The sequence below is a fragment of the Oncorhynchus kisutch genome, linkage group LG19, assembly GCF_002021735.2.
Source record: "Oncorhynchus kisutch isolate 150728-3 linkage group LG19, Okis_V2, whole genome shotgun sequence".
Classification (NCBI taxonomy): domain Eukaryota; kingdom Metazoa; phylum Chordata; class Actinopteri; order Salmoniformes; family Salmonidae; genus Oncorhynchus; species Oncorhynchus kisutch.
In genome coordinates this window covers 58,635,444-58,702,362 of record NC_034192.2, presented here as the reverse complement: position 1 = coordinate 58,702,362, position 66,919 = coordinate 58,635,444, and the positions used below count along the sequence as shown (strand labels likewise).

General features: G+C 46.1%; 1 protein-coding gene across 1 annotated transcript; it reads left to right on the top strand.

Annotated features, from left to right (window-relative positions):
• The first annotated feature begins 6,790 nt into the window (after positions 1 to 6,790).
• On the top strand, positions 6,791 to 48,550 carry LOC109878337 (BTB/POZ domain-containing protein KCTD16-like). Its single transcript, XM_031797130.1, has 3 exons — positions 6,791 to 8,201; positions 47,977 to 48,195; positions 48,306 to 48,550. Exons 1-3 carry the CDS (start codon positions 7,355 to 7,357, stop codon positions 48,548 to 48,550), a joined length of 1,311 nt encoding a protein of 436 aa, XP_031652990.1. The 5' UTR covers positions 6,791 to 7,354.
• The last annotated feature ends 18,369 nt before the right edge of the window (positions 48,551 to 66,919 follow it).

Here is a 66,919-nt window from a genome sequence, read left to right as displayed (position 1 = left end):
AGGCCTACTAAAGAGTACAGACTTACTAAAGAGTACAGGCCTACTAAAGAATACAGGCCTACTAAAGAGTACAGACATACTAAAGAATACAGGCCTACTAAAGAGTACAGGCCTACTAAAGAGTACAGGCCTACTAAAGAATACAGGCCTACTAAAGAATACAGGCCTACTAAAGAATACAGGCCTACTAAAGAATACAGGCCTACTAAAGATTACAGGCCTACTAAAGAGTACAGACTTACTAAAGATTATACAGACCTACTAAAGAGAACACAGACCTACTAAAGAGTACAGACCTACTAAAGAGAACAGGCCCTACTAAAGAGTACAGACCTACTAAAGAGTACAGACCTACTAAAGAATATAGCCCTACTAAAGAGTACAGACCTACTAAAGAGTACAGACCTACTAAAGAGTACAGACCTACTAAAGAATACAGGCCTACTAAAGAGAGTACAGGCCTACTAAAGAATACAGGCCTACTAAAGAGTACAGACCTACTAAAGAGTACAGACCTACTAAAGAATATAGCCCTACTAAAGAGAGTACAGACCTACTAAAGAGTACAGACCTACTAAAGAGTACAGACCTACTAAAGAGTACAGACCTACTAAAGAGTACAGACCTACTAAAGAATATAGCCCTCCTAAAGAGTACAGACCTACTAAAGAATATAGCCCTACTAAAGAATATAGCCCTACTAAAGAGAGTACAGACCTACTAAAGAGTACAGACCTACTAAAGAGTACAGGCCCTACTAAAGAGTACAGGCCTACTAAAGAGTACAGGCCTACTAAAGAATATAGCCCTCCTAAAGAGTACAGACCTACTAAAGAATATAGCCCTACTAAAGAGTATAGCCCTACTAAAGAGTACAGACCTACTAAAGAGTACAGGCCTACTAAAGAGAATACAGAACTACTAAAGAGTATAGGCCCTACTACCAGGAGCCTGGCAGACCTACTAAAGAGTACAGGCCCTACTAAAGAGTACAGGCCCTACTAAAGAGAATACAGAACTACTAAAGAGTATAGGCCCTACTACCAGGAGCCTGGCAGAACAACTAGAGAGTACAGGCCCTACTAAAGAGTACAGGCCTACTAAAGAGTACAGGCCTACTAAAGAGTACATACCCACTAAAGAGTACAGGCCCTACTAAAGAGTATACAGACCTACTAAAGAGTACAGGCCCTACTAAAGAGTACAGGCCTACTAAAGAGTACAGACCCACTAAAGAGTACAGGCCCTACTAAAGAGTACAGGCCTACTAAAGAGTACAGGCCTACTAAAGAATATAGCCCTACTAAAGAATATAGCCCTACTAAAGAGTACAGACTTACTAAAGAATACAGGCCTACTAAAGAGTATACAGACCTACTAAAGAGTACAGGCCTACTAAAGAGTATACAGACCTACTAAAGAGAACAGACCTACTAAAGAATACAGACCTACTAAAGAGTACAGGCCTACTAAAGAGTATACAGACCTACTAAAGAGTATACAGACCTACTAAAGAGAACAGACCTACTAAAGAGAACAGGCCTACTAAAGAGAACAGACCTACTAAAGAGAACAGACCTACTAAAGAGAACAGACCTACTAAAGAGAACAGACCTACTAAAGAGAACAGACCTACTAAAGAGTATACAGACCTACTAAAGAGAACAGACCTACTAAAGAATACAGACCTACTAAAGAGAACAGGCCTACTAAAGAGAACAGACCTACTAAAGAGTACAGACCTACTAAAGAGTACAGACCTACTAAAGAATATAGCCCTACTAAAGAGTACAGACCTACTAAAGAATATAGCCCTACTAAAAAGAGTACAGACCTACTAAAGAGTACAGACCTACTAAAGAGTACAGACCTACTAAAGAGTACAGACCTACTAAAGAGTACAGACCTACTAAAGAATATAGCCCTACTAAAGAATATAGCCCTACTAAAGAGAGTACAGACCTACTAAAGAGTACAGACCTACTAAAGAGTACAGGCCCTACTAAAGAGTACAGGCCTACTAAAGAGTACAGGCCTACTAAAGAATATAGCCCTCCTAAAGAGTACAGACCTACTAAAGAATATAGCCCTACCAAAGAATATAGCCCTACTAAAGAGTACAGACCTACTAAAGAGTACAGGCCTACTAAAGAGAATACAGAACTACTAAAGAGTATAGGCCCTACTACCAGGAGCCTGGCAGACCTACTAAAGAGTACAGGCCCTACTAAAGAGTACAGGCCCTACTAAAGAGAATACAGAACTACTAAAGAGTATAGGCCCTACTACCAGGAGCCTGGCAGACCTACTAAAGAGTACCGGCCCTACTAAAGAGTACAGGCCTACTAAAGAGTACAGGCCTACTAAAGAGTACATACCCACTAAAGAGTACATACCCACTAAAGAGTACAGGCCCTACTAAAGAGTATACAGACCTACTAAAGAGTACAGGCCTACTAAAGAATATAGCCCTACTAAAAAGAGTACAGACCTACTAAAGAGTACAGACCTACTAAAGAGTACAGACCTACTAAAGAGTACAGACCTACTAAAGAGTACAGACCTACTAAAGAATATAGCCCTACTAAAGAATATAGCCCTACTAAAGAGAGTACAGACCTACTAAAGAGTACAGACCTACTAAAGAGTACAGGCCCTACTAAAGAGTACAGGCCTACTAAAGAGTACAGGCCTACTAAAGAATATAGCCCTCCTAAAGAGTACAGACCTACTAAAGAATATAGCCCTACCAAAGAATATAGCCCTACTAAAGAGTACAGACCTACTAAAGAGTACAGGCCTACTAAAGAGAATACAGAACTACTAAAGAGTATAGGCCCTACTACCAGGAGCCTGGCAGACCTACTAAAGAGTACAGGCCCTACTAAAGAGTACAGGCCCTACTAAAGAGAATACAGAACTACTAAAGAGTATAGGCCCTACTACCAGGAGCCTGGCAGACCTACTAAAGAGTACCGGCCCTACTAAAGAGTACAGGCCTACTAAAGAGTACAGGCCTACTAAAGAGTACATACCCACTAAAGAGTAGAGGCCCTACTAAAGAGTATACAGACCTACTAAAGAGTACAGGCCCTACTAAAGAGTACAGGCCTACTAAAGAGTACAGACCTACTAAAGAATATAGCCCTACTAAAGAATATAGCCCTACTAAAGAGAGTACAGACCTACTAAAGAGTACAGACCTACTAAAGAGTACAGGCCCTACTAAAGAGTACAGGCCTACTAAAGAGTACAGGCCTACTAAAGAATATAGCCCTCCTAAAGAGTACAGACCTACTAAAGAATATAGCCCTACTAAAGAGTATAGCCCTACTAAAGAGTACAGACCTACTAAAGAGTACAGGCCTACTAAAGAGAATACAGAACTACTAAAGAGTATAGGCCCTACTACCAGGAGCCTGGCAGACCTACTAAAGAGTACAGGCCCTACTAAAGAGTACAGGCCCTACTAAAGAGAATACAGAACTACTAAAGAGTATAGGCCCTACTACCAGGAGCCTGGCAGAACAACTAGAGAGTACAGGCCCTACTAAAGAGTACAGGCCTACTAAAGAGTACAGGCCTACTAAAGAGTACATACCCACTAAAGAGTACAGGCCCTACTAAAGAGTATACAGACCTACTAAAGAGTACAGGCCCTACTAAAGAGTACAGACCCACTAAAGAGTACAGGCCCTACTAAAGAGTACAGGCCTACTAAAGAGTACAGGCCTACTAAAGAATATAGCCCTACTAAAGAATATAGCCCTACTAAAGAGTACAGACTTACTAAAGAATACAGGCCTACTAAAGAGTATACAGACCTACTAAAGAGTACAGGCCTACTAAAGAGTATACAGACCTACTAAAGAGAACAGACCTACTAAAGAATACAGACCTACTAAAGAGTACAGGCCTACTAAAGAGTATACAGACCTACTAAAGAGTATACAGACCTACTAAAGAGAACAGACCTACTAAAGAGAACAGGCCTACTAAAGAGAACAGACCTACTAAAGAGAACAGACCTACTAAAGAGAACAGACCTACTAAAGAGAACAGACCTACTAAAGAGAACAGACCTACTAAAGAGTATACAGACCTACTAAAGAGAACAGACCTACTAAAGAATACAGACCTACTAAAGAGAACAGGCCTACTAAAGAGAACAGACCTACTAAAGAGTACAGACCTACTAAAGAGTACAGACCTACTAAAGAATATAGCCCTACTAAAGAGTACAGACCTACTAAAGAATATAGCCCTACTAAAGAGAGTACAGACCTACTAAAGAGTACAGACCTACTAAAGAGTACAGACCTACTAAAGAGTACAGACCTACTAAAGAGTACAGACCTACTAAAGAATATAGCCCTCCTAAAGAGTACAGACCTACTAAAGAATATAGCCCTACTAAAGAATATAGCCCTACTAAAGAGAGTACAGACCTACTAAAGAGTACAGACCTACTAAAGAGTACAGGCCCTACTAAAGAGTACAGGCCTACTAAAGAGTACAGGCCTACTAAAGAATATAGCCCTCCTAAAGAGTACAGACCTACTAAAGAATATAGCCCTACTAAAGAATATAGCCCTACTAAAGAGTACAGACCTACTAAAGAGTACAGGCCTACTAAAGAGAATACAGAACTACTAAAGAGTATAGGCCCTACTACCAGGAGCCTGGCAGACCTACTAAAGAGTACAGGCCCTACTAAAGAGTACAGGCCCTACTAAAGAGAATACAGAACTACTAAAGAGTATAGGCCCTACTACCAGGAGCCTGGCAGACCTACTAAAGAGTACCGGCCCTACTAAAGAGTACAGGCCTACTAAAGAGTACAGGCCTACTAAAGAGTACATACCCACTAAAGAGTACAGGCCCTACTAAAGAGTATACAGACCTACTAAAGAGTACAGGCCCTACTAAAGAGTACAGGCCTACTAAAGAGTACAGACCCACTAAAGAGTACAGGCCCTACTAAAGAGTACAGGCCTACTAAAGAGTACAGGCCTACTAAAGAATATAGCCCTACTAAAGAATATAGCCCTACTAAAGAATATAGCCCTACTAAAGAATATAGCCCTACTAAAGAGTACAGACCTACTAAAGAGTACAGGCCCTACTAAAGAGTACAGGCCTACTAAAGAGTACAGGCCCTGCTAAAGAGTACAGGCCTACTAAAGAGAGTATAGCCCTACTAAAGAGTATAGCCCTACTAAAGAGAATACAGACCTACTGAAGAGTACAGGCCTACTAAAGAGTACAGGCCCTACTAAAGAGTACAGGCCTACTAAAGAGTACAGGCCTACTAAAGAGTACAGGCCCTACTAAAGAGTACAGACTTACTAAAGAGTACAGGCCCTACTAAAGAGTACAGGCCCTGCTAAAGAGTACAGGCCCTGCTAAAGAGTACAGGCCTACTAAAGAGAGTATAGCCCTACTAAAGAGTATAGCCCTACTAAAGAGAATACAGACCTACTGAAGAGTACAGGCCCTACTAAAGAGTACAGGTCTACTAAAGAGAATACAGACCTACCGAAGAGTAAAAAAACAAGAGCATAGGCTACTATTTACAAGCATATGACTATATACGACTGAGAATATATGACTATATACGACTGAGAATATATGACTATATACGACTGAGAATATATGACTATATACGACTGAGAAAAAAATGCCATACAAGCAGTCCTCAAAAGAACAAACAAGATAATATGTTAATATGCATTGCAACATAGGAGCTATTTAAAGATAGTTACTGTGACAAGTAGGCCTTAAGTACTCACTCATGGCCACCATCATAGATTGTAAAACCAAGGCATGCGCAGCAGATGGGCTACAGTATGAGTCAAAAGAACCTTAAAAAATATAGCAGTCAAACAAGTAAATGGTTCCAATTGTTTTTCCACCATTCATTTTCCCAATAGGGGATTTTAGAAACACTTAAAATAAGGGCAGTGTTTCATGTCTTCTTATCCTGGCGTGATGTTGTGATTACCATGTAAATCTCTCTCGGACAAGGTGACTTTTATCAATATATTCACATGCATTTACCTCCCCCCACACACACACAAAAAAATGTAATACTAATTAGCTGTGCAAGTTTAAAATTGACACAATACCTGTTAGCAAAGCTAGCAGGGATTTGTAGTTTTGTATGATGTCTACTTTGATGCTAATTATCTGAGAGTAAATAGAGACTAATATATTGATAAACGTCACCTTGTCGGAGAGAGATTTACACAGTAATCACAACATCACGCCAGGAAGAAGACACGAAACACAGCCCTTAAGTGATTGGATTGGAACCATTTCTCTGTTTGACCTCTAGGTTTTATGGGTATTATGACATCTCCACTGAGGGGCTCTATGGCCACTTGCAGCTGAACGGTACCTTTCCATGGTGTTGAAGTGACGCCCACTCACAGTCCAATCACTGTACCATAGCGCATCACAACCTCCCAGCTTGAAATAGCTGGTGATAGACAATGAAGACATTATTCATCAGCATAGATACATCTTGGGAAGCAACAAAAACGGATAGTGGGGTTATTTCGTTTTTTGCTCATTTTATAATACACAGTTTTTAATTAGTCACCTGATATGTTTCAGCATATGGAAATCCCCAAATTAAATTCAAATTCAAATGTTATTATAGCCTATTAGGCTACTTTGCAGAATGTTAATATATTTTCTATGGAATGTCATTCAGAATGTAGGCTATTCTACGCTACGTCGTACGTTTTCAAACGTAATTTTCCTTTAAGATGATGATGTAAGACGTTACTCCCCATTATGTTTTTCCACGCACCGCTGGAAAAACATCATCGTAACCGTTTTCACTCCGGTGCCAGCCTGGCCGTTATTTCTGCTCTCTTCTCTGCCCAGCAGTTTGGAGACGTAGAGATGGGAGCGCGCTGCACCGGCGTCCGGATTCTATCTTCACTTTCAGAAAAGAACAGCACGCGCACGGCAATTTCAGCACAGTCTCTGTGGACAGCGAACGTGCCATTGATTCAGGCAGATAAAGTTACACTGGACTGGTAATATAAAACAAGGACTGGAGCTTGCCTTGCAGAATCAAAGAAGTTGGACATTTTTATCCAGAACGGACTGAATTGCAGAGGTGATCAATTATATTTTCGATCGATTATGGAATAATGGTGATTTCACGATGATTTCACTGTAGGATTATATTAATGGACTCAAAGCAATGGATGTGTGTAAAAATATGCCGGCACTGCATGTGGGGACCGATTTAATTCCACAGAAGACATGCACATTTCATCCCATATAGAAAACTTTTTGGGAACATCTGCGCGCCACACCTTGACCGGGATTTGGTTTTATGCATGAACTAAAAATGGCACTGAGTGAGAATTGTAAAACCCAGCAGGCTAAAGAAACAGGGTCGGTGCAAAACCCGCCATCTGATGTTATTGAACTTAACGTGGGAGGTCAGGTATACTATACTCGTCTCCATACTTTAACAAGCATCCCCAATTCCTTACTGGGACGGTTATTCTCCATCAAGAAGGGGTCCTCGTCGAACGACTTGGCGCGGGACCTCAGGGGACGTTATTTTATCGACAGAGATGGTTTTCTGTTCAGATATGTCTTGGATTATTTGAGAGATAAGCAGGTCGTCCTACCGGATCACTTCCCGGAGAAAGGGAGGTTAAAACGGGAAGCAGAATACTTTGAACTGCCCAAACTGGTCAAACTGTTGACGTCCGAGGAATCTAACATTTTTCAGGACGACCCGTTTCATAGTGATTTCGACAACGCGTCGCTAGGCAGCGACCAGCGGATATATTCCTCATACTCTCTGGACGGGAGATATGGATACTTAACCGTCGGTTTCAAAGGCACGTGCGCGGCACCGGGGGGCAAAGACAGTCAGATTAACCCCAAATCCAAAAAAGTAGTACCCAGAATCTTCATCAGCGGAAGGATCGGCCTCGCCAAAGAGGTGTTTGGAAACACCCTGAATGAGAGCCTAGACGCAGACAGGGCTGCGGACAGGTACACCTCCCGGTTCTTCCTCCGGTTCTGTCACCTGGAGCGGGCCTTTGACATGCTGTCGGAGAGCGGGTTCCACATCGTTGCCTGTAACTCGTTGCTCACCGCCTCTTCCATCAGCCATTACGCACCTGAGAAAGTATGGTCCAATTTCACGCAGTACGTCTTCTACCGTAAGTCATAGCTTATTTCCCCCACATAAAAAACGTATTTAATAGTATCGTTTAGGTTAGGCCACCTGGTTGACTCCATGTCACCATAGAACATGGAACACAATAGAACACATTCTTATTTTCAATGATGCCTAGGAACAGTGGGTTAACTGCCTGTTCAGGGGCAGAATGACAGATTTGTACCTTGTCAGCTTGGGGGTTTGAACTTGCAACCTTCCGGTTACTAGTCCAACGCTCTAACCACTAGGCTACCCTGCCGCCCCATGGCAGATGCACGTACTCCTGTGTTTTTCTCCATACCCTAGTCCTCCCATCAGCGTGAAACAGCAGGAACCGGTATTCATCAGAACAGGAAATGTTTCTCAAATTCTAAAATGTTCGTTCCTTAGCCCACTGTAAAAGCATATTCTTACATTTTGCTGAAAGAAGTGGAGCTCTGTGAGGTCGCCGGCTGCCAAACCCCATTCATGTCAGTGTACGACGAGTTGTGCATTCTTTTATGGGTCTTTGTGCACCAATGTTGTACTGGACTGTCAGTTGACTAATTGTAGACAGTCTGCTGCTCTGCACAATTCATGCCACCCTCCTAAGTCCTCTTTCATCAATTCACCATTTTCAACCACTGTTGGCTGGATGTCCTTTGGGTGGTGGAACATTCTGGAGACACACGGAAACTTTTGAGCGTGAAAAACCCAGCAGCGTTGCAGTTCTTGACACAAACCGGTTCGCCTGACACCGACTACCATACCCCCCAAAGGCTCGGAAATCTTTCTCCCTCTTAAATGGCACATATACCCAATCCATGTCTCAATTGTCTCAAGGCTTAAAAATCCTTCTTTAACCTGTCTCCTCCCCTTCATCTACACTGATTGAAGTGGATTTAACAAGTGACATCAATAAGGATCATAGCTTTCAGCTGGATGCCCCTGGTCAGTTTGTCATGGAAAGAGCAGGTGTTCTTAATGTTTTGTATACTCAGTGTACGTGCACTATGTTATACTGGGATGTAACCAATCAGAGATCAATCCCCAGCCGTCTGCATGAGGAAAGAAGACTTAGTAGCACACTGATTTAAAGCACCAGGCATCACTTCAAATCTCAGCCAAGGTACAGACCACCCAAGCCTATTCTACAAACCTCCTCTGCCCCACAAACACACACACACACACACACACACACACACACACACACACACACACACACACACACACACACACACACACACACACACACACACACACACACACACACACACACACACACACACACACACACACACACACACAATCCCTACTTGGTCTAAGCCAGACAGTTGTGCCGATTAGCTGAAGGGGGAAAGACCGTTTGGCCTCTGGCGACTGACTACCTACCTTCGTTAGTAACTCATCTGGCTCATCCCTCGCTTTCTCTCTCCTCATCAAATCAAATTAAATCAAATGTATTTATATAGCCCTTCGTACATCAGCTGATATCTCAAAGTGCTGTACAGAAACCCAACCTAAAACCCCAAACAGCAAGCAATGCAGGTGTAGAAGCACGGTGGCTAGGAAAAACTCCCTAGAAAGGCCAAAACCTAGGAAGAAACCTAGAGAGGAACCAGGCTATGTGGGGTGGCCAGTCCTCTTCTGGCTGTGCCGGGTGGAGATTATAACAGAACATGGCCAAGATGTTCAAATGTTCATAAATGACCAGCATGGTCGTATAATAATAAGGCAGAACAGTTGAAACTGGAGCAGCAGCACGGTCAGGTGGACTGGGGACAGCAAGGAGTCATCATGTCAGGTAGTCCTGGGGCATGGTCCTAGGGCTCAGGTCCTCCGAGAGAGAGAGAGAAAGAGAGAGAGAGAGAGAATTAGAGAACGCACACTTAGATTCACACAGGACACCGAATAGGACAGGAGAGGTACTCCAGATATAACAAACTGACCCTAGCCCCCGACACATAAACTACTGCAGCATAAATACTGGAGGCTGAGACAGGAGGGGTCAGGAGACACTGTGGCCCCATCCGAGGATACCCCCGGACAGGGCCAAACAGGAAGGATATAACCCCGCCCACTCAACCTCATCCCTCACTTTCTCTCTCCTCATCCCTCACTTTCTCTCTCCTCATCCCTCACTTTCTCTCTCTTCATCCCTCGCTTTCTCTCTCCTCATCCTTCGCTTCCTCTCTCCTCATCCCTCGCTTTCTCTCTCCTCATCCCTCGCTTTCTCTCTCCTCATCCCTCGCTTTCTCTCTCCTCATCCCTCGCTTTCTCTCTCCTCATCCCTCGCTGTCTCTGTGCAGAGAGAGGAGGGAGATGTTGCACCATATGGCCAATTAAAATACACCTTGTTCATCATTCCAAATGGTTCCCCTCAGATTCCTGAATGAGATTCAGTTGGCAGCTCAGGCTTGGGGGTTGGGGTGGTGGAGGGTTTTAAGGAGGTGGAGTAACAAAGGATAACACATGGTTGGCTAATGATTTCCCTATGGAGTCGTTGATATCATTTTAATATAATAGGTGGGTGGAGATTGGGCATACGGTGTGGGTGATCACTGATGTCCTCAATCCTCATTGACAGACGCTTCTCCTGGACAGAGGGAAAAGGAGAGAGAGGGAGAGAAAGAGGGAGGAAGAGAGAGAGGTAGACCGGGTCAGAAGGAGACTGGGAAGAGGGAAAGGAGACCGGCAGTGGGAGTGGGAGAGAGAGAGAGGAGGGAGAGAGAGAGGGCAGGGAGGGAGAGTACAGCGGGAGAGAAGGGAGAGAGGGAGGGCAGGGAGGGAGAGAAGGGAGAGAGGGAGGGCAGGGAGGGAGAGTACAGCGGGAGAGAAGGGAGAGAGGGAGGGCAGGGAGGGAGAGTACAGTGGGAGAGAAGGGAGAGAGGGAGGGCAGGGAGGGAGAGTACAGCGGGAGAGAAGGGAGAGAGGGAGGGCAGGGAGGGAGAGTACAGCAGGAGAGAAGGGAGAGAGAGAGGGAGTGCCAGAGGAAAAGGAGACTGAGAAGGAGATGGATGAGGCAGAATGATGAAGACTAGGTCAAAAGGAGAGGAGACAGACAGGCAGAGAGAGAAAGAGAGGGTGATGGAGAGAGTGAGAAAAAACAAAGAGTCAGACAGAGAGGCAGAGGTCAAGAGAGAGGGAGAGAGAGAGAGTGACTAAGTCAGACAGAGAAAGAGAGACAGCGATCGTGAGGGAGTGGGGAACACTAGAGAGGGAGTGAGATGTTTCAGTCTTTGATTCTTATAAGTACTCTGGTGAGCATGATTTATAGATTAATAGGACCAGTTACTACTGAAGTTAATATAACAAAATGTGTAAACAGGCAGAACACAGCACACTGATTGGAGCTGTAAACAGGCAGAACACAGCACACTGATTGGAGCTGTAAACAGGCAGAACACAGCACACTGATTGGAGCTGTAAACAGACAGAACACAGCACACTGATTGGAGCTGTAAACAGACAGAACACAGCACACTGATTGGAGCTGTAAACAGGCAGAACACAGCACACTGATTGGAGCTGTAAACAGGCAGAACACAGCACACTGATTGGAGCTGTACACAGGCAGAACACAGCACACTGATTGGAGCTGTAAACAGGCAGAACACAGCACACTGATTGGAGCTGTAAACAGACAGAACACAGCACACTGATTGGAGCTGTAAACAGACAGAACACAGCACACTGATTGGAGCTGTAAACAGGCAGAACACAGCACACTGATTGGAGCTGTAAACAGACAGAACACAGCACACTGATTGGAGCTGTAAACAGGCAGAACACAGCACACTGATTGGAGCTGTAAACAGGCAGAACACAGCACACTGATTGGAGCTGTAAACAGACAGAACACAGCACACTGATTGGAGCTGTAAACAGACAGAACACAGCACACTGATTGGAGCTGTAAACAGACAGAACACAGCACACTGATTGGAGCTGTAAACAGGCAGAACACAGCACACTGATTGGAGCTGTAAACAGGCAGAACACAGCACACTGATTGGAGCTGTAAACAGGCAGAACACAGCACACTGATTGGAGCTGTAAACAGGCAGAACACAGCACACTCATTGGAGCTGTAAACAGGCAGAACACAGCACACTGATTGGAGCTGTAAACAGGCAGAACACAGCACACTGATTGGAGCTGTAAACAGGCAGAACACAGCACACTGATTGGAGCTGTAAACAGGCAGAACACAGCACACTCATTGGAGCTGTAAACAGGCAGAACACAGCACACTGATTGGAGCTGTAAACAGGCAGAACACAGCACACTGATTGGAGCTGTAAACAGACAGAACACAGCACACTGATTGGAGCTGTAAACAGACAGAACACAGCACACTGATTGGAGCTCCCAGAGTGTTCTAACAGAACACAGCACACTGATTGGAGCTGTAAACAGGCAGAACACAGCACACTGATTGGAGCTGTAAACAGACAGAACACAGCACACTGATTGGAGCTCCCAGAGTGTTCTAACAGAACACAGCACACTGATTGGAGCTGTAAACAGGCAGAACACAGCACACTGATTGGAGCTCCCAGAGTGTTCTAACAGAACACAGCACACTGATTGGAGCTCCCAGAGTGTTCTGACAGAACACAGCACACTGATTGGAGCTCCCAGAGTGTTCTAACAGAACACAGCACACTGATTGGAGCTGTAAACAGACAGAACACAGCACACTGATTGGAGCTCCCAGAGTGTTCTAACAGAACACAGCACACTGATTGGAGCTCCCAGAGTGTTCTAACAGAACACAGCACACTGATTGGAGCTCCCAGAGTGTTCTAACAGAACACAGCACACTGATTGGAGCTGTAAACAGACAGAACACAGCACACTGATTGGATCTCCCAGAGTGTTCTAACAGAACACAGCACACTGATTGGAGCTCCCAGAGTGTTCTAACAGAACACAGCACACTGATTGGAGCTCCCATAGTGTTCTAACAGAACACAGCACACTGATTGGAGCTCCCAGAGTGTTCTGATAGAACACAGCACACTGATTGGAGCTCCCAGAGTGTTCTAACAGAACACAGCACACTGATTGGAGCTCCCATAGTGTTCTAACAGAACACAGCACACTGATTGGAGCTCCCAGAGTGTTCTGATAGAACACAGCACACTGATTGGAGCTCCCAGAGTGTTCTGATTCATGCTGTTTGTTAGTGAGACTATATTCTGAAGGTGTGTTCCACATTCACAACAGCCCTCTCTCTCTGTCTGTCTTTCTCTCTTGCTATCTCTCTCTGTCGCTTTGTCTTTGCCTCAAACTTCTCTCTCTGTTTACTTTCCTCTCCTTCTCTCCTCTCTGTTTACTTTCCTCTCCTTCTCTCCTTCTCTCCTCTCTGTTTACTTTCCTCTCCTTCTCTCCTCTCTCTGTTTACTTTCCTCTCCTTCTCTCCTCTCTGTTTACTTTCCTCTCCTTCTCTCCTCTCTGTTTACTTTCCTCTCCTTCTCTCCTCTCTGTTTACTTTCCTCTCCTTCTCTCCTCTCTGTTTACTTTCCTCTCCTTCTCTCCTCTCTGTTTACTTTCCTCTCCTTCTCTCCTCTCTCTGTTTACTTTCCTCTCCTTCTCTCCTTCTCTCCTCTCTCTGTTTACTTTCCTCTCCTTCTCTCCTCTCTCTGTTTACTTTCCTCTCCTTCTCTCCCCTCTGTTTACTTTCCTCTCCTTCTCTCCTCTCTCTGTTTACTTTCCTCTCCTTCTCTCCTCTCTGTTTACTTTCCTCTCCTTCTCTCCTCTCTGTTTACTTTCCTCTCCTTCTCTCCTTCTCTCCTCTCTCTGTTTACTTTCCTCTCCTTCTCTCCTTCTCTCCTCTCTCTGTTTACTTTCCTCTCCTTCTCTCCTCTCTGTTTACTTTCCTCTCCTTCTCTCCTCTCTGTTACTTTCCTCTCCTTCTCTCCTTCTCTCCTCTCTGTTTACTTTCCTCTCCTTCTCTCCTCTCTCTGTTTACTTTCCTCTCCTTCTCTCCTCTCTGTTTACTTTCCTCTCCTTCTCTCCTCTCTGTTTACTTTCCTCTCCTTCTCTCCTTCTCTCCTTCTCTCCTCTCTCTGTTTACTTTCCTCTCCTTCTCTCCTCTCTCTGTTTACTTTCCTCTCCTTCTCTCCTCTCTCTGTTTACTTTCCTCTCATTCTCTCCTCTCTCTGTTTACTTTCCTCTCCTTCTCTCCTCTCTCTGTTTACTTTCCTCTCCTTCTCTCCTTCTCTCCTTCTCTCCTCTCTCTGTTTACTTTCCTCTCCTTCTCTCCTCTCTCTGTTTACTTTCTTCTCCTTCTCTCCTCTCTCTGTTTACTTTCCTCTCCTTCTCTCCTCTCTCTGTTTACTTTCCTCTCCTTCTCTCCTCTCTCTGTTTACTTTCCTCTCCTTCTCTCCTTCTCTCCTCTCTGTTTACTTTCCTCTCCTTCTCTCCTCTCTCTGTTTACTTTCCTCTCCTTCTCTCCTCTCTCTGTTTACTTTCCTCTCCTTCTCTCCTCTCTGTTTACTTTCCTCTCCTTCTCTCCTCTCTCTGTTTACTTTCCTCTCCTTCTCTCCTCTCTGTTTACTTTCCTCTCCTTCTCTCCTCTCTCTGTTTACTTTCCTCTCCTTCTCTCCTCTCTCTGTTTACTTTCCTCTCCTTCTCTCCTCTCTGTTTACTTTCCTCTCCTTCTCTCCTCTCTGTTTACTTTCCTCTCCTTCTCTCCTCTCTCTGTTTACTTTCCTCTCCTTCTCTCCTCTCTGTTTACTTTCCTCTCCTTCTCTCCTTCTCTCCTCTCTGTTTACTTTCCTCTCCTTCTCTCCTCTCTCTGTTTACTTTCCTCTCCTTCTCTCCTCTCTGTTTACTTTCCTCTCCTTCTCTCCTCTCTGTTTACTTTCCTCTCCTTCTCTCCTCTCTCTGTTTACTTTCCTCTCCTTCTCTCCTCTCTCTGTTTACTTTCCTCTCCTTCTCTCCTCTCTCTGTTTACTTTCCTCTCCTTCTCTCCTCTCTCTGTTTACTTTCCTCTCCTTCTCTCCTCTCTGTTTACTTTCCTCTCCTTCTCTCCTCTCTCTGTTTACTTTCCTCTCCTTCTCTCCTCTCTCTGTTTACTTTCCTCTCCTTCTCTCCTCTCTCTGTTTACTTTCCTCTCCTTCTCTCCTCTCTGTTTACTTTCCTCTCCTTCTCTCCTCTCTCTGTTTACTTTCCTCTCCTTCTCTCCTCTCTGTTTACTTTCCTCTCCTTCTCTCCTCTCTGTTTACTTTCCTCTCCTTCTCTCCTCTCTCTGTTTACTTTCCTCTCCTTCTCTCCTCTCTCCGTTTTCTCTCCTCTCCTTCTCTCCTCTCTCTGTTTCCTCTCCTCTCCTTCTCTCCTCTCTCTGTTTCCTCTCCTCTCCTTCTCTCCTCTCTCTGTTTCCTCTCCTCTCCTTCTCTCCTCTCTCTGTCCCTCTAACCCATGTTTTTCTCCCTCTCCCTGGCTCCAGAGTAGTTGGTTTCATTCAAGAAGGAAAAGAAAGTAAGAGACAAAGACGTGCAAAGTGCATTGTGCAGTCCTGTGCTGCCGGTCCCTGTAGTTCTTTTACAGAATCCAGTGAGTCTCCGTGAGTCCTCTTAGCATCTGTGTTGGACTACAACGCCCAACAGACACCAGAGCCTACATTAGCATATGGATGGATTGACTTCATTTTCCAGCAGGCACCAGAACAGCTGTTTTACCAATTTCCTTTACTTCCTTGCCTGAGTGATTGATAATTACTCATCTGTGGTGAGTCTGACAGTCAGTCGTAAGATTCAGTCCCTTGTTAACCCTAACCCCTTGTTATGAAAAGGCATTGTTGTTCTGTCAATGATTATCATCATGTTGTCCCAAATGGCACCCTGTTCCCTTTATAGTGCACTACTTTTGACCATGGCCCATAGGGTAGTGCACTACTTTTGACCATGGCCCATAGGGTAGTGCACTACTTTTGACCATGGCCCATAGGGTAGTGCACTACTTGTGACCAGGGCTCACAGGGTAGTGCACTACTTTTGACCATGGCTGATAGGGCTCTAGTGCCATTAAGCTGCAATTTGGGATGCAGGCTCAGTTTATCTTCTGTTCAGAAGATACACTGAGACATTCGGTATGGATGAGGTCTCACACTGAGACATTCGGTATGGAAGAGGTCTCAGTCAGAGACATTCAATATGGATGAGGTCTCACACTGAGACATTCAATATGGATGAGGTCTCACACTGAGACATTCAGTATGGATGAGGTCTCACACTGAGACATTCAGTATGGATGAGGTCACACACACTGAGACATTCGGTATGGATGAGGTCACACAATGAGACATTCAATATGGATGAGGTCTCACACTGAGACATTCTGTATGGATGAGGTCTCACAGACATTCAGTATGGATGAGGTCACACACTGAGACATTCAGTATGGATGAGGTCTCACACAGACATTCGGTATGGATGAGGTCTCACACTGAGACATTCGGTATGGATGAGGTCTCACAATGAGACATTCGGTATAGATGAGGTCACACAATGAGACATTCAATATGAATGAGGTCACACAATGAGATTCAGTATGGTCGAGTGTCCTTGAATCTGATGATGGTCATTATTCAGTGGATGAGTTTTTATAACGGACCTGAATATGATGGAGTGGAGTTTGCACTGAGCAAACTATTGCTCTGAATGATTCAATATTCTATATACCACATTGGTGTGTGTGTGTGTGTGTGTGTGTGTGTGTGTGTGTGTGTGTGTGTGTGTGTGTGTGTGTGTGTGTGTGTGTGTGTGTGTGTGTGTGTGTGTGTGTAAATAGGGATAGAAAAAGCTGCCCTCAAGGCTTCACTATAAAACTGCCCCTTCATTGTAAGAGACATGATCTTATACACAGTACACTATGTGGACACCTGCTCGTCAAACATCTCATTCCAAAATCATGGGCATTAATATGGAGTTGGTCCCACCTTTGCTACTATAACAGCCTCCACTCTTCTGGGAAGGCATTAATATGGAGTTGGTCCCCCCTTTGCTGCTATAACAGCCTCCACTCTTACAGGAAGGCATTAATATGGAGTTGGTCCCCCCTTTGCTACTATAACAGCCTCCACTCTTACAGGAAGGCATTAATATGGAGTTGGTCCCACCTTTGCTACTATAACAGCCTCCACTCTTCTGGGAAGGATTTCCTGTAGATGTTGGAACATTGTGGCAGTGACTTGCTTCCATTCAGTCACAAGAGCATTAGTGAAGTTGGGCACAGATGTTGGGTGATTAGGCCTGGCTCGCCGTCAGCATTCCAATTCATCACAAATGTGTTAGATGGGGTTGAGATCAGGGCTCTGTGCAGGCCAGTCAAGTTCTTCCACATCTTGACAAACCATTCACACTACCTTTCAAAAGTTTGGGGTCACTTAGAATTGTCCTTGTTTTCCATGAAAACATACATGAAATGAGTTGCAAAATGAATAGGAACTATAGTCAAGACTTTGACAAGGTTAGAAATAATGATTTTGAATTTAAATAATAATTGTGTCCTTCAAACTTTGCTTTCATCAAATAATCCTCCTTTTACAGCCTTGCAGACCTTTGGTATTCTAGTTGTCCATTTGTTGAGGTAATCTGAAGAGATTTCACCCCATGCTCCCTGAAGCACCTCCCACAAGTTGGATTGGCTTGATGGGCACTTCTTACATACCATACGGTCAAGCTGTTCCCACACCAGCTCAATAGGGTTGAGATCCGGTGACTGTGCTGGCCACTCCATTATAGACAGAATACCAGCTGACTGCTTCTTCCCTAAATAGTTATTGCATAGTTTGGAGCTGTGTTTTGGGTCATTGTCCTGTTGTAGGAGGAAATTGGCTCCAACAAAGCGCCGTCTACAGGGTATGGCATGACGTTGCTAAATGGAGTGATATTATTCCTTCTTTAAGATCCCTTTTACCCTGTACAAATCTCCCACTTTACCACCACCAAAGCACCCCCAGACCAACACATTGCCTCCACCATGCTTGACAGATGGTTCACTCCTCCAGCATATTTTCATTTTTATTCGTCTCACGAATGTTCTTCTTTGTGATCCGAACACCTCAAACGTAGATTTGTCTGTCCATAACACTTTTTTTCCCCAATCTTCCTCTGTCCAGTGTCTGTGTTCTTTTCCCCCATCTTAATCTTTTCCTTTTATTGGCCAGTCTGAGATATGTATTTTTCTTTGCAATTCTTTGCAAGGCCAGCATCCCGGATTCACCTATTCACTGTTGACGTTGAGACTGGTGTTTTGTGGGTACTATTTAATGAAGCTGCCATTTGAGGACTTGTGAGACGTCTGTTTCTCAAACTAGACACTCTAATGTACTTGTCCTCTTGCTCTGTTGTGCACCGGGGCCTCCCACTCCTCTTTCTATTCTGGTTAGTGCCAGTTTGCACTGTTCTGTGACGGGAGTAGTACACAGCGTTGTACGATATCTTCAGTTTATTGGCAATTTCTCGCATGGAATAGCCTTTATTTCTCAGAACAAGAATAGACTGACGAGTTTCAGAATAAAGTTTGTTTCTGGCCATTTTGAGCCTGTAATCAAACCCACAAATGCTGATGCTCCAGATACTCAACTAGTCTAAAGAATGCCAGTTTTATTGCTTCTTTAAATCAGGACAACAGTTTTCAGCTGTGCTAACAATTGCAAATGGGTTTTCTAATGATCAATTAGCCTTTTAAAAGGATAATCTTGGATTAGCTAACACAACATGCCATTGGAACACAGGAGTGATGGTTGCTGATAATGGGCCTCTGTACACCTATGTAGATATTCCATTAAAAAATCAGCCTGTATGTCTGTATGGACCTCGCTTTCTGCACCGGGGCATTGTCATGGTGGAACAGGAAATGGCCTTCCCAAGCTGTTGCCACAAATTTGGAAGCACAGAATCATCTAGAATGTCATTGTATGCTGTAGCGTTAAGATTTCCCTTCACTGGAACTACGGAGCCTAGCCCAAACCATGAAAAATAGCACCCAGACCGTTATTCCTCATCCACCAAACTTTACAGTTGTCTCTATGGTAGTGTTCTCCTGGCATCCGCCAAACCCAGATTTGTCCGTCGGACTGCGAGATGGTGAAGCTTTATTCATCACTCCAGAGAACGCGTTTCCACTGCTCCAGAGTCCAATGGCGGGGAGCTTTACACCACTCCAGCCGAAGCTTGGCATTGCGCATGGTGATCTTAGGTTTGTGCGTGGCTGCTCGCCATGGAAATCCATTTCATGAAGCTCCCGACAAACTGTTCTTGTGCTGACGTTGCTTCCGGAGACAGTTTGGAAATCAGTAGTGAGTGTTGCAACCGAGGACAGACAATTTTTACACGCTACCTGCTTCAGGACTCAGCAGTCCCGTTCTGTGAGCTTGTGTGGCCTACCACTTCACGGCTGAGCCGTTGTTGCTCCTAGACGTGTCCACATCATAATAACAGCACTTCCAGTTGACTTGTTAGAAAGGTGGCATCCTATGGCGGTGCCACAGTCCCTGAGCTCTTCAGTACAGGCCATTCTACTGCCAATGTGTCTCTATGGAGATTACATAGCTATGCACTCGATTTTATACAGCTGTCAGCAACAGGTGTAGCTGAGATAGCTGAATCCACTCATTTGAAGGGGTGTCCACATGCTTTTGCCCATGTAGTGTATGAGCATATTTGTTGAAAGTAGAGATGTAGGTTGTTAATTTTAATGGGGACTTTAGGTCTTAGATTAAGCAGACAGGCGAAGGCTAGAATGTTTTCCAAAAGCAGAACAAAATATTAGCCTGCAAGTCTCGTAATGATACACTGGAAGACTTCCACATCATTATCAAGGCTTCCACGTCATTATCAAGGCTTCCACATCATTATCAAGGCTTCCACGTCATTATCAAGGCTTCCACATCATTATCAAGGCTTCCACATCATTATCAAGGCTTCCACGTCATTATCAAGGCTTCCACGTCATTATCAAGGCTTCCACGTCATTATCAAGGCTTCCACGTCATTATCAAGGCTTCCACATCATTATCAAGGCTTCCACGTCATTATCAAGGCTTCCACGTCATTATCAAGGCTTCCACATCATTATCAAGGCTTCCACGTCATTATCAAGGCTTCCACATCATTATCAAGGCTTCCACGTCATTATCAAGGCTTCCACGTCATTATCAAGGCTTCCACATCATTATCAAGGCTTCCACATCATTATCAAGGCTTCCACATCATTATCAAGACTTCCACATCACTATCAAGGGCATTTTTGGGGACCTTTTTAAAGAGAGAAATCCTTTTGAAGAGTGACACTAATATGGTCTCAGTTTAAAGTAAGAAACTACAACTTGTAAAGACTTTAAATGCACTAACAAGGAAATGGTTTCACTTCGCTATTCATATTGGGGATATTGAAAAGTGAGCCTGGGTCTACTTTACACGTGAAGGCCTACTAATTAGGTAGTGTTATTTTCAGGTAACAAAACCCCATAAAACTCGCTTGTGCGTCCAAAATGCCACCCTATTTCCTATATGGTGCACTACTTTTGACCAAAGGCCTATGGACCCTGTTCCTCCCTCCCTCCCTCCCTCCCTCCCTCCCTCCCTCCCTCCCTCCCTCCCTCCCTGCATGTCTGTAAGTGAAGAAAAGTGTGTTAAAGCAGAAATCCATCGACCCTGAATCTCATCACCACCAATTAGCAGCTGCAGAACAGCTGACATCTTGCTCCTGGCCGTTCCCTACACTCCCAGTAACCTCTACCTCCCTCTATCCCTCCATCTCTCCCTCTATCCTCCCTCAATCTCTCCATCTCTCCCTCTGCCTCCCTCCATCCTCACTCACTCCATCTCTCCCTCCATCCTCACCCCTCCACTCCCCCTCACTCTCTCCATCTCTCCCTCTGCCTCCCTCCATCATCACTCACTCCATCTCTCCCTCCATCCTCACCCCCTCCACCCCCCCCTCACTCTCTCCATCTCTCCCTCTGCCTGCCTCCCTCCCTCCCTCCATCCTCACTCACTCCATCTCTCCCTCCATCCTCACTCACTCCATCTCTCCCTCCATCCTCACTCACTCCATCTCTCCCTCCATTCTCACTCACTCCATCTCTCCCTCCATCCCCCCTCACTCTCTCCATCTCTCCCTTTGCCTCCCTCCCTCCATCCTCACTCACTCCATCTCTCCCTCCATCCTCACTCCCTCCATCCACCCTCACTCTCTCCATCTCTCCCTTTGCCTCCCTCCCTCCATCCTCACTCACTTCATCTCTCCCTCCATCCTCACTCCCTCCATCCCCGCCTCACTCTCTCCATCTCTCCCTCTGCCTGCCTCCCTCCATCCTCACTCACTCCATCCTCACTCCCTCTATCCCCGCCTCACTCTCTCCATCTCTCCCTCTGCCTGCCTCCCTCCCTCCATCCTCACCTATAATGGACTAATTATTCATTTAAAATTGTGTCCCAAATGGCACCCTATTCCCTACACCGTGCACTAGTTTTGACCAGAAGTAGTGCACTATCTAGGGAATAGGGTGCCATTTGGGTCACAGCTTGCATCATTGATCTCATCCAGGTCCCTGGTCTGAATGATGTCTTTGTTAGACAGTGATTGTAATCAGTGTGTTCTCACCTAGAGGTGGAAACCTGGCCGTGTTTCTGGGGATAAATGACCAGTGAAGGTTTAAGTTTAGGCCAGCGGCGTAGCGTAGTTCTGAAGATTTTATAACGCCCGTGGCTCAGGCTATATGCATTATTTAGTTGTTGTGTTTGTAGAATGGATGCATTTTGTATCTTGTTGGTAGTTAGCTATATACAGTGTGGGTTTGGTTCAAACAAAAGGACAACGAGACGGGGTGTGGTCACAAAAGCATACAGAAACTCAAGTCCTTCTGTTCACCTGATTTAGAATTCCTCACAATCAAATGTCGACCGCATTATCTACCAAGGGAATTCTCTTCGATTATAATCACAGCCGTATATATTCCCCCCCAAGCAGACACATCGATGGCTCTGAACGAACTTTACTTGACTCTTTGCAAACTGGAATCCATACATCCTGAGGCTGCATTCATTGTAGTTGGAGATTTTAACAAGGCTAATCTGAAAACAAGACTCCCTAAATTGTATCAGCATATCGATTGCGCAACCAGGGCTGGCAAAACCTTGGATCACTGCTATTCTAACTTCCGCGACGCATATAAGGCCCTGCCCCGCCCTCCTTTTGGAAAAGCTGACCACGACTCCATTTTGTTGATCCCTGCCTACAGACAGAAACTAAAACAAGAAGCTCCCCCGCTGAGGTCTGTTCAACGCTGGTCCGACCAATCTGATTCCACACTCCAAGACTGCTTCCACCATGTGGACTGGGATATGTTTCGTATTGCGTCAGACAACAACATTGACGAATACGCTGATTCGGTGTGCGAGTTCATTAGAACGTGCGTTGAAGATGTCATTCCCATAGCAACGATTAAAACATTCCCAAACCAGAAACCGTGGATTGATGGCAGCATTCGCGTGAAACTGAAAGCCAGAATCACTGCTTTAAATCAGGGCAAGGTGACCGGAAATATGACCGAATACAAACAGTGTAGCTATTCCCTCCGCAAGGCAATCAAACAAGCTAAGCGTCAGTATAGAGACAAAGTAGAATCTCAATTCAACGGCTCAGACACAAGAGGTATGTGGCAGGGTCTACAGTCAATCACGGATTACAAAAAGAAAACCAGCCCCGTCACGGACCAGGATGTCTTGCTAACTAAATAACTTTTTTGCCCGCTTTGAGGACAATACAGTGCCACTGACACGGCCTGCAACCAAAACATGCGGCCTCTCCTTCACTGCAGCCGAGGTGAGTAAAACATTTAAACGTGTTAACCCTCGCAAGGCTGCAGGCCCAGACGGCATCCCCAGCCGCGCCCTCAGAGCATGCGCAGACCAGCTGGCTGGTGTGTTTAAGGACATATTCAATCAATCCCTATCCCAGTCTGCTGTTCCCACATGCTTCAAGAGGGCCACCATTGTTCCTGTTCCCAAGAAAGCTAAGGTAACTGAGCTAAACGACTACCGCCCCGTAGCACTCACTTCCGTCATCATGAAGTGCTTTGAGAGACTAGTCAAGGACCATATCACCTCCACCCTACCTGACACCCTAGACCCACTCCAATTTGCTTACCGCCCAAATAGGTCCACAGACGATGCAATCTCAACCACACTGCACACTGCCCTAACCCATCTGGACAAGAGGAATACCTATGTGAGAATGCTGTTCATCGACTACAGCTCGGCATTTAACACCATAGTAGCCTCCAAGCTCATCATCAAGCTCGAGGCCCTGGGTCTCGACCCCGCCCTGTGCAACTGGGTACTGGACTTCCTGACGGGCCGCCCCCAGGTGGTGAGGGTAGGCAACAACATCTCCACCCCGCTGATCCTCAACACTGGGGCCCCACAAGGGTGCGTTCTGAGCCCTCTCCTGTACTCCCTGTTCACCCACGACTGCGTGGCCACGCACTCCTCCAACTCAATCATCAAGTTTGCGGACGACACAACAGTGGTAGGCTTGATTACCAACAACGACGAGACGGCCTACAGGGAGAAGGTGAGGGCCCTCGGAGTGTGGTGTCAGGAAAATAACCTCACACTCAACATCAACAAAACTAAGGAGATGATTGTGGACTTCAGGAAACAGCAGAGGGAACACCCCCCTATCCACATCGATGGAACAGTAGTGGAGAGGGTAGCAAGTTTTAAGTTCCTCGGCATACACATCACAGACAAACTGAATTGGTCCACCCACACAGACAGCATCGTGAAGAAGGCGCAGCAGCGCCTCTTCAACCTCAGGAGGCTGTCACCAAAAGCACTCACAAACTTCTACAGATGCACAATCGAGAGCATCCTGGCGGGGCTGTATCTGTATGGTACGGCAACTGCTCCGCCCACAACCGTAAGGCTCTCCAGAGGGTAGTGAGGTCTGCACAACGCATCACCGGGGGCAAACTACCTGCCCTCCAGGACACCTACACCACCCGATGTTACAGGAAGGCCATAAAGATCATCAAGGACAACAACCACCCGAGCCACTGCCTGTTCACCCCGCTATCATCCAGAAGGCGAGGTCAGTACAGGTGCATCAAAGCTGGGACCGAGAGACTGAAAAACAGCTTCTATCTCAAGGCCATCAGACTGTTCAACAGCCACCACTCAAATCAAATCAAATCAAATGTATTTATATAGCCCTTCGTACATCAGCTGATATCTCAAAGTGCTGTACAGAAACCCAGCCTAAAACCCCAAACAGCAAGCAATGCAGGTGTAGAAGCACGGTGGCTAGGAAAAACTCCCTAGAAAGGCCAATACCTAGGAAGAAACCTAGAGAGGAACCAGGCTATGTGGGGTGGCCAGTCCTCTTCTGGCTGTGCCGGGTGGAGATTATAACAGAACATGGTCAAGATGTTCAATGTTCATAAATGACCAGCATGGTCGAATAATAATAAGGCAGAACAGTTGAAACTAGAGCAGCAGCACAGTCAGGTGGAAGTTGAAACTGGAGCAGCAGCATGGCCAGGTAGACTGGGGACAGCAAGGAGTCATCATGTCAGGTAGTCCTGGGGCATGGTCCTAGGGCTCAGGTCAGTTGAAACTGGAACAGCAGCATGGCCAGGTGGACTGGGGACAGCAAGGAGTCATCATGTCAGGTAGTCCTGGGGCATGGTCCTAGGGCTCAGGTCCTCCGAGAGAGAGAAAGAAAGAGAGAAGGAGAGAATTAGAGAACGCACACTTAGATTCACACAGGACACCGAATAGGACAGGAGAAGTACTCCAGATATAACAAACTGACCCCAGCCCCCCGACACATAAACTACTGCAGCATAAATACTGGAGGCTGAGACCGGAGGGGTCAGGAGACACTGTGGCCCCATCCGAGGACCACCACTAACATTGAGTGGCTGCTGCCAACACACTGACTCAACTCCAGCCACCTTAATAATGGGAATTGATGGGAAATGATGTAAAATATATCACTAGCCACTTTAAACAATGCTACCTAATATAATGTTTACATACCCTACATTATTCATCTCATATGTATACGTATATACTGTACTCTATATCATCTACTGCATCTTTATGTAATACATGTATCACTAGCCACTTTAACTATGCCACTTTGTTTACATACTCATCTCATATGTATATACTGTACTCGATATCATCTACTGTATCTTGCCTATGCCGCTCTGTACCATCACTCATTCATATATCTTTATGTACATATTCTTTATCCCCTTACACTTGTGTGTATAAGACAGTAGTTTTGGAATTGTTAGATAGATTACTTGTTGGTTATTACTGCATTGTCGGAACTAGAAGCACAAGCATTTCGCTACACTCGCACTAACATCTGCTAACCATGTGTATGTGACAAATAAAATTTGATTTGATTTGAATTTTGTAATTGAGGCCCGACAGTTTCTTTCATTCTTTACAGTGACACTCTGTCTTCTCCTTCTCATCTCGGTCTCGGTCTCTGTCAAGACATATACCATGTCACAGGCCAGCTCATGGCCTGTGGCAAAAATGAGGGGACACGAACAACAGGTATCGGCCAATCAAAAAGGTTCTTTATTATAAACCAAACTATTAACTTTAAACAAAGAAAATGGAATGAGGTGTGAAAGTATCATAATGTAAGGTGTATGTAAAGTATCATAATGTAAGGTGTATGTAAAGTATCATAATGTAAGGTGTATGTAATGTATCATAATGTGAGGTGTATGTAAAGTATCATAATGTAAGGTGTATGTAATGTATCATAATGTAAGGTGTATGTAATGTATCATAATGTAAGGTGTATGTAATGTATCATAATGTAAGGTGTATGTAAAGTATCATAATGTGAGGTGTATGTAAAGTATCATAATGTGAGGTGTATGTAAAGTGCAGGGATGTGTGAATCTGTGTGTGTGAATATGTCTGAGTGAAAACTATGTAAAACTACAAAGGAACAAACAAAACAGGATCATACCTGGAGGAGCAGAGAGAGACAAGAGTTATTAGTGAAACAGTTCAAATACCCTGAGCCCAGGTGGCTCCAATCACTAACGACCCTCCTCTGCCTGCAGGAGGAACCGCCCCCTGCACTGCAGAGGAGGGGCCGTGACAACGTGATGACAAGAGCTCTTAAAACTCTCCAGACACTATCCTTCTCTCCGTCTCATCCCTCTCTCCCTGTCTCATCCCTCTCTCCCTGCCTCATCCCTCTCTCCCTGTCTCATCCTTCTCTCCCTGTCTCATCCCTCTCTCCCTGCCTCATCCCTCTCTCCCTGCCTCATCCCTCTCTCCCTGCCTCATCCCTCTCTCCCTGCCTCATCCCTCTCTCCCTGCCTTATCCCTCTCTCCCTGCCTCATCCCTCACCCTGTCTCATCTCTCTCACCCTGCCTCATCCCTCACCCTGTCTCATCCCTCTCTCCCTGTCTCAGTGTCTCATCTCTCTCCCTGTCTCATCCCTCTCCCTGTCTCATCCCTCTCTCCCTGTATGTGTCTCATCCCTCTCTCCCCTCTCCCTGTCTCATTCATCTCTCCTTGTCTCATTCCTCTCTCCTTGTCTCATCCCTCTCTCCGTCTCATCCCGATCTCTGTGTCTTATTCCTCTCTCCCTGTCTCCGTGTCTCATCCCTCTCTCCATGTCTATTCCCTCTCTCCCTCTCTCCATGTCTCATCCCTCTCTCCATGTCTATTCCCTCTCTCCCTCTCTCCATGTCTCATCCCTCTCTCCGGCTCATCCCTATCTTCGTCTCATCCCTCTCTCCCTGTCTCATCCCTCTCTCCCTGTCTCATCCCTCTCTCCCTGTCTCATCCCTCTCTCCCTGTCTCATCCCTCTCCCTAGCTCATCCCTGCCTCATCTCACTCTATCAGCGAGGAGCTATGCTTATGGAGGAATGGAGAGATGAGGGAGCTAGGACTGGGGAAGGGACATCGCCTTGCCTGTATCTTCCCGCCAGTAAGACACACAGCCAGTCATGTGTGTGCCTTCCAACTTCCGCTTGTCATTGTCAATCAGAAAGATGTAATTGTCACTTTGCCAGTGGACAGCAAGGCTGGTGATGAGTCAGACCAGCACGACTCTGCTGTATAGACTGGTGGGCTTCTAACTCTGCTGTATAGACTGGTGGGCTTCTAACTCTGCTGTATAGACTGGTGGGCTTCTAACTCTGCTATATAGACTGGTGGGCTTCTAACTCTGCTATATAGACTGGTGGGCTTCTAACTCTGCTATATAGACTGGTGGGCTTCTAACTCTGCTATATAGACTGGTGGGCTTCTAACTCTGCTATATAGACTGGTGGGCTTCTAACTCTGCTATATAGACTGGTGGGCTTCTAACTCTGCTATATAGACTGGTGGGCTTCTAACTCTGCTATATAGACTGGTGGGCTTCTAACTCTGCTATATAGACTGGTGGGCTTCTAACTCTGCTATATAGACTGGTGGGCTTCTAACTCTGCTGTATAGACTGGTGGGCTTCTAACTCTGCTGTATAGACTGGTGGGCTTCTAACTCTGCTATATAGACTGGTGGGCTTCTAACCATCTAACTCTGCTATATAGACTGGTGGCTTTCTAACCATCTAACTCTGCTATATAGACTGGTGGGCTTCTAACTCTGCTGTATAGACTGGTGGCTTTCTAACCATCTAACTCTGCTGTATAGACTGGTGGCTTTCTAACCATCTAACTCTGCTATATAGACTGGTGGCTTTCTAACCATCTAACTCTGCTGTATAGACTGGTGGCCTTCTAACCATCTAACTCTGCTATATAGACTGGTGGGATTCTAACCATCTAACTCTGCTATATAGACTGGTGGGCTTCTAACCATCTAACTCTGCTATATAGACTGGTGGCCTTCTAACTCTGCTGTATAGACTGGTGGCCTTCTAACTCTGCTGTATAGACTGGTGGCCTTCTAACTCTGCTATATAGACTGGTGGCCTTCTAACTCTGCTATATAGACTGGTGGCCTTCTAACTCTGCTATATAGACTGGTGGCCTTCTAACTCTGCTGTATAGACTGGTGGGCTTCTAACTCTGCTATATAGACTGGTGGGCTTCTAACCATCTAACTCTGCTGTATAGACTGGTGGGCTTCTAACCATCTAACTCTGCTGTATAGACTGGTGGCCTTCTAACCATCTAACTCTGCTATATAGACTGGTGGGCTTCTAACCATCTAACTCTGCTATATAGACTGGTGGGCTTCTAACCATCTAACTCTGCTATATAGACTGGTGGGCTTCTAACCATCTAACTCTGCTATATAGACTGGTGGGCTTCTAACCATCTAACTCTGCTGTATAGACTGGTGGGCTTCTAACCATCTAACTCTGCTATATAGACTGGTGGCCTTCTAACCATCTAACTCTGCTGTATAGACTGGTGGCCTTCTAACCATCTAACTCTGCTGTATAGACTGGTGGCCTTCTAACCATCTAACTCTGCTGTATAGACTGGTGGGCTTCTAACCATCTAACTCTGCTATATAGACTGGTGGGCTTCTAACCATCTAACTCTGCTATATAGACTGGTGGGCTTCTAACCATCTAACTCTGCTGTATAGACTGGTGGGCTTCTAACCATCTAACTCTGCTGTATAGACTGGTGGGCTTCTAACTCTGCTGTATAGACTGGTGGGCTTCTAACCATCTAACTCTGCTATATAGACTGGTGGGCTTCTAACCATCTAACTCTGCTGTATAGACTGGTGGGCTTCTAACCATCTAACTCTGCTATATAGACTGGTGGGCTTCTAACTCTGCTGTATAGACTGGTGGGCTTCTAACCATCTAACTCTGCTGTATAGACTGGTGGGCTTCTAACCATCTAACTCTGCTATATAGACTGGTGGGCTTCTAACTCTGCTGTATAGACTGGTGGGCTTCTAACCATCTAACTCTGCTGTATAGACTGGTGGGCTTCTAACCATCTACCTCTGCTGTATAGACTGGTGGGCTTCTAACCATCTAACTCTGCTGTATAGACTGGTGGGCTTCTAACCATCTAACTCTGCTGTATAGACTGGTGGGCTTCTAACTCTGCTATATAGACTGGTGGGCTTCTAACCATCTAACTCTGCTGTTCAGGGAAGTCCGGAACCAATACACGCAGTCAGTCAGGAAAGCTAAGGCCAGCTTCTTCAGGCAGAAGTTTGCATCCTGTAGCTCCAACTCCAAAAAGTTCTGGGACACTGTGAAGTCCATGGAGAACAAGAGCACCTCCTCCCAGCTGCCCACTGCACTGAGGCTAGGTAACACGGTCACCACTGATAAATCCATGATTATCGAAAACTTCAATAAGCATTTCTCAACGGCTGGCCATGCCTTCCGCCTGGCTACTTCAACCTCGGCCAACAGCTCCGCCCCCCCCGCAGCTCCTCGCCCAAGCCTCTCCAGGTTCTCCTTTACCCAAATCCAGATAGCAGATGTTCTGAAAGAGCTGCAAAACCTGGACCCGTACAAATCAGCTGGGCTTGACAATCTGGACCCTCTATTTCTGAAACTATCTGCCACCATTGTCGCAACCCCTATTACCAGCCTGTTCAACCTCTCTTTCATCTCGTCTGAGATCCCCAAGGATTGGAAAGCTGCCGCAGTCATCCCCCTCTTCAAAGGGGGAGACACCCTGGACCCAAACTGTTACAGACCTATATCCATCCTGCCCTGCCTATCTAAGGTCTTCGAAAGCCAAGTCAACAAACAGGTCACTGACCATCTCGAATCCCACCGTACCTTCTCCGCTGTGCAATCTGGTTTCCGAGCCGGTCATGGGTGCACCTCAGCCACACTCAAGGTACTAAACGACATCATAACCGCCATCGATAAAAGACAGTACTGTGCAGCCGTCTTCATCGACCTCGCCAAGGCTTTCGACTCTGTCAATCACCATATTCTTATCGGCAGACTCAGTAGCCTCGGTTTTTCGGATGACTGCCTTGCCTGGTTCACCAATTACTTTGCAGACAGAGTTCAGTGTGTCAAATCGGAGGGCATGCTGTCCGGTCCTCTGGCAGTCTCTATGGGGGTGCCACAGGGTTCAATTCTCGGGCCGACTCTTTTCTCTGTGTATATCAATGATGTTGCTCTTGCTGCGGGCGATTCCCTGATCCACCTCTACGCAGACGACACCATTCTATATACTTTCGGCCCGTCTTTGGACACTGTGCTATCTAACCTCCAAACAAGCTTCAATGCCATACAACACTCCTTCCGTGGCCTCCAACTGCTCTTAAACGCTAGTAAAACCAAATGCATGCTTTTCAACCGGTCGCTGCCTGCACCTGCATGCCCGACTAGCATCACCACCCTGGATGGTTCCGACCTAGAATATGTGGACGTCTATAAGTACCTAGGTGTCTGGCTAGACTGCAAACTCTCCTTCCAGACTCATATCAAACATCTCCAATCGAAAATCAAATCAAGAGTCGGCTTTCTATTCCGCAACAAAGCCTCCTTCACTCAAGCCGCCAAGCTTACCCTAGTAAAACTGACTATCCTACCGATCCTCGACTTCGGCGATGTCATCTACAAAATGGCTTCCAACACTCTACTCAGCAAACTGGATGCAGTCTATCACAGTGCCATCCGTTTTGTCACTAAAGCACCTTATACTACCCACCACTGCGACTTGTATGCTCTAGTCGGCTGGCCCTCGCTACATATTCGTCGCCAGACCCACTGGCTCCAGGTCATCTACAAGTCTATGCTAGGTAAAGCTCCGCCTTATCTCAGCTCACTGGTCACGATGGCAACACCCATCCGTAGCACGCGCTCCAGCAGGTGTATCTCACTGATCATCCCTAAAGCCAACACCTCATTTGGCCGCCTTTCGTTCCAGTACTCTGCTGCCTGTGACTGGAACGAATTGCAAAAATCGCTGAAGTTGGAGACTTTCATCTCCCTCACCAACTTCAAACATCAGCTATCTGAGCAGCTAACCGATCGCTGCAGCTGTACATAGTCTATTGGTAAATAGCCCACCCTTTTCACCTACCTCATCCCCGTACTGTTTTTATTTATTTACTTTTCTGCTCTTCTGCACACCAATATCTCTACCTGTACATGACCATCTGATCTTTTATCACTCCAGTGTTAATCTGCAAAATTGTAATTATTTGCCTACCTCCTCATGCCTTTTGCACACATTGTATATAGACCCCCCCTTCGTTTTCTACTGTGTTATTGACTTGTTAATTGTTTACTCCATGTGTAACTCTTTGTTGTATGCTCACACTGCTATGCTTTATCTTGGCCAGGTCGCAGTTGCAAATGAGAACTTGTTCTCAACTAGCCTACCTGGTTAAATAAAGGTGAAATAAAAAATAAAAAAATAAAAATAGACTGGTGGGCTTCTAACCATCTAACTCTGCTGTATAGACTGGTGGGCTTCTAACTCTGCTATATAGACTGGTGGGCTTCTAACCATCTAACTCTGCTGTATAGACTGGTGGGCTTCTAACCATCTAACTCTGCTGTATAGACTGGTGGGCTTCTAACCATCTAACTCTGCTATATAGACTGGTGGGCTTCTAACTCTGCTGTATAGACTGGTGGGCTTCTAACTCTGCTATATAGACTGGTGGGCTTCTAACTCTGCTGTATAGACTGGTGGGCTTCTAACTCTGCTATATAGACTGGTGGCTTTCTAACCATCTAACTCTGCTGTATAGACTGGTGGGCTTCTAACTCTGCTATATAGACTGGTGGGCTTCTAACTCTGCTATATAGACTGGTGGGCTTCTAACTCTGCTATATAGACTGGTGGGCTTCTAACTCTGCTATATAGACTGGTGGGCTTCTAACTCTGCTGTATAGACTGGTGGGCTTCTAACCATCTAACTCTGCTGTATAGACTGGTGGCTTTCTAACCATCTAACTCTGCTATATAGACTGGTGGGATTCTAACCATCTAACTCTGCTATATAGACTGGTGGGATTCTAACCATCTAACTCTGCTATATAGACTGGTGGGCTTCTAACCATCTAACTCTGCTATATAGACTGGTGGGCTTCTAACTCTGCTATATAGACTGGTGGGCTTCTAACCATCTAACTCTGCTATATAGACTGGTGGGCTTCTAACCATCTAACTTGTCCTTGGATTAGTTCAATGAGCTCCTTATTAAATCAAATCAACCTCTGGCGGTACCCACCCCCGATCACCGTCAGCTCTTTCTCTCATTACTACGCATCCTGATTAGTGTGTGTGTGTGTGTGTGTCTCTCTCTCTGTGTGTGTGTGTGTGATTAAGGGTTGCTCTAGAGTGGGTGGGCTGGTCATTTAGGATTCAGTTATTTTAATCTATGCACATATTATTTCAGGCATCATTAAACCCAGTGATATAGACATAATGATGTACTCTAGCCACAGGTCTGGGAGAGGGCGGGGTGACCTCCTCAAATGAACCTTGCTCTTCATGTGTTAGATTAATGCTGATCTAGGATGCATTTTGCCTTTAGATTATAATGACTGAGAATTACATGGACAGATGGGGACTGATCCTAGATCAGCCCTAATACAGAGACACTATGAATACTACCCCTACTTTTTGTGGCTAGCTGTTTGAGTATTATGGGTCTCTCTCTCTCTCTCTCTCTCTCTCTCTCTCTCTCTCTCTCTCTCTCTCTCTCTCTCTCTCTCTCTCTCTCTCTCCACCTCCCCTTCTCTTTGTCTCTCTCTCTGTCTCTCACCCCCCATCCCTCTCTCTCTGTCTGTCTCATTCTCCATCCTCTCTGTTTCTGTCTCTGTCTATACAAGGACATTAATCCCTGCTGTCTCTGCCAGGCTAGATAGCTTATCCCCATGCAAGGACACTCTGGCCTAATTTGTCATTTAATAAGCACGTAAACAAGGCTTGGCCTGAGGCAGTGGCAGGAACGTAGGAACTCACTGGAGTCAGATGGAGGAACTCACTGGAGACAGAGGGGATCAGACGGAGGAACTCACTGGAGACAGAGGGGATCAGACGGAGGAACTCACTGGAGACAGAGGGGATCAGACGGAGGAACTCACTGGAGACAGAGGGGATCAGACGGAGGAACTCACTGGAGACAGAGGGAGTCAGACAGAGGAACTCACTGGAGACAAAGGGAGTCAGACGGAGGAACTCACTGGAGACAGAGGGGGTCAGACGGAGGAACTCACTGGAGAAATTCGGCTTGTCACCAAAAGCACTCACAAACTTCTACAGATGCACAATCGAGAGCATCCTGGCGGGCTGTATCACCGCCTGGTACGGCAACTGCTCCGGCCTCAACCGTAAGGCTCTCCAGAGGGTAGTGAGGTCTGCACAACGCATCACCGGGGGCAAACTACCTACCCTACACCACCCGATGTTACAGGAAGGCCATAAAGATCATCAAGGACATCAACCACCCGAGCCACTGCCTGTTCACCCCGCTATCATCCAGAAGGCGAGGTCAGTACAGGTGCATCAAAGCTGGGACCGAGAGACTGAAACACAGCTTCTATCTCAAGGCCATCAGACTGTTAAACAGCCACCACTAACATTGAGTGGCTGCTGCCAACACACTGACACTGACACTGACTCAACTCCAGCCACTTTAATAATGGGAATTGATGGGAAATGATGTAAATATATCACTAGCCACTTTAAACAATGCTACCTTATATAATGTTATTTACCCTACATTATTCATCTCATATGCATACGTATATACTGTACTCTATATCATATCAGGTCTACCTACACCTGATGTATTCAGCATTTCACTGTAAGGTCTACCTACACCTGTTGTATTCAGCATTTCACTGTAAGGTCTACTACACCTGTTGTATTTGGCATTTCACTGTAAGGTCTACCTACACCTGTTGTATTCAGCATTTCACTGTAAGGTCTACATACACCTGTTGTATTCAGCATTTCACTGTAAGGTCTACTACACCTGTTGTATTCGGCGCACGTGACAAATAAACTTTGATTTGATTTGACATGCCCAGCTCTGTTCTTTCTCAGTACATAGCTCCTCTCCTATGAGGAGATGCTATTATTTGGCCTTGTTCCTAGCCAACCACTATATTTTATCTATACTATATTTTATCTCTCTATGATGTTGCTGTGATGCAACAATCGTCCATTTAAAACAATTCACACTAGCATCCACTCTCCTCTCCCTCCCTGTTTCTCTCCCTCCCTCCATCTTTGATTCTCTCCTCCCTCTGTCTCTCCCTGCCTGCCTGTTTCTCTACCTCCCCTCCTTCCCCCTCCCTCTCCCTGTTTCTCTCTCTCCCTCCCTCTCCCTGTTTCTCTCTCTCCCTCCCTCTCTGTTTATCTCCATCCCTCCCTCTCTCCATCCCTCCCTCTCTGTTTCTCTCCATCCCTCCCTCTGTTTCTCTCCATCCCTCCCTCTCTCTCTCCCTCCCTCTGTTTCTCTCCATCCCTCCCTCTCTGTTTCTCTCCATCCCTCCCTCTCTTTCTCCCTCCATCTCTATTTCTCTCCATCCATCCCTCCCTTTCTTTCTCCCTCCCTGTTTCTCTCCATCCCTCCCTCCCCATTTCTCTCTCTCCCTCCCTCTGTTTCTCCCTCCCTCCCTCCCTCTCTGTTTCTCTCTCTCCCTCCCTCTCTTTCTCCCTCCATCTCTATTTCTCTCAATCCATCCCTCCCTTTCTTTCTCCCTCCCTCTGTTTCTCTCCATCCCTCCCTCTCTTTCTCCCTCCATCTCTATTTCTCTCCATCCATCCCTCCCTTTCTTTCTCCCTCCCTCTGTTTCTCTCCATCCCTCCCTCCCCATTTCTCTCTCTCCCTCCCTCTGTTTCTCCCTTCCTCCCTCTGCTTCTCTCTCTCCCTCTGCTTCTCTCTCTCCCTCCCTGTTTCTCTCTCTCCCTCTGCTTCTCTCTCTCCCTCCCAGTTTCTCTTTCTCTCCCTCTCTCTATCTCTCTCTCTCTCTCTCTCTCTCTCTCCCTCTCTCTCTCTCTCTCTCTCTCTCCATGTTACAATTCAATTCAATTCAAGGGCTTTATTGGCATGGGAAACATGTGTTAACATTGCCAAAGCAAGTGAGGTAGATAATATATAAAGTGAATATATAAAGTGAAATAAATAAACAATCAAAATTAATATGTCTCTCTAATACATTGGGCAGGAGGTTAGGAAGTGCAGCTCAGTTTCCACCTCATTTTGTGGGCAGTGAGCACATAGCCTGTCTTCTCTTGAGAGCCATGTCTGCCTACGGCGGCCTTTCTCAATAGCAAGGCTATGCTCACTGAGTCTGTACATAGTCAAAGCTTTCCTTAATTTGGGGTCAGTCACAGTGGTCAGGTATTCTGCCGCTGTGTACTCTCTGTGTAGAGCCAAATAGCATTCTAGTTTGCTCTGTTTTTTTGTAAATTCTTTCCAATGTGTCAAGTAATTATCTTTTTGTTTTCTCATGATTTGGTTGGGTCTAATTGTGCTGATGTCCTGGGGCTCTGTAGGGTGTGTTTGTGTTTGTGAACAGAGCCCCAGGACCAGCTTGCTTAGGGGACTCTTCTCCAGGTTCATCTCTCTGTAGGTGATGGCTTTGTTGTGGAAGGTTTGGGAATCGCTTCCTTTTAAGTGGTTATAGAGTTTAATGGCTCTTTTCTGGATTTTGATAATTAGTGGGTATCGGCCTAATTCTGCTCTGCATGCATTATTCGGTGTTCTACGTTGTACACGGAGGATATTTTTGCAGAATTCTGCGTGCAGTCTCAATTTGGTGTTTGTCCCATTTTGTGAAGTCTTGGTTGGTGAGCGGACCACAGACCTCACAACCATAGAGGGCAATGGGCTCTATGACTGATTCAAGTATTTTTAGCCAAATCCAAATTGGTATGTTGAAATTTATGTTCCTTTTGATGGCATAGAATGCCCTTCTTGCCTTGTCTCTCAGATCGTTCACAGCTTTGTGGAAGTTACCTGTGGCGCTGATGTTTAGGCCAAGGTATGTATAGTTTTTTGTGTGCTCTAGGGCAACAGTGTCTAAATGGAATTTGTATTTGTGGTCCTGGTGACTGTACCTTTTTTGGAACACCATTATTTTGGTCTTACTGAGATTTACTGTCAGGGCCCAGGTCTGACAGAATCTGTGCATAAGGTCTAGGTGCTGCTGTAGGCCCTCCTTGGTTGGTGACAGAAGCACCAGATCATCAGCAAACAGCAGACATTTGACTTCCGATTCTAGTAGGGTGAGGCCGGGTGCTGCAGACTTTTCTAGTGCCCACTTTTCTAGTGCCAATTCGTTAATATATATGTTGAAGAGGGTGGGGCTTAAGCTGCATCCCTGTCTCACCCCACGACCCTGTGTGAAGAAATGTGTGTGTTTTTTGCCAATTTTAACCGCACACTTGTTGTTTGTGTACATGGAATTTATAATGTTGTATGTTTTACCCCCAACACAACTTTCCATCAATTTGTATAGCAGACCCTCATGCCAAATTGAGTCGAAGGCTTTTTTGAAATCAACAAAGCATGAGAAGACTTTGCCTTTGTTTTGGTTTGTTTGGTTGTCAATTAGGGTTTGCAGGGTGAATACATGGTCTGTTGTACGGTAATTTGGTAAAAAGCCAATTTGACATTTGCTCAGTACATTGTTTTCATTGTTTCTCTCTCTCTCGTCTGTTTCTCACTCCCTCCCTGTTTCTCTCTCTCCCTCTGCTTCTCTCTCTCCCTCCCGGTTTCTCTCTCTCTCCCTCTTTGTTTCTCTCTCCCTCCCTGTTTCTCTCTCTCCCTCTGCTTCTCTCTCTCCCTCCCTGTTTCTCTCTCTCTCCCTACCTCTCTGTTTGGTGGGCACAGTTCCCAATGCAGTCTGATTCTCTCTATGAGGAGACATTGATGGTCTGATTTGCCTCTACTCAGTTCCTGTCCCAAATGACACCCTATTCCCTATTACAGTGCCCTACTTATGACCAGGACTCATAGGGCCTTGATCAAAACTAGTAGACTATATAGGGAATAGGGTGCAATTTGGGACTCAGCCATGGATTAGCCATTAAAAAGCTGTTAGCCTCTCTCTCAATTCAATTCAAGGGGCTTTATTGGCATGGGAAACTCTCTCTCTCTCTATCAGACTAATGCAGTCACATCACTATGCAGAGATGAGGCTGTTATTACAGTAAAACGCTGAGAGGCTCAAATCCCTGTTGAACTAAACTCCTTGTTTCATATCAATTGCCAAATGCACTGGGCTTGCATACCAAATGACACCCTAATCTCTATATAGTGCACTACTTTTGACCAGAGCTCTATGAGCCCTGGACAGAACTAGTGCACTGTGTAGGGAATAGGGTGTTATTTGGGACGTAAACACTGTCTGCAGGTAATGGCCCAATGATTACTCGTATTGAGACATGTTATTGCTGTTGAGACTAGAGCCTTGTATGGGGAAAACAATGACATGTCGGATGTTTTTGTCCATTCAGACGGTCTATGCTTGAGTAGTCCTATTATTGTTTTAGATGGTTGTCTTCCTGTAAGGAGATCAGAGCGGAGTCAGAGGGCATGTCTTCCTGTAAGGAGATCAGAGCGGAGTCAGAGGGCATGTCTTCCTGTAAGGAGATCAGAGCGGAGTCAGAGGGCATGTCTTCCTGTAAGGAGATCAGAGCGGAGTCAGAGGGCATGTCTTCCTGTAAGGAGATCAGAGCAGAGTCAGAGGGCATGTCTTCCTGTAAGGAGATCAGAGCGGAGTCAGAGGGCATGTCTTCCTGTAAGGAGATCAGAGCGGAGTCAGAGGGCATGTCTTCCTGTAAGGAGATCAGAGCGGAGTCAGAGGGCATGTCTTCCTGTAAGGAGATCAGAGCGGAGTCAGAGGGCATGTCTTCCTGTAAGGAGATCAGAGCGGAGTCAGAGGGCATGTCTTCCTGTAAGGAGATCAGAGCGGAGTCAGAGGGCATGTCTTCCTGTAAGGAGATCAGAGCGGAGTCAGAGGGCATGTCTTCCTGTAAGGAGATCAGAGCGGAGTCAGAGGGCATGTCTTCCTGTAAGGAGATCAGAGCGGAGTCAGAGGGCATGTCTTCCTGTAAGGAGATCAGAGCGGAGTCAGAGGGCATGTCTTCCTGTAAGGAGATCAGAGCGGAGTCAGAGGGCATGTCTTCCTGTAAGGAGATCAGAGCGGAGTCAGAGGGCATGTCTTCCTGTAAGGAGATCAGAGCGGAGTCAGAGGGCATGTCTTCCTGTAAGGAGATCAGAGCAGAGTCAGAGGGCATGTCTTCCTGTAAGGAGATCAGAGTGTCTTCCCTTCCAGGTTATAGAACATTTAAAAAAAAACACAAATGGGAACGTTGAAATGGAATAATGTTTCTTTAGGGAAGATACAAGGTCCTCAAAGACATGCGTGAATATAAAACAAATCTGAAAATAAATGAATCATTCAATGCTTGTAGTCTGTAAAGGCACAAAGCCAGGGCCTGTATTCACAAAGTGTCTCAGAGTAGGAATGCTGATCTAGGATGAGGTCCCCCCGTCCATGTTTTCCTCCTAACCTTCCCAGTCGTAGTCTTCTGTTTTCCTCCTAACCTTCCCAGTCGTAGTCTTCTGTTTTCCTCCTAACCTTCCCAGATGTAGTCTTCTGTTTTCCTCCTAACCTTCCCAGTCGTAGTCTTCTGTTTTCCTCCTAACCTTCCCAGCTGTAGTCTTCTGTTTTCCTCCTAACCTTCCCAGCTGTAGTCTTCTGTTTTCCTCCTAACCTTCCCAGATGTAGTCTTCTGTTTTCCTCCTAACCTTCCCAGTCGTAGTCTTCTGTTTTCCTCCTAACCTTCCCAGTTGTAGTCTTCTGTTTTCCATCTTAACCTTCCCAGCACCTTGGCCTTCTTTCATTTGCTAGTCTGGCCTCAGGTTCCGAAGACAGTCACATTTTGCCTTGGCAAGACTTCTACTGGAAAACATCCTATTCAGAGCATATCCAGAGGCTGTGTGTGTGAGTTTGTTTGTGCGTGTAAGGGCATATCCACAGGCAGTTGAACCACTGTCAGTTTTACTGCTCGTATCAATCCTCACTGACAGCAGGTCAAAAAACCAGTCTCTCTCTCTCTCTCTCTCTCTCTCACACACACACACACACACACACACACACACACACACACACACACACACACACACACACACACACACACACACACACACACACACACACACACACACACACACACACACACACACACACACACACACACACACACACACACACACACACACACACACACACACCTCCCCCATCTCAGCAACCTCATTCTGCTGCTATTGCATGTGTAACACCCAGGATTAATGATGTCTTAGGTTTCCTCCCAAATGACAACCTATTCCCTAAACATCGTCAAAAGTAGTTCACTATGTACACTCATAGAGAAAAGGGTTCCAAAAGGGTTAGTTCACTATGTACACTCATAGAGAAAAGGGTTCCAAAAGGGTTAGTTCACTATGTACACTCATAGAGAAAAGGGTTCCAAAAGGGTTAGTTCACTATGTACACTCATAGAGAAAAGGGTTCCAAAAGGGTTAGTTCACTATGTACACTCATAGAGAAAAGGGTTCCAAAAGGGTTAGTTCACTATGTACACTCATAGAGAAAAGGGTTCCAAAAGGGTTAGTTCACTATGTACACTCATAGAGAAAAGGGTTCCAAAAGGGTTAGTTCACTATGTACACTCATAGAGAAAAGGGTTCCAAAAGGGTTAGTTCACTATGTACACTCATAGAGAAAAGGGTTCCAAAAGGGTTAGTTCACTATGTACACTCATAGAGAAAAGGGTTCCAAAAGGGTTAGTTCACTATGTACACTCATAGAGAAAAGGGTTCCAAAAGGGTTATTTGGCTGTCCCCATAGGAAAATCTTTTTTTTCTCTCCCTCTCCCTGTGTGTACTGTATGAAGTTGCTGTGAGTTGCACTGATGGTTTTAATGAGAAATGTCTAGCGGGCATGTAGGACAAATTCAGACTGACTTTGGTTTCAGAGGCGAGGACGAGAACTGGGTACGAAGGGAAGGAAGGGTGTTATGCTGTCTAGAGGAGGTATAGAGGAGGAGGTCTAGAGGAGGTCTAGAGGAGGAGGTCTAGAGGAGGTCTAGAGGAGGTCTAGAGGAGGAGCTCTAGAGGAGGTGGTCTAGAGGAGGTGGTCTAGTGGAGGAGGTCTAGAGGAGGAGGTCTATAGGAGGAGGTCTAGAGGAGGTGGTCTAGAGGAGGTCTAGAGGAGGAGATCTAGAGGAGGTGGTCTAGAGGAGGTGGTCTAAAGGAGGTCTAGAGGAGGAGGTCTAGAGGAAGTTTAGAGGAGAAGGTCTAGAGGAGAAGGTCTAGAGGAGAAGTTCTAGAGGAGAAGGTTTAGAGGAGAAGGTCTAGAGGAGGAGGTCTAGAGGATGTCTAGTGGAGGAGGTCTAGAGGAGGAGGTCTAGAGGAGGAGGTCTAGAGGAGGTGGTCTAGTGGAGGTCTAGAGGAGGAGGTCTAGAGGAGGTCTAGAGGAGGAGGTCTTGAGGAGGTGGTCTAGAGGAGGTGGTCTAGAGGATGAGGTCTATAGGAGGAGGTCTAGAGGAGGTCTAGAGGAGGATGTATAGAGGTCTAGAGGAGGAGGTCTAGAGGAGGGGGTCTAGAGGAGGGGGTCTAGTGGAGGAGTAGAAGAGGAGGTCTAGAGGAGGTCTAGAGGAGGAGGTCTAGTGGAGGAGTAGAGGAGAAGGTCTAAAGGAGGTGGTCTAGAGGAGAAGGTCTAGAGGAGGAGGTCTAGTGGAGGAGTTATAGAGGTCTAAAAGAGGTCTAGAGTAGGAGTTCTAAAGGAGAATGTCTCGAGGAGGAGGTCTAGAGGAGGAGGTCTGGAGAAGAGGTCTAGAGGAGGAGGTCTAGTGGAGGTCTAGAGGACGAGGTCAAGTGGAGGTCTAGAGGAGGAGGTCTAGAGGAGGGGGTCTAGTGGAGGAGTAGAGGAGGAGGTCTAAAGGAGGTGGTCTAGTGGACATCTAGAGGAGGAAGTATAGAGGAGGAGGTCTAGAGATGATCTAGAGGAGGAGTTCTAGAAGAGGAGTTCTAGAGGAGGAGGTCTAGTGGAGGTCTTGAGGAAGAGGTCTAGTGGAGGAGATCTAGTGGAGGTCTAGAGGAGGTCTAGAGGTCTAGAGGAGGAGGTCTAGAGGGGGTATAGAGGAGGAGGTCTATAGGAGGAGGTCTAGTGGTGGTCTAGTGGAGGTCTAGAGGAGGAGGTCTAGTGGAGGTCTAGAGGAGGGGGTCTAGTGGAGGTCTAGAGGAGGATGTCTAGAGGAGGAGGTCTAGAGGAGGTCTAGTGGAGATCTAGAGGAGGAGGTCTAGAGGAAGAGGTCTAGTGGAGGTCTAGAGGAGGAGGTCTAGTGGAGGTCTTGAGGAGGAGGTCTAGTGGAGGTCTAGTGGAGGAGGTCTAGAGGAGGAGGTCTAGTGGAGATCTAAGGGAGGTATAGAGGTCTAGAGGAGGAGATCTAGAGGAGGAGGTCTAGAGGAGGAGGTCTAGTAGAGAAGTTCTAGTGGAGGTCTAGAGGAGGAGGTCTAGTGGAGGTCTAGAGGAGGAGGTCTAGTGGAGGAGGTCTAGAGGACGAGGTCTAGAGAAGATCTAGAGGAGCAGGTCTAGAGGAGGAGTTCTAGAAGAGGAGTTCTAGAGGAGGAGGTCTAGTGGAGGTCTTGAGGAGGTCTAGAGGAGGAGGTCTAGTGGAGGTCTAGAGGAGGAGGTCTAGTGGTGGTCTAGTGGAGGTCTAGAGGAGGAGGTCTAGTGGAGGTCTAGAGGAGGAGATCTAGTGGAGGTCTAGAGGAGGATGTCTAGTGGAGGAGGTCTAGTGGAGGAGGTCTAGTGGAGGAGGTCTAGAGGAGGAGGTCTAGTGGAGGTCTAGAGGAGGAGGTCTAGTGGAGGTCTAGAGGAGCTCTAGAGGAGGAGGTCTAGTGGAGGTCTAGAGGATGTCTAGTGGAGGTCTAGAGGAGGAGGTCTAGTGGTGGTCTAGTGGAGGATGTCTAGAGTAGGTCTTGAGGAGGAGGTCTAGTGGAGGAGGTTTAGTGGAAGCCTAGAGGACGATGTCTAGAGAAGGAGGTCTAGTGGAGGCCTAGGGGAGGAGGTCTAGAGGAGGAGGACTAGTGGAGGCTTAATGGAGGAGGTCTAGTGGAGGTCTAGAGTAGGAGGTCTAGTGGTGAACTAGTGGAGGAGGTCTAGATGAGGAGGTCTAGTGGAGGTCTAGAGGATATCTAGTGGAGGTCTAGAGGAGCGGGTCTAGTGGAGGCCTAGAGGAGGAGGTCTAGTAGAGGTCAAGTGGAGGAGGTCTAGAGGAGGTCTAGAGGAGGAGGTCTAGTGGAGGAGGTATAGTGGACGTCTAGAGGAGGAGGTCTAGAGAAGATCTAGAGGAAGAGGTCTAGAGGAGGAGTTCTAGAAGAAGAGTTCTAGAGAAGGAGGTCTAGTGGAGGTCTTGAGGAGGTCTAGTGGAGGTCTAGTGGAGGAGGTCTAGAGGAGGAGGTCTAGTGGAGGTCTAGAGGAGGTCTAGAGGTCTAGAGGAGGAGGTCTAGAGGAGGAGGTCTAGTGGTGGTCTAGTGGAGGTCTAGAGGAGGAGGTCTAGAGGAGGAGGTCTAGTAGAGGAGGTCTAGTGGAGGTCTAGAGGAGGTCTAGAGGAGGAGGTCTTGTGGAGGAGGTCTAGTGGAGGAGGTCTAGTGGAGGTCTAGAGGAGGTCTAGAGGAGGAGGTCTAGTGGAGGTCTAGAGGAGGTCTAGAGGAGGAGGTCTAGTGGAGGTCTAGAGGATGTCTAGTGGAGGTCTAGAGGAGGAGGTCTAGTGGAGAAGGTCTAGAAGAGGAGGTCTAGAAGAGGATGTCTAGAGGAGGAGGTCTAGTGGAGGCCTAGAGGAGGAGGTCTAGTAGAGGTCTAGAGGACGCGGTTTAGTGGAGGTCTAGAGGAGGAGGTCTAGTGAAGGTCTAGAGGAGGAGGTCTAGAGGAGGTCTAGAGGAGGAGGTCTAGAGTAGGTCTAGAGGAGGTCTAGTGGAGCTCCTCCTCCATGAGGAGGAGGTCTAGTGGAGGTCTAGAGGAGGTCTAGAGGAAGAGGTCTAGTGGAGGTCTAGAGGAGGAGGTCTAGTGGTGGTCTAGTGGAGGATGTCTAGAGTAGGTCTTGAGGAGGAGGTCTAGTGGAGGAGGTTTAGTGGAGGCCTAGAGGACGATGTCTAGAGGAGGAGGTCTAGTGGAGGCCTAGGGGAGGAGGTCTAGAGGAGGAGGTCTAGTGGAGGCCTAATGGAGGAGGTCTAGTGGAGGTCTAGAGTAGGAGGTCTAGTGGTGAACTAGTGGAGGAGGTCTAGATGAGGAGGTCTAGTGGAGGTCTAGAGGATATCTAGTGGAGGTCTAGAGGAGGAGGTCTAGTGGAGGCCTAGAGGAGGAGGTCTAGTAGAGGTCTAGTGGAGGAGGTCTAGAGGAGGTCTAGAGGAGGAGGTCTAGTGGAGGAGGTATAGTGGACATCTAAAGGAGGAGGTCTAGAGAAGATCTAGAGGAAGAGGTCTAGAGGAGGAGTTCTAGAAGAAGAGTTCTAGCGGAGGAGGTCTAGTGGAGGTCTTGAGGAGGAGGTCTAGTGGAGGTCTAGTGGAGGAGGTCTAGACGAGGAGGTCTAGTGGAGGTCTAGAGGTCTAGAGGAGGAGGTCTAGAGGAGGAGGTCTAGTGGTGGTCTAGTGGAGGTCTAGAGGAGGAGGTCTAGAGGAGGAGGTCTAGTAGAGGAGGTCTAGTGGAGGAGGTCTTGTGGAGGAGTTCTAGTGGAGGTCTAGAGGAGGAGGTCTAGTGGAGGTCTAGAGGAGGTCTAGAGGAGGAGGTCTAGTGGAGGTCTAGAGGAAGAGGTCTAGTGGAGGTCTAGAGGATGTCTAGTGGAGGTCTAGAGTAGGAGGTCTAGTGGAGAAGGTCTAGAAGACGAGGTCTAGAAGAGGATGTCTAGAGGAGGAGGTCTAGTGGAGGCCTAGAGGAGGAGGTCTAGTAGAGGTCTAGAGGACGCGGTTTAGTGGAGGTCTAGAGGAGGAGGTCTAGTGAAGGTCTAGAGGAGGAGGTCTAGAGTAGGTCTAGAGGAGGTCTAGTGGAGCTCCTCCTCCATGAGGAGGAGATCTAGAGGAGGTCTAGAGGAAGAGGTCTAGTGGAGGTCTAGAGGAGGAGGTCTAGAGGAGGAGGTCTAGTGGAGGAGGTCTAGTGGAGGTCTAGAGGAGGAGGTCTAGTGGAGGAGGTGTAATGGAGGAGGTGTAATGGAGGTCTAGAGGAGGAGGTCTAGAGGAGGTCTAGTGGAGGTCTAGAGGAGGAGGTCTAGTGGAGGAGGTGTAATGGAGGAGGTCTAGAGGAGGAGGTCTAGAGGAGGTCTAGTGGAAGTCTAGAGGAGGAGGTCTAGAGGAGGAGGTCTAGAGGAGGTCTAGTGGAGGAGGTGTAATGGAGGAGGTCTAGAGGAGGAGGTCTAGTGGAGGCCTAGAGGAGGAGGTCTAGAGTAGGTCTAGAGGAGGAGGTCTAGAGGAGGAGGTCTAGAGGAGGTCTAGTGGAGGAGGTGTAATGGAGGAGGTCTAGAGGAGGAGGTCTAGAGGAGGTCTAGTGGAGGTCTAGAGGAGGAGGTCTAGAGGAGGAGGTCTAGAGGAGGTCTAGTGGAGGAGGTGTAATGGAGGAGGTCTAGAGGAGGAGGTCTAGTGGAGGCCTAGAGGAGGAGGTCTAGTAGAGGTCTAGAGGAGGAGGTCTAGAGTAGGTCTAGAGGAGGTCTAGTGGAGCTCCTCCTCCATGAGGAGGAGGTCTAGTGGAGATCTAGAGGAGGTCTAGAGGAAGAGGTCTAGTGGAGGTCTAGAGGAGGAGGTCTAGTGGAGGATGTCTAGTGGAGGTCTAGAGGAGGAGGTCTAGTGGAGGAGGTGTAATGGAGGAGGTGTAATGGAGGTCTAGAGGAGGAGGTCTAGAGGAGGTCTAGTGGAGGTCTAGAGGAGGAGGTCTAGAGGAGGAGGTCTAGAGGAGGTCTAGTGGAGGAGGTGTAATGGAGGAGGTCTAGAGGAGGAGGTCTAGAGGAGGTCTAGTGGAGGTCTAGAGGAGGAGGTCTAGAGGAGGAGGTCTAGAGGAGGTCTAGTGGAGGAGGTGTAATGGAGGAGGTCTAGAGGAGGAGGTGTAATGGAGGAGGTCTAGAGGAGGAGGTCTAGAGGAGGTCTAGTGGAGGTCTAGAGGAGGTCTAGAGGAGGAGGTCTAGAGGAGGTCTAGTGGAGGAGGTGTAATGGAGGAGGTCTAGAGGAGGAGGTCTAGTGGAGGCCTAGAGGAGGAGGTCTAGAGTAGGTCTAGAGGAGGAGGTCTAGAGGAGGAGGTCTAGAGGAGGTCTAGTGGAGGAGGTGTAATGGAGGAGGTCTAGAGGAGGAGGTCTAGAGGAGGAGGTCTAGAGGAGGTCTAGTGGAGGAGGTGTAATGGAGGAGGTCTAGAGGAGGAGGTCTAGTGGAGGCCTAGAGGAGGAGGTCTAGTAGAGGTCTAGAGGAGGAGGTCTAGAGTAGGTCTAGAGGAGGTCTAGTGGAGCTCCTCCTCCATGAGGAGGAGGTCTAGTGGAGATCTAGAGGAGGTCTAGAGGAAGAGGTCTAGTGGAGGTCTAGAGGAGGAGGTCTAGTGGAGGATGTCTAGTGGAGGTCTAGAGGAGGAGGTCTAGTGGAGGAGGTGTAATGGAGGAGGTGTAATGGAGGTCTAGAGGAGGAGGTCTAGAGGAGGTCTAGTGGAGGTCTAGAGGAGGAGGTCTAGAGGAGGAGGTCTAGAGGAGGTCTAGTGGAGGAGGTGTAATGGAGGAGGTCTAGAGGAGGAGGTCTAGAGGAGGTCTAGTGGAGGTCTAGAGGAGGAGGTCTAGAGGAGGAGGTCTAGAGGAGGTCTAGTGGAGGAGGTGTAATGGAGGAGGTCTAGAGGAGGAGGTCTAGTGGAGGCCTAGAGGAGGAGGTCTAGTAGAGGTCTAGAGGAGGAGGTCTAGAGTAGGTCTAGAGGAGGAGGTCTAGAGTAGGTCTAGAGGAGGTCTAGTGGAGCTCCTCCTCCATGAGGAGGAGGTCTAGTGGAGGTCTAGAGGAGGAGGTCTAGAGGAGGAGGTCTAGTGGAGGAGGTCTAGTGGAGGTCTAGAGGAGGAGGTCTAGAGGAGGAGATCTAGTGGAGGAGGTCTAGTGGAGGTCTAGAGGAGGAGGTCTAGTGGAGGAGGTGTAATGGAGGAGGTGTAATGGAGGTCTAGAGGAGGAGGTCTAGAGGAGGTCTAGTGGAGGTCTAGAGGAGGAGGTCTAGTGGAGGAGGTGTAATGGAGGAGGTGTAATGGAGGAGGTCTAGAGGAGGAGGTCTAGAGGAGGTCTAGTGGAGGTCTAGAGGAGGAGGTCTAGAGGAGGTCTAGTGGAGGAGGTGTAATGGAAGAGGTCTAGAGGAGGAGGTCTAGAGGAGGTCTAGTGGAGGTCTAGAGGAGGAGGTCTAGAGGAGGAGGTCTAGAGGAGGTCTAGTGGAGGTCTAGAGGAGGAGGTCTAGAGGAGGAGGTCTAGAGGAGGTATAGTGGAGGAGGTGTAATGGAGGAGGTCTAGAGGAGGTCTAGAGGAGGTCTAGTGGAGGAGGTCTAGAGGAGGTCTAGAGGAGGAGGTGTAATAGAGGAGGTCTAGAGGAGGAGGTGTAATGGAGGAGGTCTAGAGGAGGAGGTCTAGAGGAGGAGGTCTAGAGGAGGAGGTGTAATGGAGGAGGTCTAGAGGAGGAGGTCTAGAGGAGGAGGTGTAATGGAGGAGGTCTAGAGGAGGAGGTCTAGAGGAGGAGGTGTAATGGAGGAGGTCTAGAGGAGTAGGTCTAGAGGAGGAGGTGTAATGGAGGAGGTCTAGAGGAGGTCGTCTAGAGGAAGTCAGAGCTGTATCTTTCTTTATCTGAAAGAGAAATGTTTAAATCTCCTCACCCCTACACACACACATACTTTATCCAACAAACCCCTACACACACACACTTTATCCAACACACACACACACACACACACACACACACACACACACACACACACACACACACACACACACACACACACACACACACACACACACACACTTTATCCATCACACACAAACAAACACTTTATCCATCACACACACACACTTTATCCATTACACACACACACACTTTATCCATTACACACACACACACATTATCCATTACACACACACACACACATTATCCATTACACACACATTATCCATTACACACACACACACACACACACACACACACACACACACACACACACACACACACACACACACACACACACACACACACACACACTTTATCCATTACACACACACACACTTTATCCATTACACACACACACACACACTTTATCCATTACACACACACACACTTTATCCATTACACACACACACACACACACACACTTTATCCATCACAAACACACACACACACACTATATCCATCACACACGCACGCACTCAAAGACTCAGTAATGAAAGGTAAGTGATGCTGCCCCTCTCCCTACATCCTGCGGAAGATGTCTTGATGACATTCCATTACACATCTGTCAGGGTTTGTCTGTTCAGTTACCAGTCTGTTTGATTATACATCTGTCAGTGTAGGCTGAGAGAGCGTTAGCTAATAATAATGTATATTGTGAGGATTCTCTTGTCACAACAATTTATTCACGTCTATGATAACTGATGAATTCAATATGTGAGTCATTTGTGAACTGAAGCCTGCAGTGTCTGTCTACTTCTGTCACTTCGGTTATGGAAATCAGGTGTTAGGAGAATTTTGCTCATTCAAGATGAAACTCAATGTTGTGTGTGTGTGTATGTGTGTGTTTGTCTACACATGTGTCTTCTCCAGGTGGCCCATCCAGGTGGTCTTCATCCCACTGCGACTGCTGCTGCAAGAGCCACAAGAGTGAGCGCGAGGGAGAGAGTGGCACATCTTTGAACGAGCTCTCTACTTCCTGCTCCGAGACCCAATCAGAAGCCAGTTCCCCTCAGGGCACTGTCATCTGTGGTTCCGTCAGCCGTCAGCCTCACCCCGTCGCCCAGACCCTGGACCGGCCACTGAAGAAAGGTGTGGGTGTTCCTCCTTTTCTGTACCTCTCTACTGTATCCCTTCGGTGACTTTGGGTGTTTGTTTAATAAAACGTCTTCTTCTCTCTCCTTCCTCTTCCTCCCCTAAAGGGCCCGTTCAGCTGCTCCAGCCGTCGGAGATGAGGAGGAAGACGGACCTGCTCCGTGTGAGGACCATGGGGATCAGGGAGCACCGGGACGCTGCAGCCAAGAGGAAAGCCAACAAGGAGAAGTTAACACCGGAGCAGGAGCTGGAGAGGTGCATCCAGGACTTCCACAGGATCAGGATTCCTGAACGCTTCCCGGAGAGGAAGTACATGTGGCAACAAGAACTGCTGAGGAAGTACCGACTCTAAGGAGAGGGAGGGAGGGAGGGAGGGAGGGAGGGAGGGAGGGAGGGAGGGAGGGAGGGAGGGAGGGAGGGAGGGAGGGAGGGAGGGAGGGAGGGAGGGAGGGAGGGAGGGAGGGAGGGAGGGAGGGAGGGAGGGAGGGAGGGAGAGGGCTGGGAGAGCGAGCAATACAAATCAAATTGTATTGGTCACATACGCCGAATACAACAGGTGTAGACTTTACAGTGAAGTGCTTATTTACGAGCCCATTAACAACAATGCAGAGTTAAAAAGTAAGACAAATATTTGGAAAAAATGTATATAAGGAAATAGTGACACATTTACTACAATTACACAAACCGAGTCAATGTGCAGGGGTACCAGGTAGTTATGAGGCTATATATAAGGAGTACCAGAACTGAGTCAATGTGCAGGGGTACCAGGCAGTTGAGGTATTACAGTATTACATGTGGGTAGGTATCAAAGTGACAAGGCAATCAGGAAATAGGAACACAGGAAATAGGAACACAGGAAATAGGAACACAGGAAATAGGAACACAGGAAATAGGAACACAAATAAAAACAATAGCGAGGCTAAATACAAGGGACAGGAAGAGAGAGAGAAAGAGGGATGGAGGGCTCCATTTCTTTGCAGGGTATTAGCTAAAGACTAATAGACTCCAGCACTCTCAATGACAATCATGTACTGTATTAAAGAAAATGAAGAAATCAAGGACACTGTACTGCCAGCATGTATAGCAGAGCACAGTGAATCTAGCACAAAACGAGGCCACATTTGTCAAGGGTTTGTGATGTGTGCACAGTGTCTTTTTGTGATATGCACGTGTGTTAACCAGGTTGGGGTTCAAATCCCAGTCACGGCAGGGGACACTTTAGCCCCACCCCATGTGGCTAACCATGTGAAGTCATGGTTAGCCTGTCAAGCTAAAGGCTACATCACCTGTTCAAGCAACAAACCAACCTCAGGGTCAATGGGATACACCGCAATCAGCTCACCAAGCTCCATCACGATCACAAGCTCCATCAACAAAGGTGCACTTACAGCTAGCTAATGCTTGTTGTGGAACGAATTAGTAGCCACGACGTCAGTGATTTTCTATTGGTGTATCAGTATGTACAGAAGGAAAGGACTATCGCTGCATCTCCGGTTCACATTTAGTCACAGTGTGTCAATGGAAAGTGTCAGAATGGGTTTGTGGTTCTGTCAGGCAGAATCATCACAGAAGACAGGGGACTCTGGAACTCTCACAGATGTCACATCTGTTTATTGTACTACAACAACAGACCTGCATGTCATTTCATGGTATGAGACTCATATCAGTAGATTATAATGTCAGTAATATGGTATGAGACTCATATCAGTAGATTATAATGTCAGTAATATGGTATGAGACTCATATCAGTAGATTATAATGTCAGTAATATGGTATGAGACTCATATCAGTAGATTATAATGTCAGTAATATCGTAGGAGAATCATATCAGTAGATTATAGTGTCAGTAACATGGTATGATACTCATATCAGTAAATTATAATGTCAGTAATATGGTATGAGACTCATATCAGTAGATTATAGTGTCAGTAATATGGTATGAGAATCATATCAGTAGATTATAGTGTCAGTAATATAGTATGAGAATCATATCAGTAGATTATAGTGGCAGTAATATGGTATGAGACTCATATCAGTAGATTATAGTGTCAGTAACATGGTATGAGACTCATATCAGTAGATTATAATGTCAGTAATATGGTATTAGAATCATATCAATAGATTATGTCAGTAATATGGTATGAGACTCATATCAGTAGATTATAGTGTCAGTAATATGGTATGAGAATCATATCAGTAGATTATAGTGTCAGTAATATGGTATGAGAATCATATCAGTAGATTATAGTGCCAGTAATATGGTATGAGACTCATATCAGTAGATTATAGTGTCAGTAATATGGTATGAGACTCATATCAGTAGATTATAGTGTCAGTAATATGGTATGAGAATCATATCAGTAGATTATAGTGTCAGTAATATGGTATGAGACTCATATCAGTAGATTATAGTGTCAGTAATATGGTATGAGAATCATATCAGTAGATTATAGTGTCAGTAATATGGTATGAGACTCATATCAGTAGATTATAGTGCCAGTAATATGGTATGAGACTCATATCAGTAGATTATAGTGCCAGTAATATGGTATGAGACTCATATCAGTAGATTATAGTGTCAGTAATATGGTATGAGACTCATATCAGTAGATTATAGTGCCAGTAATATGGTATGAGACTCATATCAGTAGATTATAGTGCCAGTAATATGGTATGAGACTCATATCAGTAGATTATAGTGTCAGTAATATGGTATGAGACTCATATCAGTAGATTATAGTGCCAGTAATATGGTATGAGACTCATATCAGTAGATTATAGTGTCAGTAATATGGTATGAGACTCATATCAGTAGATTATAGTGTCAGTAATATGGTATGAGACTCATATCAGTAGATTATAGTGTCAGTAATATGGTATGAGACTCATATCAGTAGATTATAGTGTCAGTAATATGGTATGAGACTCATATCAGTAGATTATAGTGTCAGTAATATGGTATGAGCATCATATTTAATAGGTGCCGTTCATTTGTCATGTGGTGGATAAATCCAAGGGTGCCTCCGAAGTTGCATTCTATTCCCTATACAGTTCACTACAGAGGGAATAGGGTGCCATTTTGGGACGCTTACCCTAATACTGTATGTCATGGTGACTGAGTGAGGCCAACTTCATTGATGAGAGCACTGCCAGATTGTCTGTTTGCTATTGTAAACATTCTTGTCTGAATTTGTCGACAAGTCATGTATGTGTACCATAGGAAAACATGTAGGTAGACTACAGTAGTAATGCTGATGGCTATTCTAAGATCCTCCCCCTGATGGGTGTTCTAAGATCCTCCCACTGATGGGTGCTCTAAGATCCTCCCCCTGATGGGTGTTCGAAGATCCTCCCCCTGATGGGTGTTCTAAGATCCGCCCCCTGATGGGTGTTCTAAGATCCTCCCACTGATGGGTGTTCTAAGATCCTCCCCCTGATGGGTGTTCTACGATCCTCCCACTGATGGGTGTTCTAAGATCCTCCCCCTGATGGGTGTTCTAAGATCCCCTGATTGTAAGTGTGCAGAAAATCTATTAAATTAGTTGAAAATGCAATGACTTGTGTGACTCTACTGACTCTTTGCCAGCGTAGCTGACTGAACTAAACAGGTGACTGTGCAGTTGTGTTTCTAGGATCAAAAAATGAAATAAGTACAGGGTTAGGTCTCAAATGGAACCCTATTCGCTATGTAGGGCACTATGGCACCCTATTCCCTCTGTAGGGCACTATGGCACCCTATTCCCTCTGTAGGGCACTATGGCACCCTGTTCCCTCTGTAGGGCACTATGGCACCCTATTCCCTCTGTAGGGCACTACAGTTGACTGCTCTTGTCTAAAGTATTGCGGAATAGGGTGTCTTTTCACACCACAGGCCTAATTTATTTCAGAAGTTATCTTCAGTTATATTCCCTCTGATCCTCATGCTACCCCTCTCACTCGGTTGAGTTGACAGAATTAAATATTAGCTGGGATGATACAAAATTATCCAAAGAGGATTCAGTAGCCTTCTTCCCTGACAATGAGGCAGAGTTTGGAAAGTTTCTGCCTAATTTCTCTGGATAAGTCGCTCCGTTGGATTCCTGTCAAAAATCCTCCCCCTCTAGTCTGCGTTTTTAAATGGCACCCTATTCTCTCTGTATGTAGTGCACTACTTTGAACCAAAGCCCCATAGCTCCTCATCAAAGGTCGTGCACAGTAGTGAATAGGGGGCCTTTTCAGACACGACCACTACTTTCGTCCTCCCACACTCCCTAGTCTGCACTCTCTCCAATTTTTTTTGGTTGAGTTTAGAAGAAGTGAAAAGAGTCCTGACGTCTTAATGTATTTATCTTGTCCTGTTGAGAGGTTCTCACAGAAATGTGAAGAAGAAGAAACGTAGGCTTGCATCCCAAATTACACCCAATACCCTATATAGAGCACAACTTTTATCCAGAGAGAAGGTATTGCACTGTATACAGTACAGTTGAAGTCGGAAGATGACATACACTTAGGTTGGAGTCATTAAAACTAGTTTTTCAACCACTCCACACATTTCTTGTTAACAAACTATAGTTTTGGCAAGTCGGTTAGGACATCAACTTTGTGCATGACACAAGTCATTTTTCCAACAGTTGTTTACAGACATATTATTTCACTTATAATTCACTGTATCACAAATTCAGTGGGTCAGAAGTTTTACATACCCCAAGTTGACTGTGCCTTTAATATCCAGAGCAAAACGAGTCCTATATCGACATAACCTGAAAGGGCGCTCAGCAAGGAAGAAGCCACTGCTCCAAAACCTCCATAAAAAAGCTAGACGATTGGTTTGCAACTGCACATGGGGACAAAGATCGTACTTTTTGGAGAAATGTTCTCTGGTCTGATGAAACAAAGATAGAACTGTTTGGCCATAATGACCATTGTTATGTTTGGAGGAAAAAGGGGGACGCTTGCAAGACGAAGAACACCATCCCAGCATGGCAGCATCATGTTGTGGGGGTGGCCATCAAAAAGCCCTGACCTAAATCCTATAGAAAATTTGTGGGCAGAACTGAAGAAGCGTGTGTTCATTGGATCAGTCTAAAACTTTGCACATACACTGCTGCCATCTAGTGGCCAAAGTCTAAATTGCACCTGGGCTGGAATAATACATTATGGCCTTTATATTACATTTCAAAGATGATGATTAAAAAAAATTGAACGCATGTTTTTCTTTGTTGTATCTTTACCAGATATAATGTGTTTTATTCTCCTACATTATTGCCCTTTTCCACAAACTTCAAAGTGTTTCCTGACCTTCCGGCGCCGACAGAGATGGCCACCTCGCTTCGCATTCCTAGGAAACGATGCAGTATTTTGTTTTTTTTACGTGCTATTTATTACATTGGTACCCCAGGTAACTTAGGTTTCATTACATACAGTCGGAAGGAACTACTGGATATAAGAGCAACGTCAACTCACCATCAATACGACTTTTCCGAAGCGGATCCTGTGTTTTTCCCACCACCCGGGACAATGGATCGGATCCCAGCCGGCGAACCAATACAACAACGCCGTAAAAGGGGCAGACGAAGCGGTCTTCTGGTCAGGCTCCGGAGACGGGCACATCGCGCACCACCCCTAGCATACTACTCGCCAATGCCCAGTCTCTTGACAACAAGGTTGATGAAATCTGAGCAACGGTAGCATTCCAGAGAGACATAAGAGACTGTAATGTCAGCTGGTTTCTGTTTTTTTCACGCATCACGTAGACAGAAACAAGCATCTTCCTGGTAAGAAGATGGGCAGGGGGGTATGCCTTATGATTAACGAGACGTAGTGTGATCATAACAACATACAGGAACTTAAGTCCTTCTGTTCACCTGACTTAGAATCCCTCACAATCAAATGTCGACCGCATTATCTACCAAGAGAATTCTCTTTGATTATAATCACAGCCACATATATTCCCCCCCAAGCTGACACATTGATGGCCCTGAACTAACTTTATTTGACTCTATGTAAACTGGAAACCTCATATCCTGAGGCTGCATTCATTGTAGCTGGGGATTTTAACAAGGCTAATCTGAAAACAAGACTCCCTAAATTCTATCAGCATATCGATTGTGCTACCAGGGCTGGTAAAAACCCTGGTAGCAAAACCCTGGCAGCATTGAAGAACACGCAGATTCGGTGAGCAAGTTCACTAGCAAGTGCATTGGCGATGTCGTACCCACAGCAACTATTAAAACATTCCCCAACCAGAAACCGTGGATTGATGTCAGCATTCGCGTATAACTGAAAGCACAAGCCACTAATTTTAACCAGGGCAAGGTGACCAGAAACATGACTGAATACAAACAGTGTAGCTATTCCCTCCGCAAGGCAATCAAATAAGCTAAGCGTCAGTATAGAGACAAAGTAGTCGCAAATCAACGGCTCAGACACAAGAGGTATGTGGCAGGGTCTACAGTCAATCACGGATTACAAAAAGAAAACCAGCCCCGTCGCGGACCAGGATGTCTTGCTCCCAGACAGACTAAACAACTTCTTTGCTCGCTTTGAGGACAATACAGTGCCTCTGACATGGCCCACTACCAAAACCTGCAGACTCTCCGACATGAGTAAACGAGGCTGGGGATGCCGACATGAGTAAAACATTTAAGCGTGTTATCCCTCGCAAGGCTGCAGGCCCAGACGGCATCCCCAGCCTCGTCCTCACAGCATGCGCAGACCAACTGGCTGGTGTGTTTATGGACATATTCAATCAATCCTTATCCCAGTCTGCTGTTCCCACATGCTTCAAGAGGGCCACCATTGTTCCTGTTCCCAAGAAAGCTAAGGTAACTGAGCTAAACGACTACCGGGGGCCCCACAAGGGTGCGTTCTGAGCCCTCTCCTGTACTCCCTGTTCACCCACGACTGCGTGGCCATGCACGCCTCCAACTCAATCATCAAGTTTGCGGACGACACTAGTGGTAGGCTTGATTACCAACAGCGACGAGACAGCCTACAGGGAGGAGGTGAGGGCCCTCGGAGTGTGGTGTCAGGAAAATAACCTCACACTCAACATCAACATCAACAAAACAAAGGAGATGATTGTGGACTTCAGGAAACAGCAGAGGGAGCACCCCCCTATCCACATCGACGGGACAGTAGTGGAGAGGGTAGAACGTTTTAAGTTCCTCGGCATACACATCACAGACAAACTGAATTGGTCCACTCACACAGACAGCGTTGTGAAGAAGGCGCAGCAGCTGAAGATATTCGGCTTGTCACCAAAAGCACTCACAAACTTTTACAGATACACAATCGAGAGAATCCTGTCGGGCTGTATCACCGCCTGGTACGGCAACTGCTCCGCCCACAACTGTAAGGCTCTCCAGAGGGTAGTGAGGTCTGCACAACACATCACCGGGGGCAAACTACCTGCCCTCCAGGACACCTACACCACCCGATGTCACAGGAAGGCCATAAAGATCATCAAGGACAACAACCACCCGAGCCACTGCCTGTTCACCCCGCTATCATCCAGAAGGCGAGGTCAGTACAGGTGCATCAAAGCAGGGACAGAGAGACTGAAAAACAGCTTCTATCTCAAGGCCATCAAACTGTTAAACAGCCACCACTAACATTGAGGGGCTGCTGCCATACATGTAAAAAATGTATCACTAGCCACTTTAAACAATGCCACTTAATATAATGTTTACATACCCTACATTACTCATCTCATATGTATATACTGTACTCTATACCACCTACTGCATCTTGCCATCTTTATGTAATACATGTATCACTAGCCACTTTAAACAATGCCACTTACAGTAATATAATGTTTACATACCCTACATTACTCATCTCATATGTATATACTGTACTCCATACCATCTACTGCATCTTGCCTATGCCGTTCTGTACCATCACTCATTCATATATCTTTATGTACATATTCTTCATCCCTTTACACTTGTGTGAATATGGTAGCTGTTGTGAAATTGTTAGGTTAGATTACTCGTTGGTTATTACTGCATTGTCGGAACTAGAAGCACAAGCATTTCGCTACACTCGCATTAACATCTGCTAACCATGTGTATGTGACAAATAAAATTAGATTTGATTTCAAATGGTATCAAGAATATGCATATCCTTGCTTCAGGTCCTGAGCTACAGGCAGTTAGATTTGGGTATGTCATTTTAGGTGAAAATTGAAAAAAGGGTCAGATCCTTATGAGGATATTATAGGAAATAAGTATTTTTAGCTGGTAATAGAATCTGCAGTGTCGCCACATTACATCCGCTTAGGAAGAGGCTCGGGGACCACAGATCCACAACCCCAAAATCCGAGTGTGTGTGATGGATGAAGCGAGTGTGTGTGTGTGTGTGTGTGTGTGTGTGTGTGTGATGGATGGATGGATGAAGAACTCTCTCTCTCTTGGGGGAACGATGACGATGTTTGTCCTCCAACAAAAGTTCACTCGAAAAAGCTTTTTGTTTTGTAGCTACTAAAGGACACAATACTGGGTAATGTATAGGCATACAGTACAGAATAACAGTGTTTCCAATACTGGGTAATGTATAGGCATACAGTACAGAATAACAGTGTTTCCAATACTGGGTAATGTATAGGCATACAGTACAGAATAACAGTGTTTCCAATACTGGGTAAAGTATAGGCATACAGTACAGAATAACAGTGTTTCCAATACTGGGTAATGTATAGGCATACAGTACAGAATAACAGTGTTTCCAATACTGGGTAATGTATAGGCATACAGTACAGAATAACAGTGTTTCCAATACTGGGTAAAGTATAGGCATACAGTACAGAATAACAGTGTTTCCAATACTGGGTAATGTATAGGCATACAGTACAGAATAACAGTGTTTCCAATACTGGGTAATGTATAGGCATACAGTACAGAATAACAGTGTTTCCAATACTGGGTAATGTATAGGCATACAGTACAGAATAACAGTGTTTCCAATACTGGGTAAAGTATAGGCATACAGTACAGAATAACAGTGTTTCCAATACTGGGTAATGTATAGGCATACAGTACAGAATAACAGTGTTTCCAATACTGGGTAATGTATAGGCATACAGTACAGAATAACAGTGTTTCCAATACTTGGTTGTATATAGGCATACAGTACAGAATAACAGTGTTTCCAATACTTGGTTGTATATAGGCATACAGTACAGAATAACAGTGTTTCCAATACTTGGTTGTATATAGGCATACAGTACAGAATAACAGTGTTTCCAATACTTGGTTGTATATAGGCATACAGTACAGAATAACAGTGTTTCCAATACTGGGTAAAGTATAGGCATACAGTACAGAATAACAGTGTTTCCAATACTGGGTAAAGTATAGGCATACAGTACAGAATAACAGTGTTTCCAATACTGGGTAAAGTATAGGCATACAGTACAGAATAACAGTGTTTCCAATACTGGGTAAAGTATAGGCATACAGTACAGAATAACAGTGTTTCCAATACTGGGTAATGTATAGGCATACAGTACAGAATAACAGTGTTTCCAATACTTGGTTGTATATAGGCATACAGTACAGAATAACAGTGTTTCCAATACTTGGTTGTATATAGGCATACAGTACAGAATAACAGTGTTTCCAATACTTGGTTGTATATAGGCATACAGTACAGAATAACAGTGTTTCCAATACTTGGTTGTATATAGGCATACAGTACAGAATAACAGTGTTTCCAATACTTGGTTGTATATAGGCATACAGTACAGAATAACAGTGTTTCCAATACTGGGTAATGTATAGGCATACAGTACAGAATAACAGTGTTTCCAATACTGGGTAAAGTATAGGCATACAGTACAGAATAACAGTGTTTCCAATACTGGGTAAAGTATAGGCATACAGTACAGAATAACAGTGTTTCCAATACTGGGTAATGTATAGGCATACAGAACAGAATAACAGTGTTTCCAATACTTGGTTGTATATAGGCATACAGTACAGAATAACAGTGTTTCCAATACTTGGTTGTATATAGGCATACAGTACAGAATAACAGTGTTTCCAATACTTGGTTGTATATAGGCATACAGTACAGAATAACAGTGTTTCCAATACTGGGTAAAGTATAGGCATACAGTACAGAATAACAGTGTTTCCAATACTGGGTAAAGTATAGGCATACCGTACAGAATAACAGTGTTTCCAATACTGGGTAAAGTATAGGCATACAGTACAGAATAACAGTGTTTCCAATACTGGGTAAAGTATAGGCATACAGTACAGAATAACAGTGTTTCCAATACTGGGTAATGTATAGGCATACAGTACAGAATAACAGTGTTTCCAATACTGGGTAATGTATAGGCATACAGTACAGAATAACAGTGTTTCCAATACTGGGTAATGTATAGGCATACAGTACAGAATAACAGTGTTTCCAATACTGGGTAATGTATAGGCATACAGTACAGAATAACAGTGTTTCCAATACTTGGTTGTATATAGGCATACAGTACAGAATAACAGTGTTTCCAATACTGGGTAATGTATAGGCCAACAGTACAGAATAACAGTCTTATAAACTGAAGGTATACTGCTGGGTCTTGATAGTTCAATGGAAAAAATATAGCCTACTAAAGGGCATACAAGCTAGACTATGTAGTATACAAGCTAGACTGTGTAGTATACAAGCTAGACTGCGTAGTATACAAGCTAGACTGCGTAGTATACAAGCTAGACTGCGTAGTATACAAGCTAGACTGCGTAGTATACAAGCTAGACTGCGTAGTATACAAGCTAGACTGTGTAGTATACAAGCTAAACTGTGTAGTATACAAGCTAAACTGTGTAGAATACAAGCTAGACTGTGTAGTATACAAGCTAGACTGTGTAGAATACAAGCTAGACTGTGTAGTATACAAGCTAGACTGTGTAGTATACAAGCTAAACTGTGTAGAATACAAGCTAGACTGTGTAGTATACAAGCTAGACTGTGTAGAATACAAGCTAGACTGTGTAGAATACAAGCTAGACTGTGTAGAATACAAGCTAGACTGTGTAGAATACAAGCTAGACTGTGTAGTATACAAGCTAGACTGTGTAGTATACAAGCTAGGCTGTGTAGAATACAAGCTAGGCTGTGTAGAATACAAGCTAGACTGTGTAGTATACAAGCTAGACTGTGTAGTATACAAGCTAAACTGTGTAGTATACAAGCTAGACTGTGTAGAATACAAGCTAGACTGTGTAGTATACAAGCTAGACTGTGTAGTATACAAGCTAGACTGTGTAGAATACAAGCTAGACTGTGTAGAAGACAAGCTAGACTGTGTAGTATACAAGCTAGACTGTGTAGAATACAAGCTAGACTGTGTAGAATACAAGCTAGACTGTGTAGAATACAAGCTAGACTGTGTAGAATACAAGCTAGACTGTGTAGAATACAAGCTAGACTGTGTAGAATACAAGCTAGACTGTGTAGAATACAAGCTAGACTGCGTAGTATACAAGCTAGACTGTGTAGTATACAAGCTAGACTGTGTAGTATACAAGCTAAACTGTGTAGAATACAAGCTAGACTGTGTAGTATACAAGCTAGACTGTGTAGAATACAAGCTAGACTGTGTAGTATACAAGCTAGACTGTGTAGTATACAAGCTAAACTGTGTAGAATACAAGCTAGACTGTGTAGTATACAAGCTAGACTGTGTAGAATACAAGCTAGACTGTGTAGAATACAAGCTAGACTGTGTAGAATACAAGCTAGACTGTGTAGAATATAAGCTAGACTGTGTAGTATACAAGCTAGACTGTGTAGAATACAAGCTAGGCTGTGTAGAATACAAGCTAGACTGTGTAGTATACAAGCTAGACTGTGCAGTATACAAGCTAAACTGTGTAGTATACAAGCTAGACTGTGTAGAATACAAGCTAGACTGTGTAGTATACAAGCTAGACTGTGTAGTATACAAGCTAGACTGTGTAGAATACAAGCTAGACTGTGTAGAAGACAAGCTAGACTGTGTAGTATACAAGCTAGACTGTGTAGAATACAAGCTAGACTGTGTAGAATACAAGCTAGACTGTGTAGAATACAAGCTAGACTGTGTAGAATACAAGCTAGACTGTGTAGAATACAAGCTAGACTGTGTAGTATACAAGCTAGACTGTGTAGAATACAAGCTAGGCTGTGTAGAATACAAGCTAGACTGTGTAGAATACAAGCTAGACTGTGTAGTATACAAGCTAGACTGTGTAGTATACAAGCTAGACTGTGTAGAATACAAGCTAGACTGTGTAGAATACAAGCTAGACTGTGTAGAATACAAGCTAGACTGTGTAGTATACAAGCTAGACTGTGTAGTATACAAGCTAGACTGTGTAGTATACAAGCTAGACTGTGTAGTATACAAGCTAGACTGTGTAGAATAGAAGCTAGACTGTGTAGAATACAAGCTAGACTGTGTAGTATACAAGCTAGACTGTGTAGTATACAAGCTAGACTGTGTAGTATACAAGCTAGACTGTGTAGAATACAAGCTAGACTGTGTAGTATACAAGCTAGACTGTGTAGTATACAAGCTAGACTGTGTAGTATACAAGCTAAACTGTGTAGAATACAAGCTAGACTGTGTAGTATACAAGCTAGACTGTGTAGAATACAAGCTAGACTGTGTAGAATACAAGCTAGACTGTGTAGAATACAAGCTAGACTGTGTAGAATACAAGCTAGACTGTGTAGAATACAAGCTAGACTGTGTAGTATACAAGCTAGACTGTGTAGAATACAAGCTAGGCTGTGTAGAATACAAGCTAGACTGTGTAGAATACAAGCTAGACTGTGTAGTATACAAGCTAGACTGTGTAGTATACAAGCTAGACTGTGTAGAATACAAGCTAGACTGTGTAGAATACAAGCTAGACTGTGTAGAATACAAGCTAGACTGTGTAGTATACAAGCTAGACTGTGTAGTATACAAGCTAGACTGTGTAGTATACAAGCTAGACTGTGTAGTATACAAGCTAGACTGTGTAGAATACAAGCTAGACTGTGTAGAATACAAGCTAGACTGTGTAGTATACAAGCTAGACTGTGTAGTATACAAGCTAGACTGTGTAGAATACAAGCTAGACTATGTAGAATACAAGCTAGACTGTGTAGTATACAGCAGAGAATAAGAGTTTTTCTATAGTCTTATAAACTAAGCTTAGGGCTGAGTCACTTTTGAACAGGTATGAATAGAATGAGACACATAAGCCAGGTCACTAAAGACCAAGGATTCACATCCATGTATGTTATTAAATGCAGCGACAGTCCCCAAAGGTGCGGACTCCGGCCGGACAGACGGGAGACTCTGGCGGCTCAGGACAGACGGGAGACTCTGGCGGCTCAGGACAGACGGGAGACTCTGGCGGCGCTGGAGAGGAGGAAGGCTCTGGCAGCACTGGACAGGCAGGAGCACCTGTAGGGAGAAGACAGAGCGACAGCCTGGTGCGGGGGGCTGCCACCGGAGGGCTGGTGCGTGGAGGTGGCACTGGATAGACCGGACCGTGCAGGCGCACTGGAGCTCTTGAGCACCGAGCCTGCCCAACCTTACCTGGTTGAATGCTCCCGGTATCCAGGCCAGTGCGGCGAGGTGGAATAGCCCGCACTGGGCTGTGCAGGCTAACTGGGGACACCATGTGTAAGGCTGGTGCCATGTACACCGGCCCGAGGAGACGCACTGGAGACCAGATGCGTTGAGCCGACCTCATGGCACCTGGCTCGATGCCCACTCTAGCCCTGCCGATACGAGGCTCTGCAATGTACCGCACCGGGCTATACCCGCGCACCGAGGACACCGTGCGCCTCGCGGCATAACACGGTGCCTGCCCGGTCCCTCTCAATCCACGGTAAGCACTGGGAGTTGGCGCAGGTCTCCTACCTGAACTCGCCACACTCCCCGTGTGCCCTCCCAAGACATTTTTGGGGCTGCCTCTCGGGCTTCCATCCGCGCTGCCTCCTCTCACCGGCGCCTCTCTGCCTTCGCTGCCTCCAGCTCTGCTTTGGGGCGGCGATATTCCCCTGGCTGAGTCCAGGCTCCTTCGCCGTCCAGAATCTCCTCCCAAGTCCAGGAGTCCTGTGTTTTTTGCTGCTGCTGCTGGCTGTTACCACGCTGCTTGGTCCTTGGTTGGTGGGTGTTTCTGTAACGGAAGAGGAGTAAGGATCGGACCAAGATGCAGCGTGGTAAGTGTCCATAATGTTTTTAATAAAGACAAATGAACACTCGAACAAAAACAATAAACGATAACGTGAAATCTACAACAACCGAAACAGTACTGTGTAGCGACAAACACACACACGGAAACAAACACCCACAAACCAACAGTGAAACCCAGGCTACCTAAGTATGATTCTCAATCAGAGAAAACTAACAACACCTGCCTCTGATTGAGAACCACACTAGGCCGAAACAGAAACCAAACATAGAAAAACAAACATAGACTGCCCACCCCAACTCACGACCTGACCATACTAAATAAAGACAAAACAAAGGAAATAAAGGTCAGAACGTGACAGGGAGAGGTTATTGTGTCCTTCAGTGGAACAAAACAAGTCTAAAAACAAGTCTAAAGATGACTTTAATGTATTAAAATAGATTTTTTTAAAGAATACTGTATATTGAATGTTATTCTCCTGGTCTCTATCTCTTCACCCTCCCCACCTCTATTCAATAGAATCCCAGCGGCAAACCTCAGTAACGAAACCCAACACTTCTTTCTCTCATCTTTGAAACCAGATTTCCATCCAATCATCACATGGCATTTTAACCCCGCTCTAAGCATGATCCCAACCTTCTAATACCGTGATGACAAATCGATGCTTCTGATGTTGCATATCAAATATATCCCGGCTCCCAGCATCAAAGACATGGCCTTTAGTCTCACCATTTCCCTGGATGATGATAATGGTCCCTGATGGCCCCTGACGGGCCCACTGGCCTATCCCACAAACCCCCTGGCCTCTTCTCCTCTCCTCTCCTCTCCTCTCCTCTCCTCTCCTCTCCTCTCCTCTCCTCTCCTCTCCTCTCCTCTCCTCTCCTCTCCTCTCCTCTCCTCTCCTCTCCTCCCCTCCCCTCCCCTCTCCTCTCCTCTCCTCTCCTCTCCTCTCCTCTCCTACAGGGTCTATTACCAGAATAGATCAATACAGTGGAACTCTGGACCTAACCCTTTTAGAGTAGTGCACTAAATAGGTAATAGAATGCCATTTGGGGCCTAACCCTGGTCTATAGACTGGACGCATGCCTGGAGCTCCTGGCAGCCTCCTCAAGGCTCCTGGCAGCCTCCTGGCAGCCTCCTCAAGGCTCCTGGCAGCCTCCTCAAGGCTCCTGGCAGCCTCCTCAAGGCTCCTCAAGGCTCCTGACAGCCTCCTCTAGGCTCCTGGCAGTCTCCTCAATGCTCCTCGCAGTTTCCTGGCAGCCTCCTCAAGGCTCCTGGCAGCCTCCTCAAGGCTCCTGGCAGCCTCCTCAAGCCTCCTGGCAGCCTCCTCAAGGTTCCTGGCAGCCTCCTCAAGGCTCCTGGCAGCCTCCTCAAGGCTCCTGGCAGCCTCCTCAAGGCTCCTGGCAGCCTCCTCAAGGCTCCTGGCAGCCTCCTGGCAGCCTCCTCAAGGCTCCTGGCAGCCTCCTCAAGGCTCTTGGCAGCCTCCTGGCAGCCTCCTGGCAGCCTCCTGGCAGCCTCCTGGCAGCCTCCTCAAGGCTCCTGGCAGCCTCCTCAAGGCTCCTGGCAGCCTCCTCAAGGCTCCTGGCAGCCTCCTCAAGGCTCCTGGCATCCTCCTGGCAGCCTCCTGGCAGCCTCCTCAAGGCTCCTGGCAGCCTCCTCAAGGCTCCTCAAGGATGCAAGGTACATTAAAGGCTCAATCACAAAGACGTGTTGGATTGTTATGCCACTACGATGGCTGGTATCTATTATCTACAGGGTCTGGGGGGGTCATACTGGCCTGGTATCTATTATCTACTGGGTGAGGGTGGCTCATACTGGCCTGGTATCTATTATCTACTGGGTCTGGGGGGGTAATACTGGCCTGGTATCTATCATCTACTGGGTCTTGGGGGGGGGGGGGTCATACTGGCCTGGTATCTATTATCTACTGGGTGTGGGGGGGTCATACTGGCCTGGTATCTATTATCTACTGGGTCTGGGGGGTCATACTGGCCTGGTATCTATTATCTTCTGGGTCTGGGGGGGTCATACTGGCCTGGTATCTATTATCTACTGGGTCTGGGGGGGTCATACTGGCCTGGTATCTATTACCTACTGGGTCTGGGGGGGTCATACTGGCCTGGTATCTATTATCTACTGGGTCTGGGGGGGGGGGGGGGGGGGGGTCATACCGGCCTGGTATCTATTACCTACTGGGTCTGGGTGGGTCATACTGGCCTGGTGTCTATCATCTACTGGGTCTGGGGGGGTTATACTGGCCTGGTATCTATAATCTACTGGGTCTGGGTGGGTCATACTGGCCTGGTATCTATTATCTACTGGGGGGTCATACTGGCCTGGTATCTATTATCTACTGGGTCTGGGGTGTCATACTGGCCTGGTATCTATTATCTACTGGGTCTGGGGTGTCATACTGGCCTGGTATCTATTATCTACTGGGTCTGGGGGGGTCATACTGGCCTGGTATCTATTACCTACTGGGTGTGGGGGGGGGGGGGTCATACTGGCCTGGTATCTATTATCTACTGGGTCTGGGGGGGGTCATACTGGCCTGGTATCTATTATCTACTGGGTGAGGGTGGCTCATACTGGCCTGGTATCTATTATCTACTGGGTCTGGGGGGTTAATACTGGCCTGGTATCTATCATCTACTGGGTCTTGGGGGGGGGGGGTCATACTGGCCTGGTATCTATTATCTACTGGGTGTGGGGGGGTCATACTGGCCTGGTATCTATTATCTACTGGGTCTGGGGGGGTAATACTGGCCTGGTATCTATTATCTACTGGGTCTGGGTGGGTCATACTGGCCTGGTATCTATCATCTACTGGGTCTGGGGGGGGGGTCATACTGGCCTGGTATATATTATCTACTGGGTGTGGGGGGGTCATACTGGCCTGGTATCTATTATCTACTGGGTCTGGGGGGGTAATACTGGCCTGGTATCTGTTATCTACTGGGTCTGGGGGGGTCATACTGGCCTGGTATCTATTATCTTCTGGGTCTGGGGGGGTCATACTGGCCTGGTATCTATTATCTACTGGGTCTGGGGGGGTCATACTGGCCTGGTATCTATTACCTACTGGGTCTGGGGGGGTCATACTGGCCTGGTATCTATTATCTACTGGGTCTGGGGGGGGGGGGGTCATACTGGCCTGGTATCTATTATCTACTGGGTCTGGGGTGTCATACTGGCCTGGTATCTATTATCTACTGGGGGGTCATACTGGCCTGGTATCTATTATCTACTGGGTCTGGGGGGGTCTTACTGGCCTGGTATCTATTACCTACTGGGTGTGGGGGGGGGGGGGGGGTCATACTGGCCTGGTATCTATTACCTACTGGGTGTGGGTGGGTCATACTGGCCTGGTATCTATTACCTACTGGGTCTGGGGGGGGTCATACTGGCCTGGTATCTATTACCTACTGGGTCTGGGTGGGTCATACTGGCCTGGTATCTATTACCTACTGGGTCTGGGTGGGTCATACTGGCCTGGTGTCTATTATCTACTGGATCTGGGGGGGTCATACTGGCCTGGTATCTATTATCTATTGGGTCTGGGGGGGTCATACCGGCCTGGTATCTATTATCTACTGGGTCTGGTGGGGTCATACTGGCCTTGTTTCTATCATCTACTGGGTCTGGGGGGGTAATACTGGCCTGGTATCTATTATCTACTGGGTCTGAGTGGTCAAAAACCCTCGAGGCTTTGTATGAAACTGAACGACAGACTGTTACAATTAGGTGACATTTTAGACCAAAAGTCATCGAAAAGGTGGAACGACCCAAACCAACTGTTGACTACTCACTACAGACTCTACGAATGGATCAAATGAGGAGTTATGTACAGTAAGTACTTGGTCTGTAAAAAAATCCTTAACTGCATGATGAGGAGCAGCCCTGTAGCCTACAGCCGATGGACAGAAATAGAACAAGGGCTGCTTCCCAAATGGACCACTATCCCCTATGGGCTCTTGTCAAAAGTATTGCACTATATAGGGAATAGGATGCCATTTGGGATTGACACAATAAATAACCAACATGTTGTTTAGGTGCTCAATCATCAAATTGTAGATGACTGATGTGTGTATACGGTGTGTATGTCTTTACAGTGTGTGTGTGTGTGTGTGTGTGTGTGTGTGTATGTTGTTTATGTGTTCCATCATTTAATCTGAGATGGTTCCAGGGTCTATAGGGTGGTGCTTCACACACAGAAAATAAATATTTCACACAGAGGATGACTTTGCTTGAGTCTCAAATGGCTCCCTATTCCCTACATAGTGTGCTACCCTAAAAGGGCCCCATGGCCAATAGTAGCAATAGGGAGCAGGGAGCCATTTGGGACACAAACCACTCCTCTGCCTCAGAAACATTTTCCTGTTAATATCACTTTATTAGTTTTGACAGAAAAAGTCCCAATTAAAATGAGCAGTGATGATGGGACTGACAGATGGGATACGGAGGATCTTTTCTCCTCTAGGGAGGAAGCTGTGGGGAGATAGTTAGCTATATGAACACTAGGGCTCCTTATATAGTGCACTACTTTAGACCGATAAGGTACC

Bases quoted from the DNA above. Each gene is read 5' to 3' on its own strand.
- LOC109878337 (XM_031797130.1), top strand. From the start codon at position 7,355: ATGCATGAACTAAAAATGGCACTGAGTGAGAATTGTAAAACCCAGCAG. The intron at 8,202-47,976 runs GTAAGTCATAGC...TGTCTTCTCCAG, and splicing joins CACGCAGTACGTCTTCTACC to GTGGCCCATCCAGGTGGTCT. The intron at 48,196-48,305 runs GTGTGGGTGTTC...CCTCCCCTAAAG, and splicing joins GGACCGGCCACTGAAGAAAG to GGCCCGTTCAGCTGCTCCAG.